At 42.3% G+C, this 72089-nt stretch overlaps 1 protein-coding gene across 1 annotated transcript; it reads right to left on the minus strand.

The window, feature by feature from the left end:
• Nucleotides 1–19725: 19725 nt before the first annotated feature.
• LOC144773769 (uncharacterized) lies at nt 19726–55487 on the minus strand. The gene is made up of 4 exons (XM_078658890.1): nt 55253–55487; nt 22213–22305; nt 20853–20984; nt 19726–20126 (listed from the first exon to the last, which is right to left on the minus strand). The coding sequence occupies exons 1-4, from the start codon at nt 55485–55487 to the stop codon at nt 19726–19728; spliced, it is 861 nt and encodes a 286-aa protein (XP_078515016.1).
• Between the last annotated feature and the right edge of the window lie 16602 nt (nt 55488–72089).

Genomic DNA, 72089 nt, shown 5'->3' on the forward strand with positions numbered 1-72089 from the left:
TTTGTTCACAAACCATTATGGTCTCTGGAACCGAATAAAGTTACTTTGACTGACTGTTTAGCGTCTACCTTAAGAGCTTCTTCTATGTTTAAAAAAGGAAGGTTTCGGCTTGGCAAAAAGTTTATTTTTCCAGGTCAAATAGGCAGTTTTAAAACTGCTCTGGAGGTTGTAAGGGCAGGCCTGAGACATGTTTCGAAGTGCCAGTTAGGGAGACGGCACAATGAGTGCAGCAGGCCCACAGGTAGCACTGCATTTGTTTGTTATTCCCAGGCAGGTTTTATTCATGTGACATCTGCAAACATCCTTTACACTGGGACTTTTGTTGAAAAGTATCTTTCAAATGTCTTCAAACGTAACAATGCAAGAATATAGCTACTTTGGTCTATCTGACTGAGTGCATTCTCCTTAATGTTGAGTGGGCCACGCTTGTACTCTACAAATTAGTACCATGGGACGTGTTTCCATCCCAAAGAGCAAATGTACCTATTTGCATGAAACTCCATACACTAAAGGCAACCTAAACATGCTAAGGGTCTGCCAAATTTCATATGGGTCTGTTGTACATCTAGGAGGAAAGCAATAACTTGCTTAACTGCAATCCAAACCATAACTCTCACATCAAATATAATGCTTATACAATCATTATGAATGACTGACTGACTGACTGAATTATTTATTAAGCGCACTTATGCCGAGGCGTCTTGGCGCAATATTTATATTGCTACCAAAAACAAAATATATATTAAAAAACACAAAATAAATGCTGCTACATTCATAGAAGCTTCTTTTTCAGTGGTAAGGGTAATGTGATATGTAAACTCATCTGTAACATGATTTACACGTTTGTAATTGCACCTATTTCATTAATTTGAAGTCATGAGCATTGCATTTTGTGTGAGAGTCATGGTTTGCATGCCAGGTTTTTGATATGCAAACCATATAGTCCAATCCCCACCGTTCACAGGAGGAGGAGTGTTGCAGGGTCTGGCCATAGGCCATGCTCTGCAGCCAACCCCTGCTTCTCTTGTCAAAATGCCATGCCAAGCATGGATTGGCTGCTCACAGTTGGTTTGAGCCGGGCCTGCAGTCAGCCCCTACTGTGCACAGCCGAAATATTGTGATGATTAGCCATAAACAGAAGGTGAGGTCCAAAAAATCCCATGATAGAAAGAATTACCTCATTTAACATGTCAAGAGTGACGTAATAAACGAGGTCAAAAGCAGTGCATGATGGGGAGGACATTTTGGTTAGTGTCCCGTTACTGTAACGTAACAGGAGAATTTCAGAGGTTTTTAGGTTTTCTTTTAGAACCATAAGTGTTTTTCAACTATCCTTCTTTACATGCATGTTAGAGGTTTTTTAAACATTCATTATGGCCTACTAAGCAAACTAAGCATTACTTCATTTTAACCGTTGTTTTTTAATAAAAATAAGTATATACACGCACGAATGCACGCACAGACAGCGCACGCTTTGTCTTGAAGAGCCTTTTTCGGAAGGCAAGTGAGACACTCTGCAATCAGTTGTAGAAGCATGTCATCTATTGGGATAGCCAACATCATTTTTCGTAATTATTCTTGACACGTTGCCCATTATACCACGAAGTTCCTCAGAGGACAGAAATAATCATCCAGAAGGAGAGCAGCTAATTATTTTTATTGTCTGAGGAATCCTGCGATATAATGGATGAAACATCAATTATTCCAGTTGGGACTGTAGGAAAATTGGAATGCAAATCTTGACAGAACAGTATGTCTTATAAATCACTTTTGAACTAAAACACACAAACAAGCAGTGACAATCAGCTCGGAATGTTCCTGTTAATATTGCACGCTCCTCTGATCATATGCTCAAACAATAAATGGCAATTTCTAAATGTAACTGCCATGCTTTCCATCAGTTATTTTCATATAATATACAAGAGAACTGTTTGGAATACAGACTTCAGGAAAAGTGTTGTGTGTTTTTGTTCATCGTAATGTTTTTCAGAATGATAGCTGCATTAGGATTTTTTTGTGCTCGAATACATGCCTTTTTCATGTCCAGTACAAATGTCTAGAGTGACACTGTAATACCAACTTGAAACTTCAATAAAGTACATTAGTTTCCTAACTTCTTTCCATGAGTGGCCACTTTGTTTGGCTACCTGAACAAATTACACTCAGTGGCATAAATACTGGGTCCCCCTGAAGAATGTGATGAGGGCCTCCTGAGTTCCTTATCTCACCGATTTGCATTGACATTAGCTTGATTGAGGGCATTTTGTAGGGTTGGGGGGGGCACCCGCGCCTGCGCATTTGGCTGGAAGAACTCGGCGCGTCATCAGGATAGGGAGCCCCGGGACACCGCATATAAGGTGAGTGCTTTTAATTTACTTTAACTGTATTTTAAATTAAATGAGGCAAGGCAAGTAGAAGAGGGCGGGTGGGAGACGGGTGGCGGTCAACTTCGCTCCGTCCACGGAGTGTGCGTAGTCTTGCCTACTATGCCTTTTTTGCAAAATGCGAAGTAGGCAACACTAAGTACACTCCATGGACGGAGTGTAGCGCTGCGTCCAGGGTTACTTTGGAGATGCTGGGTGTCGACCCTTCCGGTGACCTTTGGAGGAGAGGTGTTGGCGGACGTCTATTCCGGACATCGGTGCAGGAGTCATTGGGCCCTTGAAGTCACACGTGTTACAGATCTACCTCCGTGAGTTTGAAGTCAGGGGCGCTGGCATCAACAGGTGTCGGGCTGCAGTGTGAAGCTGAGTGGTGCTACTTGCTGTGCCCTCAGGTCCTGGTGCATGCATCAGCTCGGTGACGATGGAGTGGGGCGGTGATCGTTGCAGTGCTGACAGGTCTCAGTGCAAGCAGCGATGTTGTCTTTGCTGAAGTGCTGTTGTCTGCAGACCCAAGGCTATGTTGTGAGACGGGACAATGCATTGTGTGGGGTCCATAGTTCAGGGTGCATGCAGTGGCATCAGTTGACGACCTGGAGTCAATGGCGCTGGCGTCAGTGAGTCAAAGATGAGGTATGAGATGGGGCAGTTCATTGAGTAACTTACGAGTGGTGCCCCAGAGCCAGGTGCAGGCAGCGGCATCGATGTCAGCTTGGAGTAGCAGTGTTAGTGAGATTAGGGCTGCGGTGTGCAGTAGGACGGTGCTCTAGGTTCTGCACAAGCAGTATCTACAGGTCACGGTGCAGTCAGAGGCGTAGGCAATGATGTTGCATCATTGTTAGGGATACCAAATAGGCAGTGTGAAGCGAGGTGGTGCGGAGTGCAGTGCCCACAGGTCACAGTGCAAGCAGCAGCTCGGTGGTGGTGTTGGACAGCAGCATTGGTGAGACCAAGATTGTGGTGCAAAGTGTGGCAGTGCATTCTGTGGTGCCTTCAGGTCACAGACCTGGCAGCTGTGTTGCTTTTGGCTTCAGGTTAACTTTTCTCCTCTGTGGCAGCTGAAACATCAAATTCCAGAAGCTGCTACACATAAGACGTTGAAGTCTTTATTCTCCCTCAGACTTTCAACAGAAGGCAAGCTCTACATCAAGTCCTTGGAGACACTTAAGATGCAGAAAGTGCAGTCCAAACCTTTCCCTGCCCTAGACAAAAGCAGCAACTGCAGGCCAACCCAGTAAAGCACACAGCAAAGTGGCAGTCTATTCTCACAGCTACTCCAGCTTCTTCATGGCAAATTCCTTAGTCCATCAGTAATCTAAATTGCTGGGGTCAAGGCCTTAATATTTATATCACATTTTTCTTTGAAGTTGGTAAAAACAAAGTTCCTCTTCCACACATAAACTAGTTCAGCCTGGCTCAGGCCAGGGTCCCTCCAGGGGGTGGGTATAGCATTGTGGAAGACAGACACAGCCTATTCAGGTGCATGCAATAACTCCTTCCACTACTCTAAATGCAGTCAGGGCTATTCAGCCTAGCTGTGAGTCACCCAGGAAAGGCAGAATACACCTCGACCCCCTCCCTTGTGTCTGTCTAGTGTGACTGCACAAAACACAGAGGCACACAGGATGGTTAGACAAGAAAACAGCCACTTTCAAAAAGTGGCAATTTAAAGCACACAACATAAAAATCATCTTCACTAAAATATGTATTTTTATAATTCTGAGTTCAGGCATATCAAACTGCATTTCTCTATCTTATCCCAATTGAGAGTTATGCGTGTAAAATGTTACAAGGCAGCTCCCACATTAAGCTTGAGAAACAGACAGCCTTTCAAAGGTGAAAAACGAAGTACACAATATTTCACTATCAGGACATATCACACACACCAGTATATGTCCTTTCTTTCACATACACTGTACCCTGCCCATGTGGGTACCTTGAGCCTACCTTAGTGGTATGTAGAGAAGGGAAGATTAGGGCCTGGCAAGTGGGTGCACTTATACGGTAGACATTGTTGTGTTTCGATTTAGATACCCGTACATAGGTTTCCCGAATAGCCCTTATATAGGCACAACTCATATTGCCCTTGTTTAGGCGTATTATCCCAGACCTTATTTAGGCATTGGCCATGCAATCCAAATACAGGCATGGTCACCTACATCCGTTCATCCCACGTCACAACGAGTTCTTAGAAACCAGACCCTTAAGCCATTGGGACATTCCCTGCTTGGGTTATTGATTTCTCCAAGAACTCATTTATTATGCAGGAACCACTATACCCTAAGGGTTCATTCATGACGTCTTCCTCTACCCGACTTTACGTCAATGCTAGCATTCCTAAGTACCTTCCAGGTATAAATATACCTTCACTGACCATGGCAAACCATGGTTGCGGCTGCATACTTGTACGTCTCGCCACAGCAAGTTCAGAAGAAATTCGAGCCCCTGCCTGATTCACTGACCAGACGCTGTCCTCCCTGCTCGCAGAGATCCCAGCTTCCAGTGTTCTGACTCCCTTTGCGGGGTGTTGGAGTTTGAGATTTGTAAAGAGATTCCCACCTCTTGCATTCTAAGGTATGGAGCTGACTAAAACCTAGAGGGACTCTTGGCATACAAACTTAACATCGTAAACTTAGTATATACCATAAGATGGAAAACAGGACCTACTTCTTACCTTGTACTACACTTTGGGGCCGATTAGGATGGCGGACGGACTTGCGTCCGTCCGCCACCCCTGAGTAGGAGGGACCGTCCGCATGGGCAGCGGCGGTCCCTCCATGGCAATTAGGATGTGACCGCCACCCTGGCGGTCACATCCTGTATGTTTTACATTGCGGCGGGTGCTGCTTCAAGCAGCACCCGCCGCTATGTAAAAAACGAAAGCAGTGCATTTGCATGCACAAAGCGGCAGGCACCGCGCGGTGCCTGCCGCTTCGTGCACGCAAAGGCAGGGGGGTACCATGTGCACCCCCCACGCAACCTTCACCCAGGGGGCCCGCAACGGGCCCCCAAAGTGAATGTCCGTATGCTTTTCCACGGCGGCAAAGCCGCCGCGGAAAAGCATTACTTTCCCTACATCCTAATATGGCTGGCGGTGTCTGATAGACACCGCCAGCCATGTTAGTGCTTTTCCGCCGTGGTCGCCTTCCGACCGCGGCGGAAAAGCGGCGGACAGATTGTGAGACCCACCAGCCATCCTAATTTGGCGGTGGGTCTTTCAGGCCTCCTCGGCGGATTTCCCGCATACTCCGGGCCGGCGGTGGCTTCCGCCGGCCCGGAGTATGTGGAAAATCCGCCATCATAATGACCCCCTTAGTTAGGTACACTGGGGTAGAACTAGTTAGAGAACGCATCGTATGAGAATTCACATTTTAGCCTGTGTTATTTATGTATATGTATATGAATACAGGTCATAGCTAAAAGACAATGCTATTACAGTATTATTTCTGCATTTTACATCTTGCATTCTGTCTAACAATTGTGACAGCTCAGATCTCTTGCACGAGAAATAAGACTGTTCAATAAATCCTTTTATTGAAACACCTATTTTTTCTGTGCAACTTCAGAAATTAGGCATGCACGATTGACAGAGTGAAACTGTTATCTATTGCTTCCACGATTCTGAGACATGTTCTGATTCTAAAGGGAAACAAAGTTGTCATGTTAATGCGGTTGTCAGAAACGAATCCCTTCTTGTTTATTCAAGAACTTTCTAGTGACCTCGAGTTAGGTGACACACAAGGTAATTAAGTTTAATGTACTCGATAGGAGCATACTGATCTCCGTCCTATGCTAAAACTATAGTGTATATTATTCCAATGCGCAGAAACTATAAGGGAAACAGGAACCACATTACATGGCGCCAACGGTTTTGTAAGGCACACATTTAACTCTAAATTCTGTAGTAACTTAGTTGTGCTTTTCTCAGAGACCCCTACTCATAATACTCCATAAGACGTCTGGAGTGGGTAGGGTTTAATATCCGCCATAGCTGAGTAGGACGAAAATCCTATGTATTAGCTGTTTGGTTTGTTCAACTTTGAAGGATACAGTGTTCCAAAATATTGTGTACCTTATTTTGTTTCCTTGAAACTTGCTCTGCAATTTTTCAACAAAGCAATCTCTGGTAGCAAGGACAATAACACCAAGACCGGTGGAGCTGCGGCTGACCCAGTCAGAAGAGCTTTTAATCATCCAGGTTTTAATGAAACCGATGAGGATGTTATAAACATCCCTCCAAATTTAAGGAAAGTCATCACTTAAAACTTATTAAAGACCGCCTAACACCTAGAGGTGGAAGATCAGTTTTTGTGGTAGAGGCACATGAATCTTTTCAGACAGAGGTATTCTATTCATGGATAGTATTCCCAGAATCAAATCCAGGAACAAAAATGTTTCACTTCTACATTGTGTTTGCATCATTTGTTCCAGCCCTGGCTTGTCACAAAAGGAGTTGAAATCATTTAGCAGCTGTTGAAGCCCTTGGGGAGATTTTGTTATCAGTAGAGTGTTGTCTCTGAAGAGAAGGGCAGGCTCCAGTCTCCCCTCGAGTTTTGGGGTGTCGCATCCATCTCTGTGAAGATAACCCACTACTTCGTTAATGAATAGCAAAAATAGAGTGGGTGCCAAAATGCGGTAATCTCCATACCCAAAAGGATAGCATTAGACAGAAGGTTATAATAGACACCCCACAATTCTGGATCTTCCATGTATAGATCATTTGGATCCTGTCTGGGTCTGGGGCTCTGGCTGGAATACATGTAGTAATTGTTGAATAGTTTTCTTTGGGTGAAAGTATGAGGGCACCTAACTTACTGGATGGGGCCTTTTCCAAAGGGCTACAGTTATCCTCTTCCTCACCATATTCCCATGAGTACAATTCACCTAAGTGGTTCACCCACTCATTAGGTTGGGCAGTAAATTTGAGGGTAGTCTTTGGGTCATCCAGTCATAGTGCTGCTTTCTTACAGAAATACTTATTGCCTTTATCTTGCCTTTTGGCACAATCCAGTGTCAGTCTGTACCTAGCTCTACAACTCGCAAGATCCTGACATGAGTTGATTTTTGCTGCAGATAGGAGCTTCCCCTTCACCTTCTTACTTTCCTGGTTATACAAAGCTGCTGCTTTTGTTGTATTTCTCCCTAACCATGTGGGTTATACCAGGGTATCCCTAATCAGAAAATATAATGCATAATGCGTTCACATGATTTCCTCTAATCTAGCTTATTGGGAAAGGAATGACTGAAAGTTCAACTCCTTTGTTAGTCTAATCTTAACAATTTCGAGAGCCACAGGGTTTTTATCCACCCACTCCCATCTTATAGTCCTTAGATTATTGTCGTGTGACAGTACACCCAAATCCCTAAGACCCCTTAGAGTCACCTAAATTTAGACTCAGAACCACATGGTCACTATCCATTCTTTCAACTACTTCCATATCATGAACAAATGGCCAGAGTCTGCAGTCATCCGAACTATAATCAACATGACTTGAGTGACCGGGTCTATTAGAGGTCGATTTACCTTTTCTATATGAGTTGGTCTTGCCATTGGTAGTACACATGTCACATTGCAATGTTAAAGCTAGTCCCTGGGCTACTTTTTCTGACCATCTAACAGCAGGTAGCTCTATCCGGGGGATTTTCCAATTTCTGTCCCATTCTAAAGTCAAATCAAAATTAGTGGCTGCAAAGGGTTCACATGTACAGTTGAAATCACCAACTACCAATAGTGCATTACTGCCCTTGTTCTCAATAGGAGAGGAGTCAAGAGCAGTTATAGTGCTAATATCCCCCTTGCCAGATCCCACTCACACATTATAAACTCTAGTTTTCAACCCAGACTGGATGGCGAGATCAACTGCTAAAATATCTGGGGAATCTACAGGGACAACTTTGATTTTACATTGAAGTGAAATTTTCATCCAAATCACTAAGCCCATGGATGGTCTCCCTTTCCCTTTCTTAATTGCAATTTGGCAGAAGAGAGTAAACCAACTCCTGTGTGGGAGTGGCAAACTTCAAGTTTCCTGGCAAAGGCACATGTTGTGAGAATCTATACATTTTCCCCACTCTTCCTCAAGCAGCATCCTTGAAAGCCTTCCTACATTCCAAACTAGAATTCTACCTGGGTCTATATATGTATACATTTTCAGACCATGGAACGCAACTAGTCACTTTGCAGGGCAGATCTATCTGAAGGTGAAAGGCCTGAAATGTCTAATATCATGTGTGCCAAAACCATGCTCCATGCATGAGCTGTTGTAAGAACTACTGCACAGCTTCATCACAGTCCACCTTGCTACAACCCAAGTGTGCCATCATCGGAACTAGGCTGCCCAAAGTGTGGCAGTGCTAGAAAAGAATCAGAATGCACTGTATTATGTTAAATTTGGAGCAACCCTGTCCTTTCATGCAGTGCAGCAATGTGACTTGCTGCACTGCATGAAATATTGATAAATGTGCACCTTGTCCAGCAAAGGTTCTCTAAAAGGCAATCAACCAGTAACTCACCAAACACTTGGAATACCAAAACCTCATGGACCCCTTTCAATCTAGATTCAAAGCTACCCACAGCTCTGACATAGCCACCAATCTCATCAAGGTCCTGCAAGGCCATGGCAAAATAGCAGTCCTTATGCTTCTGGGCCTGTCAGGTGCCTTCGACACCATCTCCAATTGCACACTGATTAACAGGCTCCTTCACATTGGGATCGAGGGAGATACCCTCAAATGGATCATCTAATACCTCTCCGGGAGAACCCAGATAATCCATCTCCCACCATTCACCTAGGAATCCAAGGAGATCGTCTGCGGCATCCCACAAGGATCATCCTCAGCCCCACCCTCTTCATCACCTACATGATACCCCTGGCCAACACCGTCAGATCACATAGACTCAACATTATCTCCTATGCTAATGACACCGAGCTCATCCTCTCACTGTCACAAGCCCCCTAACCGCAAGAACCTACTTCCACAGATGCACGATGAACATCGCAGACTGGATGAAGGACAACTTTCTCAAGCTCAACTCGGACGAGAGAAAGGACCTCATGTTTAGGAACAACACCTCGCAATGGTACAACACTCTGCCCACCGATCGAATAGCGGAGGTCGCTTCTTCTCTCACTTAGTGGACAAAGCCTGGAATGACCTTACCCTGTACCCCAGCAATGCTGCATTGCTCCTGGAATTCAGAAAAGGACTCAAGACATGGTTGTTCAAATGAAAAGAGGACTGAAAAGCAGCTAGCAACGCCAGCACCTATAGACCTTCACAGTTGATTTGCCACGCTTTATAAATCCTGACTGATTGATTGAAAGGGACCTGAAATATTCCAAACATTGGTGCTGTCATCAGCACTTGAAACAGAAAGGATGTAGCTTCTTGTAGACAAAAGAAAAAACTGTTCTGTCTGACACATAGAATAAACTCTGGGGTATATTTACAAGGCCTGTATGCCACCAGAAAGTCACTTTTTCAATTTTCCAGCAGAGCACAGTGCAGACTCATATCTAAGAATCACAGAAAGCCACCCAGTGTGGCTTTCCATCGCCTCATAGATATAGTGTAAGGCAACGCATCGCAAGCCACTACATTGCCTCACACTGTATAGGGGATCATGCCATGGGCATTGTGCAAGTGTTTCCACTCAACACCCATGGTTGTTGACACATCCCCAGATGTATTCCCAGATTTACAACACAGTGTGAATCTGGGAATGCTTCAAAACCATGCTCCTTCCCAGGGGTATAGTATTGAGGATAAAAAAACGTAATTTCTCCTCTTTGTTCCTCTTTCAAGGTGTGCACCTCCATCAATTATTTTTGTGCAATAAGAGGTCCCTTTCTGCACAAAAACAAGCAATCCTACAACGCCAACTTCCTGGTACCTACATTGGCGCAAGGCAGCTATTTCTGCCAGTGCAGTGGAAAAGGACAAAAAATGCACCATATCTCATTGATATGGCGTATTCCTGCCCTTTTCGGGCAGGGCTGCTCAGCAAAGTGACATGCAGTGCTGCCCTGTGTCAAAGTGTTGTAAAGGATGCCCTTTGTATCCACTAAAAACATCCTATTTTACTTAACTCACACACAAAGTTCATCCTCTGTCTCATGCTGCAGAACAGGTTTGGGGAAGTCCTCCTTTCAATTGTCCATTGCAGGCTGCTCTTTGGTATCCATTCTTTATTTAGTGTGGCCCCTCTCATGGGGTAGGCCTGGACTATAGGGCAATCAGGCAGTGTCCAATGAGTTTAACACGTCAGTGTGCCGACCTGATTTTTGGCTGTTTTTGGGCCTGTTTTATGGTTTGATGGGCTGGTTTTTACTATTGATTTCTCTATTATTAAAACAAATATTTCCTGCAGCAAGCGCAAATTCTTTAGGTTTTGTATACCTAGCTGAACATTTAAACAGCATGTCTTTGCAAGTTAAAAACTGCTTCAATTTGGAAACGTAGGCCACTTTATCTTGGTAACCGGGCCTATTTTCTGTCCTGATTTGACCTGCCCTCACAACAGGGTAGTCTTCAGTCAGGAGCACCCACAACAGAGGCACAAGGGGGTGTGAGATTTCTGTCTCAGCCTAACTGAATGTTTAATCAAAGGAGAGAAAATGCTGAGCATCAACTAAAGGGCAACTTCCCCTTACATAAAGGAGTTTGCAATTCCATTCTCACCCCTACCACCAACAAAGGGCTGTGATTTCAGTACCTTTGTTAGCAGACGCTTGCTATCAAAGTCTTCATACATTTTTTTAAAGAATGCCCAGTCACTATCCTCATTATCTAAGTGCCTGGACGTCAACTCCGCAACCATAGAAAAGCAGGGTTTCTGGGAAAACTTGTCCTCACCCTCTATCTTGTGTCATGCCAAACAAAAAATGTATCCCTCTTTGCTTTTGTATTTAATACTATGAGCCGGACTGGAGGAGACATCTGCTCCAGCATTTCAGTATTTGCATTTGTCACAGTCACCCATATATTTTCTTACACTGTTCGTCTCTCCATTTCTTCTCTTTTACATGCCTTTCAAATGGCCTTCTCCTTCCCTTCCATCCTCGGCTTGCTTCCTCTCTTTGGGCACCCTTTATTTGCCTTAATATCCTTAAAGGCCCTCACCCTTGTTATAGGCCCTTGTCAGTGGCTCAGGACTATAACATGTGTGAAGAGTTTTTAACAACTGTTATAGCCCTTGGCAATAGGTTACAAGGATATATTAAGAAATTCTGTAGCTTAGAATGCTAAGAAAAATTCGGTGAGATTTTATCTTTCCTGCATTGACCTACACAAAAAATGTAAATGTTGACATGCAAGTCTCTTTTCTGCTGATCACTGCTCATTTTTTAAAAGTAACCCAGAAGAAACAGCCAGTTCCATGTTTTTATTGCTTAAACTTCAGCTGTACATATACTCTGTGACCCACTTTTCACCCTGACTGCACTCTGGAACAAGCCATTATGACATCACATCGTCATAATATCTAATACTTTAATACAGTTGAGCTGCTAGACATGGCATGACAGGGCTGATCAATGTTAGCGGCTCAGTTAAATATATCAGAATTACCACAACGAGCTGCTCGGTATCATTGTTGGTGCAGTTAACTCATTACAACCTCTATTGATGTCATTAATGTTATGAAAATGTCCACATTGCATGAAGACAACATGCATTGCAAAGCCAACATCAGCAATTCGAGCTAAACATAGAGGGCGATATTTACGAGTCTAGTGGAGCAGGCCAGCGCAGCCCTGCATCACATGGAAATGGCAGGAATGAACTTTATGTATCCAACATGGCATATGTTTGTCCTTTCCTCGTGCACTGGTGCCGTTTTGGCAGCCTTGTGCCAATGAAGGCACCCTCCACCATAGTGCACCAAGATACACGGGTGCCTGTGTTGTAGGCAGGATTGTTTTTGTGCAGCGGGAAGGGGAACCTTACTGCACAAAAACAATCTTGATAGGCTTTATGCTCTTTCTGAGTGTGCTGCAGGCATAGAAAGAGGAAACAACAAGGAGAAAGGATCAGTTTTCTCCTTATTATACCTCTTCTGGTGAGGCATATCTTTTTGGCTTTTTGTAGCTTCAAAAATATGACTTAAGGTTTGCAGCCCCAAAACCAAAAACCTTATCTACAAACAATCGCAATTCGTATTTAGTGTCAAAATTTAACATCATTTGAAGGGAGGCGTTAAAAGGAGAAATGTTTTTATTTCTCCTTTCTTTTCTGAATTTGCAGGTGTGGTGCACAGTGCAGCACACTTACAAAATGTGCCTAAGCATAGTATTATGTACTAACCCTGGGCGAAGAACTACGCTCCGTTCGCGGAGCTTGCGGAGTTTCGGCAGCTCCGCGTTCCGCGGAGAACGCGTAGCTGTCGATTACTCCGCGATCCGGTGCGTAGCGTAGTTCTCGCGCAATGAATAACATTATCGCGTGCGCGGCAATGGCTTACCTTCGTTCTGCGTTCGTTTTTTCCTGGTCGCTTGTGCCACCATGTTTGGAAACACTCTCGCACAGTCACGTGCGACTGTGCGAACGCGATAACGTCATTTTGATGCACGATAGCGTCATAAGGATGCGCGAGGATGCTTTTTGGTAAGATCGAGTTCCCGAACACGCAGAAACTGCATTCTTGCACAGAATAACTCGCGAGCATGGTAAAACCATAATAAATTACCATTTTGGTTAGGAAAAAAAAGCAAAAAACCTTAAAGTTGTACCTTTGGCTTTATTTTTAGGGGGGAAGGACCCCTCTTTTTGTTTCTACTCTTGTTTTGAAGAGTAAGGAGGAAGGGCTCTTGAGTTTACAACTTCCTGTTCCTGTCCACCAGGCTCCTCCCAGTGCTTTGTCCATGTGGTGCTCACTTTCCTTTGGATTTTGAGCTGGAAGGATCACTTTCTGTCTGTGTTGGCTGCATTACTGATTTACCTTGGATTTAATGAGGACTTTTTGAATTGGAATTCTCTTTTTCAAGTAAGTTTGTGTAATGTATGAGTGATGTAGACTTGTGCTTGTTTGATTTGTTTTTTTTTTTAACTACAGTATTCAATCCTGGAAGTAAATTATTGATGGAGGCCTGTACTTTCATGAGGTCCCAAATTGTAATTTTTTTTTAACATTGCATTTTGTGGAATTTAAAATGTTTCTAATTTTTAAGCCAATATCTGACCCTAGTACCCCATGTAGTTAGTCTGTAGGCATGCATGAGTTCATTGTATTAACTTTCTGTGGTTGGCCTGGCCATGTGTTGGCGGCCATTTTATGTTTCCAGCCACTTTGCTCTTGCCATAGGCCTCCAACCTTGTGGCCTACTCTGGCAGTAGGCCATAGGTACTACTCATAGGGTCATGAAAGTTAATCAACTGTTTTTGTGGTGTACCCTTAATGTGAAAATCATGGATGGCTTGGATTGATATAGAAAATCTTATTTTTATGTGTGGGGTATTTCTGGTTTTGGGTGTGTTTAAACTTTAAATACTCTGTCAATTTCTGCCATTAGGTAACCTTAGGAATACAGCTTGGGTAGTTTTGGTAACTTCGCACAGTGTGAGCACGTGAACTTACATTTTTTGTCTTGTTCGCGCACTCAATGTACTTGCTCGGGAACGCGAACACGACTTTTTATTCCATTCGCGCTGCCGAACATGCCGATTTAGCATTCTCGCGGACAATATGTCCCGAGTTGCATAAAAGTTTCTCAAAAATGTTGCAGGTGTTTCTTGTGCACCCAAAAAGTCCTCATTTATGTTATGTTGTCATTTGGTTGTAGTTTTCTCTTTTTGGAGCATGGACCACTTCCATTTTCTGTCCTCTATGTAATTTTTTTTTTTTTTTTGGGTGGGGTGACCAATTTGGGCGGTGGTGTGGTGTGTCCATTTTGTGAAGCAAAGCATTGTCCCTTTGCCATAGGCATTATTGTCTGTCTTCTCTTTCTTGTCATGTTGTTGTTGGTGGCCAGGCCATGTGGTGGCGGCCATTTTGTGTATGCTTCCTTTGTGATTTATTTTGCCATGTTGTTGTTGGTGGCCAGGCCATGTGGTGGAGGCCATTTTGTAAAGTTGTCCATGTTGTTGTTGGTGGCCAGGCCCTATGGTGGTGATCTTTTTGTGTATGCTTCCTTTGTGATTTATTTTGCCATGTTGTTGTTGGTGGCCAGGCCATGTGGTGGAGGCCATTTTGTGTATACATCCTTTGTGATTTTGCCATGTTGTTGTTGGTGGCCAGGCCCTATGTCGGCGGCCATTTTGTGTGTCCTTCCTTTGTGCTTTTGCCATAGGCATAGGCCTCCAACCTTGTGGCCTACTCTGGCAGTAGGCCATAGGTACTACTCATAGTAGGGTCATGAAAGTTAATCAACTGTTTTTGTGGTGTACCCTTAATGTGAAAATCATGGATGGCTTGGATTGATATAGAAAATCTTATTTTTATGTGTGGGGTATTTCTGGTTTTGGGTGTGTTTACTTTAAACTTTAAATACTCTGTCAATTTCTGCCATTAGGTAACCCTAGGAATACAGCTTGGGTAGTTTTGGTAACTTCGCACAGTGTGAGCACGTGAACTTACATTTTTTGTCTTGTTCGCGCACTCAATGTACTTGCTCGGGAACACGAACACGACTTTTTATTCCATTCGCGCTGCCGAACATGCCGATTTAGCATTCTCGCGGACAATATGTCCCGAGTTGCATAAAAGTTTCTCAAAAATGTTGCAGGTCTTTCTTGTGCACCCAAAAAAACAGAATTTGTCATTTGGTTGTTGTTTTTGGAGCCTGGGCAGGGGTTTGTTTGTATGTGTTTTTGCGGTGTTAGGTTTACAACCTCTGTCTTAGCCATGGGCTATTTATTCCTTGCACATTAACCTGTCATGTGCAGCAGGCATCCTCGTTTTTCTGTCCATATTGGTATCTATAGGCCTGCTTGACTTTATTGGTTCTTTCTGGACTTCATGTGGCCTTTGAGCTGTGGTGCTGCTGGACTGGTATTATTAGTCTTCTGTTTTGTCTTTTATACATTGGCCTGTGTGTCTTTCAATTGTTCATGTTGCCTTACTGCTTGTTTGACTGATGTTGTTCTGCCTTCTTTACTTGTAGGTGCACAAAAAAGACTGAGGAGGTGCTGGTTGTTTTTTCATCCATCGCTCGTTCTACTGCCAGACGGACGTCCTTCAGTTGTACGCCACGTGTGGTGTGTGACTCATCTGACCAGACATCTCTGCAATTTGTGCTGCTGTGAGCTGACTGACATCAGAAGAAGATGGGCCCTAAGAAAGCTACCAGGTCCTCCACCACAAAGAAAGTTGCTGCGAAGAAGGAACAGCAGAAGGAAGTGTCACTTAAGTCTGGTATGGACCCCAAAACCTTTTTTGGCACCCCAAAAGGTACGCCTGCAGCAGCGGGGTCTGGGGTGCAAGCTGGGACCAGCACATCTGCATTAGTGGGGGCAAGCCAGCATCCCAGGGCCAAGCACATGATGAGGGTCGAAGAGGTAGCCAGCCTTCTGCTTGCGAGCAGTGATACTGAGCCAGAACTAAACTTATCGCTGTCTCAAAGTAGTACACAATCCACGCAAGATGGAAGTGCTCAACAACCACCGCCAGCAGTAGATGTTCAACAACCACAACCACCGCCCGCAATAGGAGTTGTTCACCCACAACCACAACCACTTCCCGCAACAGTTGTTGAACAACCACAACCACCGCCCGCAACAGTTGTTGTTGAAAAACCCCAGCCCGCAATAGTACTTCCTCAAGAACAACAACCACCATCTCCGCACCAAATAGTAGTAGTTGTTCCTGCCGAAGTCGGGGCAGTTCAGGAAGTAGAGCCTCCTTCCGAGCAAGAAGAAGAGGAAGCCACTTCTGTAGGTGATCTATTTCCTTTGAATTCACCAAGGGAAAGGAGGGTTAGTGCATCGAGTTCTTCGCACAGCATCCCTTCCGATGACCTTGATACGGATTGGCAGCCACAACTATCTGCGCATTCAAAGGAGAGACATCCCAAGAAGACCATGCTAGGAAAAAGGAAGTTTCCAGGCAGGCTTGAACTTATGGAGGTCGATGTAGGTGAGCAGGATACTGCTGGTGATAAAGACGGGTCTGACACTGTCATCATCACAAGCGTTATTCCTGGTGCAGAGGATGTAGAGACCAACATTTTCACCCTATCCAGAAATGCTGCAATGACTGATGAGCAGGTACCACGCATAACTCCTACACACTCAACACCCAAAGTAACACCAGCTCCAATTTTTTCAACAGCGAAGGCCCGGCAGCATCCGACATCCAGCAGAAGCGCCACTTCAACAGAAGGAGGTAGTGGCAGTACTAGGACTGAGCTGTCCCATAGTGAAATTCCACAATCCTCCAGTCCATCCGGCATTGGCAGTGGGTCCTCCTCTTCCTATGGCAGGAGACAAAAGTTTACCTCCCCAGTGTGGGACTTCTTTACGGTTCACCCAGTTCAGGAGAACATTGCTGTATGCACCATTTGTCATGTCAATGTTAGTCGTGGTAAGCTTGGTACAAACTATGGGACTGGAGGCCAAACGACCCATTTGAAAAAAACACACTTGATCAGGTGGGAGAACCACCTTGCAAGCTTAAAAAATGTTAGCACTCGTGTTGGTGGGGATACAGTGGTACAAGGTCCACTCATGGTTGACCAGGAGGTAGAAGAAGAGGGAGATGATGACCTTCTATCTAGGAGTGGTAGACAATGGACCCCTGTCGCCAGCACTGGAGTGGTAAAGTCCACATCCTCCGCATCTGCAACTTCTCAGTGGCACCAGAGTCAGCTGGAAACACCAAGGAGTGCAAAGTCTGCGATGCAAGGTGGTCCGTCTAGCACAACTCAAAGACATGCAAAGCAGCTTACCATTCCTAGCATGTTAAGGCAGGAGGGAAAGTACGAGCGGAACCACCCAGTAGCACGTTTATACAATGCCAAACTTGCGAAAATGTTAGCACTGGACCTTCTCCCATTTTCATTTGTTGAGGCTGTTGGATTTCTGGAATTAGTGGCAACCCTCTGCCCAAAATGGAACGTTCCCAGTCGCTACTATTTTGCCCGAGTGGCTGTTCCAGCACTACACCACGATGTGCTGGAATTGATTGGGAAAGCCTTACAACAGAGTGTTGTCCATTGTATCCACCTGACAACAGACATGTGGAGCAGTTGCGATGCTACAGATTTCATGTGCATCACCGCACACTGGATCTCTTTTGCAGGTGTTAAAGACAAGTTAACTTCAGGCCTCCGTGACGTTGCTGGAATTTTTAATGATACGCGCAGACATGCAACTATAGCCATGTTTGGTATGGACAAAAGTCATACTGCTGAAAACATTTTGTCTGACTTTAACGACAAGGTCTTTGAATGGCTGAAACCAAGAGGCCTTAAGATTGGTTTTGTTTCCACCGACAATGGCAGTAATGTAGTGAAGGCAATGAGAGAAGGACATTATTTCAGGGTACCCTGTTTGGCACACTGCATAAACTTAGTCGTGCAAGACTTTCTGAAAAATGAAGCCAAAGTCAGCAACATAATGGCCATCTGCAGAAGAATATGCACGCACTTTAACCATTCTTTCAAAGGACGGAAGCTGCTACGGGTCATTCAGCAAGAGCATAGGTTGCCAGTCAAAGCACTGATCCAGGAGGTCCCAACACGTTGGAACTCAACTTATTTCATGCTTGAGCGTCTCTTTGAGCAGTACATCCCACTGAATGCTTATGTCATGTCAAGAAGATTAGGGGATCCTACTGTTAATCTTAAAGCCCTGACCATTGAGATGTGGCAGTGGGACCTCATTAAATGCATCACAGAGATGCTACAACCCTTTGAGGTCTTCACACGTGCAGTTAGCAGGGAGGACTGTACTATGGGCCAAGCCATCCCATTGTTGTACATGCTTGAGCAACAGGTGAAGGAGGTCTGTCAAACATACGAAGGTGACGAACAAAAAGTTGATGCATATACCTTAGCCAAGGGCTTAGTCAACCGCTTGTGTGAAAATGTAAGGCTCAACAATATTGTGTCAGGTGAACATTACATAACTGCAACAATCTTGGATCCACGGTACAAATTATTTGTCAGCAGTAACGAAGTAATTCCATTTTCAGATGAGGATGTTGACAAGTACAAAACTTCCATAGCTGCGGAAGCTAATGAGTTAGAAACTGAACGGCTGTTACTTAAAGGCCTGCCACTGCCAGCCCAGGCCAGTCCAAGTACTCCTGACGCAAGTTCTTCACAGCATGAGAGCAGTGCGTCTGCTTTCCAGCAGGCACCAACAATACCAAAAGCAGCACCTACACGATCTGATTCAGCAGACCCAACCAAAAGCATAACTGCTTTTTTCTACAGAAAGGGATGGGTAAGTCCGTTGCTGTTGCAAAGGGAAAAGAGGACCAGCAAAGCCGAGCACCAATGAACATTGAGCGGATGGTTCAGGCCTATCTCGATGACACAACAGAGGTGTTCATGGAGCAAAGCCCATTGGTCTATTGGTATGAAAGAAGGAGACAGTGGCCAGTGCTGAGCAGGCTGGCGATAAAGTATCTGGCTTGTCCTGTAGCCAGTGTCTCCTCTGAGCGGGTTTTCAGTGCTGCTGGTGCCATTGTCACATCGAAAAGGACTAGTCTCTCCCCCAAAAGCGTGGAGCGGCTGACAATGATAAAAATGAATCAACGCTTCATACCACCAGACTATCAAGTACGTGAATCACCGCCGATGAAGAAAGCGAGTGCGAAGAAGACGTCCTCACTACTGGGTTACATGACCTACTTCTGTCTGAACGCACAGAGTTTGAGGACGAGCTCCTCTTCCCTGACAACTAGGACAGGTATATTAAAGGAATGATGCAATGCATTGCATAGGATTGTTTAGCCGACTCTGAGCAAATGTGCATGGAATTAAATTATACTAGTAACTTCAGACTCACGTGATGGGCAATTTTCCCATGTTATTTAATAATATAAATTATTTATGCACTTGTGACCCTACTACTACAGGTGCAGTCAGTACTTAATTTATCGTTCGTAGTTCATGTTCATGTTGCACAACGTACATTTTTTTGTGAAACAGTCCCCCCTCCACCCCCCCAACAAACACAAATGAACTTCAAATGTTTTCTTGTGAAAATATCTTTCTTTTATTTTTATATTTTCATAATGATAATAGAAAAATAAAATATATAACAAATGTAACCCCCTGACCCAGAGCTGTCCCTACCCTCCCCTAACCCCAATCAAATTTCAACCCAAATGTACACCCCAACTCCCACATCCCACCCACCAACAAAAGGATTAAAAAAGGGGCAAAAAACAGGGTCCATTTCAAAGCCGGCGGGCTTTCAGGTGTTTGTCCACCATTATCTTCACACGCTCCTCTAGACCGTCCTCCAGCTTCTTCCGCTCCTCCTCCAACTTCGCTACCCGGCGGAGAATCTTTGCTTTGAAATCACGGCACCTACACTTGCATGCATGTTGTTGTTGTTGTGGGGGGGCCGCCGAAGATGTAACAATGCGGCGGCGGGCGGCTGCCTGACCACGGCGACGTAGTCCTGCAGGCTTGGGGCCCGGGGCATTGGAAGAGGCAGCAGCTGCTGCCGCCGCCTCCTCCTCCTCCTCCTCGGCCTGATCCACCAGCCGGCGGTAGGCCTCTACAATTGCCTGCAGTTTCCGCTGCCGGGCCCGGACTGCCAACTCCTTCCTTGTTGGTTTTTGGGAAGGAGTAACTATAAAGAAAGAAACAGAATTGTTGTAATCCAAACTCCCCGCAAATCAAGAACACAACATTGATTCAACACATAGTGGGCGGCACAGTAGCACTAGCAAGCAAGCTGAGTACCAGAAATTGTGTTGCGTCTATCTTGAACATTCTACAGCCTCTATTAATTTTTTGGACTTTTTGGCACGGCATTATGCCTGCCCTATTAGCATGGGTGTACTTCAACGGTCACACACATTAGAACGAACACCTGTCTTTTTCATATCTCCTTTTGTATTATATACTCTGATTCCGGGAAGGCGGGAACACTCTCAAAGTAACATTAATTAACAGGGGGCAGCTAGTAGCACATGTCTAGTAAAGACTATAATACTTTATACCGCGCAACAAACCTTATTTGGTTTGTGTTTCACCAGCAACGACCCATGCACCCAGTCGTCCCCTCCTTCCCTTGCCTTTGGGTTTGCCCAAAACACCGCTGCTGCTGAGACTATCCACTAACCACCGGTATTGGGTGTGTCTCCCAACCACGCTGGCAGCTGTGTTTTCCCCTTTACATGATTTAACAACAACCCATGCATCCGACTGCTATCAGCCACTTGCATTACTGTAGTGGTAATGCTTAGCATGCTAATGACAAGTAAAGGTAACATCATATATTTTCCAGTAGAGTACAGTGAGAAAGTTTTCCCCTCCCACCAAGTAATGCAGATCACTATTGAATGTAACTTACCATCGCCCGCCGCTGTTGGCTCCCCCCCCACTGCTGCTGGTGTAGGTGCCTCTGTTCCTCCTGTCCCCGCCGGGATCGCTGAAGCTGCGCCGCTGTCCCCGTCGGCACTGGTCGATGGTAAGGGTTCTGCACCTATAAAAATAAGTACACCTTTTTAGATGGATGCACAGCCCCCTTTCTACTTGTTCACCAAGAATGGAGTTCTTCAAAACAGTTAAGTACAACGTACGTAATCAGTATGAGTCCACATTGCATAGTACAGCAGAGTCACTACACATATTAGCATTCATTGTTATGGTATGGTACCCAAGCTCATCTCATCTGTCCTGCTACTCTAGTCCTTGGAAATTGGAAGTGAACTATGTAACCTTTGTACATCAATGTATCCAGTTTTGCGCATGTTAACTCGCAGCTTGTTGCGCAGTACGAGAAGACGCTCTGGGGCAACACATCATTGTTCAATGCATACACCTGAAGAGGTGGGAAAGTAAAAGGGCCCGTATTTAAGTTTTCTATGTGGATTGTGGAATAGAGTTTGCTTACAGGTTACAACTTCTTTTTAGCATGGCTGCATAAAACTGGCATAAATGTATTTCATACTGTCTAACGTGCACCACTTTTGTCATTATTTTTCGGCAGGTGAGAAGATTGCCTTCTACGAAGCGGACATTTCCATAGCTTACAAAAAAAGAGGAATATCTGACTAGTATACGTTGGTGAGAGGTCTCCGATAGTTGCCACATTTCCCTATTGTGCACTAGTAGCTGTACAAATGTTGATTACTTTATTATGCCTTTTTTAACTCTGGATTTTTTCTGGTGGGCCCTTCAACGTATTTGACGGAACAACTTAAAAACATTGATGTTACTTACTTACTTCTAACAAAATAAAGCTTTTGAATGACCACTTTGACTCTGAAGTTTATTTTCAGTGTCTGTTGTCTTAGAGACTCACACGAGTGAGTGAGCAAAAGGGGGTTTCTTAGGTAACGGTTTGTGTCCTAAAAGCATTCGGCATCTTGGTATTGGGGTTCAGGAGTGTGAATTGAATAATTGACCAATGACTCAGGCCATATAGGCTGACGTTCAGTGAATTGTGCGTTCCTCAGAGTTCTGTGACTGAGGTGTAAGTAAGGTCCAACCTGCCTATCAGTACCAACATCCAATTTTCGTGTGCATAGTTACATAGTTGTGTAATATGTATATAACTCCATAGGAGATAGAATACCCACAAGACTAGTAGTGGTATACTAACGTTTACAAAAATACTAGACAAACATCATTCTGGATGCATACTTGGTTGCTGTCAATTGCCAAAGCAGACACATTACAGAGGAAAAAACAAGCACTGTTGGACTTACTGGGGACAGCAGCAGGATCCTCAGTAGAGGAGCTCTGTGTAAGTGGTGGTTCACCCGCCGACTCGGTCCCTGTATTCTGCTTGCCCCTGGGTTCTGTGGTTCATGTAAAAAATAATAAACAAAGAGAAAAACATTGAGTGCTGTGAAACATAGACATCATTGCAAAAAACACTGCTACAGTGGAACAGAGCCGGAGGCAACAAATCCATGCCAGGGGCCGCAACGCAAATATGTATCCATCCTTAGAGTATTATTAAATTAAGGATATCTATTGGTGCGGTGGCCCCTCAAGTTTGGTGCCCCTGTGCAGTTGCACAGCTTGCACATGCCCCCTAGAGCCGGCCCTGGCTGAGGTAAGAAGAACAAAGTAACGTTAGCATTCTTTGCAAGAAAAGGATTCGATTCATGCAGAAGAGAAGGCCGTGAAAAAAATGCTACAATATGCAAACTACGTACAATTATCCATCCACCGCTATTTCACTGACGGACAAAGGAAGGACAAGACTCTATTAATAGCATTAACTAACTTCAGTTCTCAACAATAAAGAAAATCTCACATCAATAAACAGCAACAGCTAGCGCCAAGTTGAAACAACACGCAAGAGCCAGTGAAGAAGAAGAACACTGTCATACAATGACAGTAGATATACCGGAATACATCGCAAATGTAACTAGGAGCAACAGTCATCGCGTTACTTATTCAGCCAATATTTACAAAGATACAATATAACAATATTTATACAACTATATATATATATATATATATATATATATATATATATATATATATATATATATATATATAGTTATATATATATATATATATATATATATATATGTATATAACTATATATATATATATATATATATATATATATATATATATATATACATCCACACTTTATTTTTGGGGTAGCCACTCACCAAGACCCACAACCTCCACACCAAGCAGGTCCAACAGGTCCTGCTCCCGGTCCAAAATGTCGGCCCAGCGGTGGGACAGCTGATGGTGGGTACGCCGGATACCGGAGCAGCGGAAGACTGCACGGCGCACCTTCGCCCACCGCCGGAGACGCTCTTCAATGCGCTGGTAGCCGGAGCCGGGCCTGCCGCCTGCTGCCAAAGTCAAGGGGAGGTGACGTTGGATAAAAAAGACCAGGGCGGCCACCTCCTCCTCCCCAAAAAGTTGGCGGGGCGTCACTCATGCCGGGCGCATTCTGCCGCAAGGCAGCCGGGTTTTTTTAGGCACAGCCGCCTTGCCCTTTGAGCCGCCGATGCTGCTGGCACCCTTCACCATGGTTCTGGGTGGAGGGGAGAAGGAAAGTTGAAGACAAAAAGGTTAGGGGAAGAAAGAAGAAAGATAAAAGAAGGAAGTAATATAAAACAAGAGAAAAGTTGCAAAAAAAGTGGTAAAAGTAAACATAAAATGAGAAATATAAACCTAGGCGCAGACAGAAATAGGTAAGAAGTAAAGAGAGTTAGAAAAACTGAGGGAAAAGACCAGGATGGAAGAGATAGGAGTGAGATGCTAAAGTAGGCCCAAAACCATAGCCAGAGTGTGAAATCGAAGATGGCTCTGCCCGTCGCGACCGCCGCGGTAAGTTCGCGCGATATTTGACGCGATCACGCACTTTGGCAGTGCGAACGAGAAGATGAGTTCCCGAACATGTCTAACACAACGCGAACACGTTACTTGTGACCCGGAACCGGAAATAAGGGAACGCAAGCGGGCGGGACAAACCTCATTGAGTAACTTAGCGCGCTAGCTATCTCGAGCATGCAGGCAGCGCCCCGAACACGCGCACCGCGCTCCCGAAGACGAAAAACGGCGCGCGAACGGGTCTAGCAAGCTACTACGCATGTCCGCGGAGCTACGTGTAGCTCGCAGAGTGCAAGTGCGTCTTCGCGTAGCGTCGCGGAGTGCGGCTACGCGAACTACGCCCAGGGTTATTATGTACTGGAAGAGTACCCTTCCAGTAAAAATCCTATGGTAGACTCAAGCACACATCCTAGCACTATGGACCTAAGGTGTATGCCTGGCGCACAGCAGCTAAAGTCTAAGCCAGCACTAGGGAAAGGGGAGGAGAGAGCCATAGTTCTGTAGATATTATGCTCTCCCGCTCCCTCTGCTGCGTTGCGTTGTTCAATGACTGATTTGAAAATCTGGGCCTAAGTATCCAGTGTTACTATAGGCAACAGAAGAAAAGTTTTTTAAACCCTGGTCTGCTCATGTTTTCTGCTTAAATAGTGAAAAACATCACCAAAACAGAGCGGTGACCGCTTTAACCCCTTTGCTGCGGCGGCAATTCCACCGCAGTGCTAGGGGGGAGCGGGCGGCGCTCCCATGCTCGTGACGGAACCGCTCCGTCATGAGCCTCGGGCGTGCTGTGCTTGTGACAGAGCGGTTCCATCACAGCCCCGCCCGCTCAATGGCACGCGCCGCGCAGGCGCAAAATCAGTGCCGCGCAGGCGCGCCGAGCGGGCCGTGACGGAACCGCTCCGTTACCAGCACAGCGCGACGGAGGCTGGTGACGGAGCGGTTCCGTCACCAGCATGGGAGGGGTTAATTTTACATAATGTGGGTCATGATTCATGATTCGGATAACTGCTTGTCCGTCATCGCTACCACGTTGTCAAGGCACAAGAGACTTATAAGGACCCCTTCATTATGTTCAGAATGAGAATGTAATAGGGAACATCTAACATAAGTCCCTTTTTTGATGACTTTTATAGAAAATTGAATGTTTTTGAGTTTCACAATCATCCGGTGTGATACTTTTGAGAGATTGGATTGAAATTGAAGGGAGTTGTGTCAAAGTTTCACCTGAAGGTGTAAGTAGTTGCTTATAGTCATTGCAAAATGCATACAAACTGCAACAATACATACATCATATGAGAACAATCGTAAATGAGTGAATTTAGTTAGTTGTTTATTGTCAAAATTCACATAATGAGCTCAATTTCTCTTTTAGATAAATTAATTTGCCGTTCATTCGTATAAATTGCTGTACTTAGCTGCTGCTGTGTATGTGTGGCGTCAACAGCAAGATTTAGATCGCACATCTGTTATCCCAAACCGGTTTTAGTCTATTACTTTAATTAATCTTTTCTCATTACCAGATCTGCACTAATTTGTGTACAATTAAAAGCGAAAGAAAAGAAAGGGTGATTTATAAAGTATTTTTACAAAAATATATTAAAAAGCAAGACTTTCAGTTTCTTTTGCTTGTTGCAAAATGTGGTCTGTGGAAATGTTACTTACTGTACTTCGAAGAACGGATTCGAAGTTTAAACCTGGGTGATGCAAATTTGATGCACAGCAAAAAGTGCTTTAATGCAAGCAAACTGTCTTCTATTTCACCAATCTAGTGAACGTACTTCCTTGAACATATGGCTTCATAATAAAGTTAGCATTCCTTCCCTACTATAAAAAGGAATTTCTTTGCAATGGGACACAATTCTGTCCCTCTCTTGGAAAATAAACTCCTATCCTTTGCCTTCCATTATCAAAAGCTTAATGGCAAACAGCAATGGAAACATACGGCTGTAATATTCCATATGTTGTATGCTTTGATTGAATGTGCTGTGAATTTTGCATATGTAAATACTGTATGATGATTTGTCTAGTTTCAATTACAAGACTTTTATGGCAAGAGATGCATTTGAAATGACACACATAATTGGAAATGATGAATTAAAGGGGAGTTGCTGCCTTTACTGCAGACCAATTTCAAAGCTATAAAAATATACTGGTTTGCAGCACCCAAACTGTGTAACACAATCACACATACGTTGCACAGCAAATTGGGTTCTTTATTGATTAGGTTCCACACTCTTTAAGAAAAGCGTAAAAAATGAAAAGTTGTATGATCCCAACTCTATTTTAATCATTACTTTAGCAAATAAAAAAGGTGCATATTACCAACGATTAGCGATATTTATCGCTAACTAGGCTTAGCAACAAATTTTTCATCACTAAGCATCACCGGAAATTATGGCTGAGATAATGTGCTATTAGCAACGTTTATCTCCAAAGCGATAAATTTTCCGGCGATAGCGTGAATATCAGCAATATTCACGCATTAGCGACAAAATGCTCTTAGCAATGTTATCCACCTCCCATTGGATAACGTGGCTAAGAAATGGTCAGAGCAGGCGTTAGTTTTTGGCGATAGCGGGAATATTTCCATCGCTACGCCTGCCTTGCTAATAGGCGATAGCGACTTTGGCGACTGCTTTCAGTCGCTAACAGGTTGGGTACACCCACTATGCACGTCATTAGCGATAAATATCGTTGACATGCAAAGCTGGACCCAAACCGCTCGCTATCGCCTAAAGCTGTCGCTAACTGCTGTTTGCGACAGCTTGCCAATTGAGCGATAGAATTATCGCCGCCTAGCGGCCAAAAACGGCCGCTAAAGCGGCGATAATTGCCTATCGCCCTGCTTGGTAATATGCCCCAAAGTTCTTTGAAAATACAAAGATCATTTACGCCAGGGTCTTGATTTACTAAAAAAAAAATTAAAAATCACCAGTGCAGCACAGCACTGAGTGAAAATCTGCATTGCTGCATTGCACACATGGTGAAAATTCGCAAGCTCCCTATTTAGACAAATGCACGGTCATTTGCTTATCTGCGGTGATTGTGCATATCTGGCAAACACTAGCCAGCAGTGTTTAGTATGACATTGGTGCTTGAGGTACAACCTTCATTGCAAATTCCTAAACGATCACAAATGCGAGTCTGATAGACCTGGCTATAGCTGGTAAGTGAAGACCGTTGTTTCAGGTAGAAGAGGCAAGCACACTTAACACTGAAACACCGATCCACCAATACAATAGTATACATCCTCGCTAGAATGGCAGGCTTGTTAGGAAAGGAAAGAAACAAGCAACAGACCAGAAAATGTTCCTGAACCAAAGAAGCACCAATTCAAGGGTGGTCTCTATTAGAGTAACCATTGGAAAACACTACACAATCTAGGCACTATCAAAAATAACAGAAATTACAATGAAAAGTATCTTCAATGACATATTACAGCTAGGACAAATGGATTATTGTATGTATATTTAAGAAAATGGGAGATGATGTCGAAAGGCAACATGAATAATCCATTTAATAATAGTCAAGGAACTAAAATAATGTGGTCTTAATTTCACTGGAGTTCATGGACTAGGTAGAAATTCGAATGTTGCTAAATCTTATTACCAATCTCCTAATCTACAGTTGGCCTCATGTGTTTATCAGCTGAGTCTGTCATTATCTCTTTGACTTGCTGTAGATGTAATCTTACTAGCTGTCTATGCTTTTGAACCTTTTAACATCGTAGTCCCCAGTTCTCCTATTACTCGGCTTGCACCGCAATCTATGAACAGACACTGGGCTAAATTGGATTTGTATGAACTTAGTATATGACTCCTCAACACAATTCCTACCCTCAACTTCAATCCTGAAGTTGATCAAATTGCTGTACTACAATGGCTTAAGGATGCCAGCAATCAAACTTTGCTTTTAACACCGATAATGCAACGCAGAACGCTTCCCCCTGGTTTAATGAAGTTCTCCAACGTGAAAAAAAGCAACTTTGTAAAGCTTTAGAAAGGGGCTGGAGGAGGCACTACTTACTTGAGTGTTTAGCACAAATGGGGCCGCTCCCAGTTAAGAAACCGGGGAGCTAAAGTGTTAGTTTGTGAGTGCAGGCATCTCACTAAATGTGAAAGACTGGTCTCACACACCACCTAGTGTCATTCTTCATCATTGACCAGTCCTTGCCCTCTAAAACTTGGTTTGATAGAGGGCGGGCATACACCTGACAACAGGGCTGCACTTCTAAACTAAGTGGGGGCCCTTTTAGAAAAAAAGTGAGATTAAAAAGACATTTTATTCACTTGAGGCTAAGGCAGAGTATGTTGAAGCCTTGAAAAAATATCAAGTCTCCTACAAAATTGCTCTGGCATCCTACTATACAGAGAAGATCAACACTGCCAAAAGACGCTGTTTAGAGTGATAAATGAACTCTAAGCAGCTAGCACCTTTACTCTGCCGCCCTCTCTGTATCAACAACAGTGTGATGAGTTAGCCACCTTTTTCCTAAACACAGTAGAGCTAATCCATTGGCTATTAGAAGCAGATGCTGCCATTCTTGGAGTCACTGAACTCCTGAGGCAAGAACATGACTCAGGTGGAGCAGCCGCCCTTATCCTTTTGGATTTAAGTACAACCTTAGATGTGGTTCTACACTCTATCCTGTTGGACAGACTAGAGGGGCTAGTTATTGTGGGCCTGGCCTTGAGGTAGATGTCGTCTTTATTGAAAGACCATGTTTTATCAGCTAATAGCATTTCCAAGACCCTCTCACTGACCTCTGGAGCTCTGCAGGGCTCCATTTAGAGCCCTCTGCTCTTTAACATTTATCTTTGCCCTTTGATGGATGTGATTAAGGAGTCTGGTCTCAGCTTGTTTTCTTATCCTGATGATTCCCAGATTATTTTCTCATTATCGAACGCTCAGAATTTAGATCCTTCTCCACTCAGGCAAGGTTTGACTAAAGTCACCCGTTGGATGAACAGTAATGCTTTAAAGCTTAATGGAAATAAAACTGAAGTCTCGATTCTGAGCAACAATCCTGAAACTTTGGGGTGTTAACCACTGGCCTGTCTCTTTGGGACCCCTGCCCACGCCAGTGAACAAAGTTAAGAATCTCGGCTTTATTATTGATAAGGACCTTTCACTTAAGCTGCAGATCTCCAAACACACAGCCTCCTGTTTTTCCATTCTCAAATGGCTTAAGAAAATCCTTCGGCTGATTCCTCTGAACACCCAAAGAACGGTTTTGCAGGCCCTGGTAACGTCCAGATTGAACCACAGGAATGTTCTGTATCTGGGCGCTGATAAATCTGCAATCCACAACTTGCAGATCATTCAGATCGTGGCTGCCCGTCTTCTATTTTGGCTGCCCAGATATGCTTCTGCCTCTACTTTGCTTCACAAATTACATTGGCTTAAGGTCCATAACTGCATCAATCCAAAGCCTTATGTTATATGTTTCAAGCTAGACATGGCCTTGCCCCTTCATATATTTGAGGTCAGGTATTACCTTACGTGCCCACCGTGCCATTGAGAACTGCCATCATTGCCTTATGTATCACGCTCAGGTTTTGCCTGGCCCACCTGAAACGCCCTTCTTTTTCATACTTAGGCCCAAAACTCTGGCACTCCCTTCCTATAGCTCTAAGGAATTGTCACTCTCTGCTTGCATTTCGTAAGAGCCTAAAGTCTCTAACCTTTAACTGCCCGGACTGAGCTTCGTGGCTTCTGCTTTGGATTTGTGCTCCCCTGTTTGCTGTCTGATCTAGCAGTGGGAGACCCTTTCTGGTAGCTGTGTGCTTTACAAGTTTCATTCATTAATAATAATAACCAGAAATACTCCTAGAGGAAATCCTTGAAAGTAGTAGATTGGCAAATCGTGATTGAATGTTGAGTTGAGTAGCATGTATGTACGGTAAACTTAATAACCCAGGGTGGTAGTAAATCCACAAACATATCAGTAGAAATGGTATGCTATTGTTCAGGTGCTAAAGTAGAGGCTGAGAATAGCCAAGACCCTTATTAAGAATGAGCTTACTTTGAGCTCTAACAGGCCAATCCTGGACATAATCAAGACATCAGCCTAACCAACAGGCTATTAAAAGGAAAGAAGGCCCACCCAAGAGTGCATTTTGGTCCTTTATTGTAAGTCACCATAGATTTATGAAAACATTGTAAAACATTTTCCTGTGATTTTGTGGTAGGCATTAAGGCAGCATTTGTAGAAAATGCAATTCCTTTGTTCGCTTAAGGGAGTCTTTTTAGTCATTTCTTCAGGTCATTGGGATTCATTTGGATTGAGCATCTGTAACTGTTTGAAAATGATTGTACATCTCCTGTCATTGAAGGGTAATGAAGGAGTACCAGTATTGCCATTTAGTCTTCCTCATGATACCTTCTGGCAAGGTTACAAGCCAAAATATTCTTTGAACCAGAATAGAAAGTGCTGTGAAATTCATACATTGCAAAGAAGTAGGCCTTGATCTGTAGTGTAGTTCCTATTATCCCAATAGGCTCTGCGCATTGGAATAATACCTTCAATAGTATAGGCCTAGACCAGACGTTAACTAGGTCTACTACTGTCGATATTAGACTTAAAGTTTTGGGTTTGCCAGCTAGCTCAGAGTTCACTAGAAACTTTCTCGAATAGGCAAGGAGGAGTTGAACCTCCCTGGATAGACAAGAAGGGATTTAGTTTCTGACAACCATAGAACATGACAACTTTGCTCTCCCCTAATCAAGAGTGTATCTCGAGAGTCGTGTGAACAAAAGGCAATTTATTTTACTCAGTCAGTACGTGCATTCTTAGTCTCATCAGATTGTAGAGAAAAGGAAGAGACGGGCGTGTTCAATAAAAGATGTTATTTATTGATCAGTCTCTTTTCTCAAACAAGAGAAATGGATCGATATTATTGCAATACTTATGGTTAAGTAAAGTGCATACATTAAAAGCAGAAGTATAAAATAATACTGTAAAAACATTGATATGGTTTCTAAGCCATATGAAGGTTTAAAATGAATAAAATGAATACATACACATATACATTTGACTAATCGTACTCAACTGGTGTTTCTAACTACGCCTACCCCGTGTACCTGACCTAAGCCTAATACGTGGGCGGGAATAGAAAGTTACAGTTTAAGTTAAGTTTGTTTTTGCCAAGTGACTGACTAAAGAATTCTCTGCAAGGGGTTATTCAGTTCTGTACCTGGAACTTAGGATGGATGAGGGATGGTATCTCACTTCTCTGGTCTCGATATTCCAGGCTGCCTGCGAGGGCTACCCGGAAGCGCCGGAGCTGGATTTCTCGGCAGGAGAAATAGGCAGCTGCTCGTTCTCAGCGCGTCAAGAAGGCGGGGCTGCGCCAGCGGGGTCTGCTCTGCTCTGGGCTTCGGCAAGTCTGGCTGCTCCATCCTCGTCACCACCGCGTGTGTTTGCATAGGGCAATATCGGTAATATTTATACCTTTAAGGTGCCGAGATTGACGTAAGGATGGACATAGATACGTCAATAAAGATGTCATACGACCAGGTCGTTAGCACATTCTTTTGCTGAAGTTCTCGGTGAAATCAAAACAATGGCCGCAGGGTTTTTCCCAGGTCTGTCATAGGTTTGATTTGTTTTGAGAACTCCGTATGCCTTATCAGGGGCTGGGGGAATATCGCTTGTCTAATTAGATGGCAAGCGTCATGACCTAATCAGATAACACGTTCCTGTGCCGTAGTGTGGCTTTATCAGATAACGGTTCCTGCATCATGGGGGTTTTCTGCCTCATGGGATGGCTGCTAGTTAACTTGTTAGTTTGTTAACCAGAATAGGGTCAGGAATAGGGGGATCGATACAGAACCTATAGGAATACATCACACCCACTCCACGCTAACTATGGACATATTTACTAATCTATGCATAGTAAAACATACTATAGAGTATTGTGTATACCTTACCACCCCAAAATACATAAATGCATTTTGAAATTTTCAAATATACGGAAAAAAACAGTCACATGTATTGTATGCACTCAAGCTGTAGAATAATGCTAAAGTAATCACGCATATCTATACATTATCACTAATTTGTATATGAGAATTTACACATGAAATGGCTCTTAATACAGAAAAAAAGTTCGAGACCATTTCATCACAGAATAAAATAATTATGAACGTACCAGCGGGCAGCTAATGTCTATAAACTATCTAAAATTAGAAATGTTAGTTCCATAAGAATAGTTCTTACTTTAAGCAGAAGATAGTGTCCCGAAAAATATGCAAAAATAATTTGGGGCTGCTGAAAAAATTGCTGTCCGTGAACTGGAGGGAAAATTGTTCATGGTATTTTGCTTTTCTAGTTGAAGGCCAAATTCAGGGAACGCCATGTACGAGCTTGCTCAAAAGTCTCTATTTCTGCTCTGGTGAGAACATCATATCATTTAGACTCTCGAAAAAGTTCTCAACAGCTTCCTGGGAGAGTTCCACTAACTCGGAAATAGGTGTAACCATGCATTCGTGCGCATGATTGTCTCCATTGACATTCGGATTTGGATTGCTGACAGAAGGTCGTACCTGATCGATGCTGCTTTCATCTTGAACTTCACCACCCCTTAATCGTAGTGGTGAAGCTTCCACGAATGCCGTCATCAGGATTGGTAGCCTTTGAGGGCAGCACAAAGCATGAGCCTTTGTTGGACTCAACAATGTTTCTGCATCCATTGGCGCATCCGATTGTAGCGTCAGACAGGTGTCTAACACGCATTCTTCTCCGCATAGCAGGCACCTTAATACAGGTAAAACACATCGTTACCACATTGGTCGAAATGATAGAAACCAAGTCATTTTCAGGTCTCTAAGCCGGGATAGTCCCAGGATTTTTGATATCCGGTCCCGGTATCCAATGGCTAGGATTGTTTCTTCCCTTGTCGCAGGTGTTCTGTCTGTGACATGGTTTGCCATAACGAAATATAAGGACTAGGAATAGGATTCCTGCAATCAGTCCTAAAATGAGGGGAAGTCCGCCAAAAATCGAATGGACGAAATCTGGAAAAATACCCAGTATGGCTTTGAATGGTGTTAATGCCATCGAAAATACTGTCTTAAATACTTTTGAGACTCCACTGGTATCAGAAATATTTAAGATTTCATTCAGGATTTCTGCGAAATGTATGGGGGAATTAGTTGATAACAATGAATGTATCTCTGCAGTCGTCCTTGCGACTTGGAGATCATACGTTTCTCTTGATGACGTGAGCCTTGTCGGCGTCTGAAGAAGCAGTGTTTTCATTCTGCTTAAAGTATCTATTCGAATAGAAGTAATTTTCAAGTTGGGCCATGCCCTTGCCTCCCTGTCTGGAAAGGAGCTGGGGAACAATGAGTGTCCACAGCACTTGACCTTCGCAGTCGTAGTTACGAGATAAGGAGTCCCGGGCATAAGACTACAACATATGCGATCTACAATTAGAATGTAACTCCCATTATAGAGTCTTTGAAAGAATGGTTCTATCTCTGTTGCAGGTGCGCCTTGCTGGTGACATGAAAGGTTATTTGAGTTCCCTTCACAGGCTCCATGCAAACTAATTCCGTTACACAGAAGTGTACCGCTTAGTGACATCGCACAATTATTGCCACTAAGAAACACTTTCTGTCCTTTATTACTGACACATGCATGTGAATAGGGCAAGTTCCATGTTGTTTTAATGTACCCTTTTCCCAATTTTTCGTACATGCCAGCCTGTATATATTTTTGGCAGTATTGAAACCTGAAGGTTGATATTGGAATATTAATTATCCCATGTATTATCCATTCACTGACAGGTCGTTCTGACATTGTCACTGGTAATCTTTCGAGTTTCTCAATGCTCAGGATTGTATAATCAGCACCCTTCTGGGCCATACTGATTTGTCTATCAGTAAGGTTAAAGATATGGAATAGTGACGTTGTGTTGATTAAACGCCAAGGCACATAGCCTGAACGCAGGTTTTGTAACGTCCAGCCAAGCTGTACAATAGAACGCAATTGGGACTGACCGTGTTGTAACAACAGTAAGTCTTGCGATAATATGTCGATTGCTGAAGACACAATGCTGTCCAGAGAAAAAATTCTGGAGGACAGAGTCATTAACCCATTGTCCACTACAGAAAGTGATTTTTCCAAATTAATACGGTCAACTTCCCGTATTCTCTCTGCTGTCTCAATTTGAGTAACCTTCCAGGCCTCATTGTATGCTGCATATACAGAGGCTGCTATGAAACGCTTTTGACGCTGTTTGCGTGGTCCCATAGTGAAATCACGCAAGTCAGCACCATCAGTAAGTAAAGTTAGGTGTTGCTTAATTTCTGCCAGTGTGGAAGTTTGTAGCCATTGAAGGCATAATTTGCCCACACTGTAGGTGGTGATTATCCCTGGGTGTTGTCTTTGGGGATATCTAGGGTCTGGCCTGGTCAATTTGAACCCCTGTGTTTTGTTCAGGAATCTGTCTTGACAGTTATTAGTATCTGTGGGCCAGATCAACCACTCTTTCCAATCAGGATGTGTTCTGTTTTGGTTTAATACATAGTTTACGTCTATCTCCTCATCTGTAGAGCTATTGCTGTACATTGTTGGCTTTGGAATAGACGGTTTATTTAAGTCTTTGATTTTGGCTAAGCCAAGACAGGTAGTTTGTTGAACAGTGTCATTTAAAAATATAATTTGTTCTGGGATCATGCAGGCTCTAAACAAAGATTCTATACCCTGTACTTGCCATTCTTTTGTGCCCCAAACACTTTTCAATTCAACATTTTTGTCCCAATAATCAAAACCAAAAGTATTCATTTGTTCAAAGAATGAGTCTGAATATATCAATTTCGTGTTTGTTATCATGGTCTTTGTCCCTGTCTTATTTGACAATTTAAAATAAAATGTTTCAGCATTACTTATGTTAAAACCTGAAAAATATGAATATTTGTCGTAAACGGTTCGTGAGCTTCCTTTTGGAGGGGTTGCACAATGTTCCCATTGATTATAATTTAAAAAATTTCTAGGTTGTGCAGATCTATGTAGAAAATGGTTACCATAGTGGTTGTAGCAATACATACTATCATAATTTGTAGAACCCTGCAAATAATCATGTTTGGTAAATTTAGCAGACATTACTAAGTCAGACATCATGTTATTTATACTTTCGAAGTCCCAATCATCAGCAAATGAGCTTGGTTTTACAAAGTCACTCAATGAGATCTTAATTTGGTGTGGATATTTCAGGATTTCAACCGGACCATAGATTTCGTAGTCAGTGCTGTCCCATGCTACCCCACCCGGTATAGGATTGGCTGTGAAGTTGACTGAAGAAAGTTCTCTTTTCTCGACGTGTGAAGATGTGTGTGGTTTGAGGATCAAGTTGATTTTCTGACTTGCTGTGTCCATTTTAGCATATTTTCCCTCAATGAAGCGTCCCAAAGTTAGTACCATGATGAGCCAAAGTATGAGGATAAATGCACCAAAACCCACCCAAAATTCGATCCATGGAGAAATCAGATATGTTTCTTTCAGTTGTTTCAAAAGTTCTTTAGCTTTATCTTTAAAGGTTTTTGATGATGGCTGTGTCTTTGATTCACTGAAGCCTTCAGAGGAATCATCGAAGTTTATGAAGTAGCCGGATGCAGTTCTGTCAATTGTTCCAATTGCTTCAGGATTAATGTTCCTTGCATTATCATTTGGCACTTCATTATAGATTGGTGTGTCTCTGCTAAATGTTTTTATTTGGGTTTTCAGAGGTCTAAGTTCCATTGCATTGTTGCATAGTCCTTGTTGTTCTTCTGTAGGCGTTTCGAATGTGATTAGCCTCTTTGTTAGGACCTCTGTACTGGTAGCAAACCTTGGTGTTCTGCTACTTATTGGGAGTCCACTTGGCCTACTATTTGTTATCGGCCACATGATTGTGGTTTTACCAGGTCGATGGATACAACTCGGTTCTCCTTTTTACCAGCAAGCGGCGGTAGTACAACTGATCTTGTCCCGTTGACAGACAAGACAGGAACTGCTTTTCTGTAAGAAGGCCCAAATTCCTTCTTTACCGCGATCTTTTCTCTGACTAGATCCCCGACTTTTGGAATCCAGACAGGTCTTGCTGGGACAGGTGGTGGTTCTTCAGTGGTTGTTGGCTGTTGTTTCAACTTTATGTTGCTCAGGTCTTTTCTTGTGTCATTCAAGTCCTGCAAAATAGCCAAACGGTCTTTGATATCAAAGCTTTTTTCCTTCACCACTGAAGTTTGACTGTCAAGGTCAGAGATTAACATCCTAGTTCCAAATAATAATTCGTACGGACTGAATCCCTTCAGAGAATTTCTTGGCAGGTTATTTAGACTACGTTGGACACTTATTAGATGTTTGACCCACCCAGCTCCCGAAGCTAATATCCTTTCCGTTATAGATTGCTTTATGCCTTGGTTTTTTCTTTACACCATCCCGTATCCCTCAGGAAGGAAGTGAGAAGATTCCCGCTGTGCTATGCTCATTTGGCCATGTTTCCCCTCAGGCTGGAGGGCTAGAGTGAAAACAATGGTCAAACGTAGCATGCTCTTAGCGTATATGCCATTTAGACTCGCAAATCTTTGTATAACAGTCCAGACGTCAGCCGAGTGCTGGTGATCTACATTATAAGCGGAAACTAGCCTGTATATGTTAATCGCAAGCCTTGCTTTTTACTGTTGATTTTTTCTGGAGTGAAACGACACGGTATTACACCGTTTCTCTCACCACTGCGATTCCTGTTGCAGTTTGGGCAGTTTTTTACAAACATGGTGTGATGCAGGCTCATGCCTGGCCACCAGTACCTTGATTGTAATTCTTCCACAGAATCTTTTAGTTTGAGGTGTCTGAGACCCTCGCCCATATGTGCGTCTGCGATTAACAAGTTTCTCCTGTCCATGTTTGGAATCACTCTATCCCCCACTCCAGGGATTCGAGCAAAAGGGACAGAGTTTGCATCGATTATGTATGTATAATTGAGTGGATAGTTGATCGGTAGTGCTGAGCAGTCGCCTTTTAATGGCGTTTTCACCGCCAGCACTGTTTCACCGTCAATATACTTCACAGTACGCTTTTTTCGAACTACGGAAGCCGATTTAGTTGCTACCGCTGTGGCTGTCTCAGCCAATGAATTCCCTGCAACGTGAACGCCATCACGCTGATGACTCAGTGAGTGTGTCACGTGAGTCTTTGGTAGTTCTTTTTGTAAAAGAGCTATTTGTTCCCAAAGCAGTTTTTGCTTTATTGTTGCACCTGTGTCATCTTCGTAACCGTTTTGAATCCATGTCTGCAAATCGTTGTTATATGATTTGACGCAGTAATATGAATCGGACACTATAAGTGTTGGGAATTCGCGATCCGCATTATCTAGCGCCATTTTCAATGCTATTATTTCAGTCTGTTGTTCTGAATTAGTTTCTACTGAGTGTGTTTTTGTTAATAGAGGTCTTAGTTTACCTTCGCGCCACACTTCTTTTGTAATCTCACATGTGGGGTTGTATGCTTGTTCGCCCCAAACGGAGGGTTGAGCATGTCCGTCTGTATAGATTACACAAGCGTATTGTCGTAAGGGCAGAATATCGATTGGCAGAGGGAATGTTCTTTCATATTCTAGATTTTTTAATTCCTCTAGTTCTGGATCAAAGTAGTAGTATACTTTGTCCGTTGTAATGGAATTCACCCATTGTATCCGTTCTGGATTCAATGTTGTTGTTGGTAAATTACATGGTGTTGTTAATACCTCAAAGGCTGATTCTGCTGTTCTGACTGTGATACGTCTACCGTCAGCTTGATCTTTTTCTCTAGCTATTGCGGTTTGAACTGCATGAACAATTTTTTCTTTAATGCTGAATTTCTGTTCAGCTTCTGTGTAAAAGTGTGATTTGAATGCAATTGGTACCTTTTCTCCCTCATTAGAGGTCAGGTATGTGAATCCGCATCTTCCTGGGATGACTCGAATCACAAGATTGCGTGTGTTATCACGTGTTTCTAATTTTGTTTTAATTAACATGTCTGTTTGTAAGGATCTCAGAATTTCTGTGTGTATTTGAGTCCAATTGGTTCTTTTAAAATCTGGTTCTATTAGATCATAAAGGGGTTTGACCCTTTCTACGTAATTTGCAATGTATGTTCTTCCGAAATTTAGGAAGCCTAGAATTGACTGTAGGTTTTTTAGTGTTCTAGGTGCTTGGAGTACGGCACATTTCTCTAGAAAATTGTCAGCCAGGCTACACTTGATAATTCATATCCTAGGAACAGGACTGTCAGATGGGCAATTCTGGATTTTTTAAAGTTGAATTTGTAACCCTCTGCTGCGAACCCAAGTATTATGGTGTTCACTCTCTTCAAGTGAGTCTCCAAGTCATCATCTGTTAAGTATATGTCGTCGACATACGATAATGCTTCGTCGTCATATGTTTGTAGTAATTCTGTTACTCTCGCTGAGAATACTCCCGGGCTGTTCTTGTACCCCTGGGCTAACCGACAGAATTGTATTTGAGTGCCATTTATTGAGAACGCAGACAAATATCTGCTCTCTGGTGCTATGTTTTGACAAAAGAATCCATTAGAGATGTCTAATGTTGTTTTGTATTTTTTGCGCACTATGTTATTCATTAGTGCAGCACTATGCGAATTTTGCACTGCAAAAGTTTTGCAACATGAGTTAAGGTGTCGGTAATCCAAAACTAGACGATATGAATTGTCTGGTTTGGAGACCGGAAACAAAGGGTTGTTCATTTGTGAGGTGCAAGTTTCAATCACCCCCTGGTATTCTAGCTGATCTAGGATTTCTTTTACCTGTTTTTTAGCTTCTTGCTTAATTGGGTACTGTCTCTGTGCAGTAGGTTGTGATTTTAACTGGATTTTGTGAGGAGGAGAGTCCTCATCCCATCCTACGTGATTTTTATATAAAGCAGGAGCTAGAGCTACTGCCCACTTTCTAGCAAGTGTATATTTTTTATGAATTGGGATATGATTTGAGAAGGCAGGCATAATTATTTCTTCGCCATGAGGGCACTCCCTGACAAACTCTGGTGGCCAGCCTTTTTCAGCTAGAAGGATGTCATAGCCCTTGGAGAGATTATCCCAAAATAGTCCCCTTATTTTTCTAGTCTTATCCCCTTCTATACGTAATGTTATTTCATATATTTTGTGAGGTTTGCTAACTCTGGTGTCTGCAGTTTCCACTTGAAGATATTCATTCGTGTCCACTGTCTCCAGATGATTCATAAGGACTTTGCGAGCTATGCTCACTTCTGCTGCGCTGTCTAGCATTGTCTGAGCCCATTCTCAGTTTTTCAGTTGTGTCCTCAGTATTCTCGGCATTGTTAACTACCTTGATACTGGCTACCTTCTTTTTTGGAAATTGTAGTTTCTTTTTTAGATGAGCAGGTTCCTTGTCTTTGGACTTGGCGTGCTCTTCTCTTTGTTCTGATCGTCCTCTTCTTTCCGATTTCTGCGAGGAAGTCTGAAAAGATTGAGAGGGACGTGTATCAATGTCTTGATATCTATCAGGCTTCTTTATATTATCCCTATTTCTAAGGTTATATCTTTTCCCAGAGGGGTCACTCTGGGGTGACCTGTGTCTTTGGTTCGGAGATTTTTCTCTTCGCCTAAGAGACCTTCCTCTGGACTGGAATTTCTTTTCTTTAGGATTGGATTGTTTGTTTCCATCCCAGCTCTTTTTCTGTGATGTTGAATTATTATTAAAAAATATTTTTTCTGGACTTTCAATCAGTTGCGGTTTTACTGGTATTCCACCTAAACTATCTCTACCTAGTTCCTCATAGGATTTTTCTATGATTCTGGCAATCTCAGCTGGTTGGTCTGCTATATCTGTCTCCTTTAACCTCTGGCGGATCGCCACGTTTGCTGCTTCTCCCTTTATGTTGGCTAATAATATAGCCGAGACCTGCTTGAAGTCTTTTAGTAATTTCATACCAAGAGTTAAAGCGGGTTCTGGACCGTATTCGTCTTGAATTTGTTTTAGCACATCTGGTATTACCGAAATGGATGGAACACCGTGCGTTTTTGTGTAGATGGAAGCAAAGACTGTACCCCAAGTGTCACAGTCCTCAATGTGTGGTGCGATTCCCATTGGAAGACAGATAGTCAGAATCCTGTGTTTTTCTAACGGGGTGGTGTCTGGAAACACAGCCTCTATTTGGGTGATTTTTTGTGCTAACCAGAATGGTATTTGTTCCCGTTTAGCTGGTACTTTACCTAGGCAGGATTGTATGTTCTGTGGTGTAATTTTATTTGTGTTCCCCTGGTGAGGGGTCAGCTGTGGAATTTTAATTGCTGGCTGAATTGTTGAAGTCCGCATCACATACTGGACTAATTGTCTATGTATTTTTATTAATTGTTTTAGTTGTACTAAAAGATCTGCTGCAGACATCCCATTGATGTCTGGATGTGGTGTGTATCCGGCTAGGACCGGCCAAGTTGCTCCTGGTCTACCTAAAGGACCGAGCCTGGTGATGTGATTATTATGTTTTAGGGCGCCATTAAATAAGAGCAAATGCTCTTAAAATTTAAGTGGTACTTCCACCTCCTCGAAAGGAGTGTACATTTCAGGAGGTTCCTCTATTTTGTAATAGTGGAAGTACTTTGTTACAGCATTTGCTGCTGGAAAATTTATCCATGAATAGTATACCTCTGTCTGCCGATATTCGTGTGCCTCAATTACGAATATGACTGTGCCACCTCTAGGTGTCAGTCCATTTTCTATAAGTTTTAAAGTTATAGATTTCCTTTTAATGACCGGGATGAGTATTATATCCTGGTCAGCTTCTTGTAGTGCAGTATCAGCTTCTGCTATTTCAGCTGCTAATCTAACTGCCTCTCTTTCATCCTCACTGTCTACCATTTTACCGACAGGATGGTTACTTTGTTAGTTTGCAGATCAGGTTTCTTATGGAAACAAAGATTAGATGCACAATATTTTGGAACGGTGTATCCTTCAACGTTGACTAAACCAAGTACCATACATAGGAGTTTCCTCCTGCGAGGTTTGGCGGATATTACCTTTTACCCACTCCAGACGTCTTTGGAGTATTATGGGAGAAAGGGGTCTGAGTGAGAAAGCACGACTGAGTTACTCTAAATGTCTTACGTTAGTTTTATCGCCCTTCCAAACACGTTGGGCGCCATGTAGTGTAGTTCCTATTATCCCAATAGGCTCTGCGCATTGGAATAATACCTTCAATAGTATAGGCCTAGACCAGACGTTAACTAGGTCTACTACTGTCGATATTAGACTTAAAGTTTTGGGTTTGCCAGCTAGCTCAGAGTTCACTAGAAACTTTCTCGAATAGGCAAGGAGGAGTTGAACCTCCCTGGATAGACAAGAAGGGATTTAGTTTCTGACAACCATAGAACATGACAACTTTGCTCTCCCCTAATCAAGAGTGTATCTCGAGAGTCGTGTGAACAAAAGGCAATTTATTTTACTCAGTCAGTACGTGCATTCTTAGTCTCATCAGATTGTAGAGAAAAGGAAGAGACGGGCGTGTTCAATAAAAGATGTTATTTATTGATCAGTCTCTTTTCTCATACAAGAGAAATGGATCGATATTATTGCAATACTTATGGTTAAGTAAAGTGCATACATTAAAAGCAGAAGTATAAAATAATACTGTAAAAACATTGATATGGTTTCTAAGTCATATGAAGGTTTAAAATGAATACATACACATATACATTTGACTAATCGTACTCAACTGGTGTTTCTAACTACGCCTACCCCGTGTACCTGACCTAAGCCTAATACGTGGGCGGGAATAGAAAGTTACAGTTTAAGTTAAGTTTGTTTTTGCCAAGTGACTGACTAAAGAATTCTCTGCAAGGGGTTATTCAGTTCTGTACCTGGAATTTAGGACGGATGAGGGATGGTATCTCTCGTCTCTGGTCTCGATATTCCAGGCTGCCTGCGAGGGCTACCCGGAAGCGCCGGAGCTGGATTTCTCGGCAGGAGAAATAGGCAGCTGCTCGTTCTCAGCGCGTCAAGAAGGCGGGGCTGCGCCAGCGGGGTCTGCTCTGCTCTGGGCTTCGGCAAGTCTGGCTGCTCCATCCTCGTCACCACCGCGTGTGTTTGCATAGGGCAATATCGGTAATATTTATACCTTTAAGGTGCCGAGATTGACGTAAGGATGGACATAGATACGTCAATAAAGATGTCATACGACCAGGTCGTTAGCACATTCTTTTGCTGAAGTTCTCGGTGAAATCAAAACAATGGCCGCAGGGTTTTTCCCAGGTCTGTCATAGGTTTGATTTGTTTTGAGAACTCCGTATGCCTTATCAGGGGCTGGGAGAATATCGCTTGTCTAATTAGATGGCAAGCGTTATGACCTAATCAGATAATACGTTCCTGTGCCGTAGTGTGGCTTTATCAGATAACGGTTCCTGCATCATGGGGGTTTTCTGCCTCATGGGATGGCTGCTAGTTAACTTGTTAGTTTGTTAACCAGAATAGGGTCAGGAATAGGGGGATCGATACAGAACCTATAGGAATACATCACAGATCCGGCTTGCAACAGTTTCTACTTTGAAATCCTTTTTAGAAATTATAGGTTTTAATAGTTTGTTCTTATTAGAAAAGGTATTCTGGCTCAAGATAAAGAGATGACGCCACTCTACAGAGCATGTATAATTGCAAAAGCTCCTTATCCAGCAAAACATGGTTGCATTCACAAGATATTAATGTAGACTGTTCTATATTATCATCTCCTTGAACCTGTAGAGCAAAGGCTCCTATTGTTCTGTGTGCAAAGTCATTTTCTACAATAAATCTCTTAGTGTCTCAAAATAGAAACCTGGGGAAAAGCTTTCTTTAAACTCCAAAGTCCTCATCTGCTAATTCAGTCCAATAGAAACTTAATCATAGATTTTGGCCCTCAAAAATAATTGATGTAAAACATGCCTTATGAGGAAAGTTCTCAAAGACTTGCCAATAAAAATAGACTAACCTAAGAAACCTTTGGGTTTCTTTGAAATGAATGAGCCAAGGCCAATATAATATGGACACAGTCATTTTAAGGTCCATAATGTAAAGAAAGGCCTCTCTATGTATGGTCACCCCTATGTTCTGCTGAATGTTGTTATTATTTATTTAGACTCTGCACCCTTCAGCACTGCTGTCCAGTGCCCAGTGTGTATGCTAGGGTCCTAAACCACATAGAAATGAGCTAATCCCTGATTGGTTTAGTTTATTTATCTCTCTTATAAGGCTGTAATATCTAGTGTAGAAACTACACCCATAGTGTGGAAAGTTATATGTCCCCTGTAGAATGCAGTGCGTAATGTGCCATCCATTAGTATGACATGGAAGACATTGGCTTCAGGTCTACCATTGCAACCAGATTGCAGCAGTTTTTGGTGTAGTTCGACATCTCATAATACGCCTCCCCTTTAAATAATAATAAGCCACCTTTTTGTAGGCATTGTAGCCAACAAGGTGGGTGGAGTGTGTGATATTTTATAGTGCAACATGTATGACTTCAATATTACCATTAACTTACAGTCATAAGCCCCAAAACTATTTTCATTCTGGAAAGGCCTGTGCAGATTAAAATATACATTCTTTATCTCAGGATTGGAGCCAGCTACAATAATAATTAAGCCACATTTTTAAATATTTATTAAAAGCCCAATTTAATGGTAACGTTGCACTTTTAATAACTATTTAGGAAAAGTACCTTTAAAAAAATATTTTTTCCTTACCAGAAGGTCTTGGATGCAACATTATATTAGTTCTCTGGCAGCTTTCAATCATCTGCTTGACCCTAATGAGGCTTGAAAATACACCTGGCAGTAGGGAGGTGTTTTATTCCCATGGCAAGAAAACAAGTTGGGATTGGCCCAGGAAGGAAATTAATTTACTTTAGTGGGGCCTGACTTGACAATAGTAACTGTTAGGTGACACCTGCAAAAGGCTCATCCTCGATCCCACTAGTCAGCCTGGCACCAAATATATGATCCAGGGAAAGTAGGGCTAACCCCACAGCCGGCTTTTGTAACCACAGAGGTGTGGACTGCTCATTACTCTGGCCACCACCCTACCTTGGAACACAGGCTCCGCACAAGGGGAAAAGGATTTCCCCATCTTTTTTAGGACTAAGGTACACTGCTTGATTGTTTACAGTAGGTCAAACAGCAACATCTTCAAAAATGGGTAGAGGTGTGTGAGAAATTGGGTTATTGATTGGGGTGAAACCCTACTCAAGCAGTAACCATAATTCTTGTCAAGGTGAAATACATGCAAATTCCTAAATTAACGTGTACTTAGCCATCTGGTAGCTTGGCATACAAGCAGTCAGGCTGAACTTAGATGCAATGTGTAAAGTATTTAAGCAGCACACAGAGAGTAATAAATTGAAAATACAACATAAAAAAATCCTACACCAATTAAGAAAAATAGAGCAAAATATAATTAAACATTTGACACCAAAACAACAACAAAAAGACAATAACAACACATTTTCCAGAGGAAGTCTTTACCCCATTGATTAGGCAAGGACCAGGAGTCAACCTCACCCACTAGTTGGTGCCAGGCATAAATGTGGCACCAACAGCACCATCCTCAGAAATCTCTCTGGGCGTGTGGAAGAAGGGAACAAGGACTGCACCTGTTGTTTGAGACCTGAGAACAGACCAGAAGGGCTGGACTTGCTCCACTAGTACCCAGGACAAGAAACGGACTGCAAGGGTCTGTTGGCTGACCTCATTTGTTGCAACAGGGGACACAACAAATTGGCCAGCAGGGTACCTCAGGAGAAAGGCCAGCCAAGCTCTCCTGAAGTACCCTGCTGGCCAATTTCAACTGCACCTGGGCTGGACCCTGCTGATGGCCTCCGTCTGACACCCTGGGATTCAGAGACTCTACATGAGTCTGTGATTTCTTGGGGGCCTTATAAGCGTACACATTTGTTTTGTGGGCACCACAAAAAGTTTGGAAACTTTGGAAAATGTTTCTAGCTTCACAGCTTCAGCAGGACCTGCCAGAAAAAGCAACCACCTGGCAGTTGCATGGCATCAGGCTAGATTTCAGCTTAATCCAGCTCAGAAGTCCCCATAGCTCAAAAACCCTAACTAACTCCCTTTCTGTGTTTGGACTCACAACATTTTCAGCAAGAACCCACCAATTGTCCACAGTGTCAGCAGGACCAACTTGGTTCAGGTATCCCGCCTAAGGTTCCATGGTGGTGGCTACAGTTTCAGCTGCAACTTTTTTCATCTTAATAAGGGACAAAGTTCCATTTGAAAAAAAGTTGGACATTTGTCTTTAAAGAAGAGACAAAGGGGCATATGTACAAGCCCCTATTGCGACCACAAGTTCACTTTTACCGACATTGTGGTGGCGATAGGGGCTGCACCTTATGTTCAAGGCAGCGTTAAGCCACTTAACATGGCTTAACGCTACACTGTACATAAAGCCCCCATTCATGCTATGGCTACCATGAAAGAGGAGGACAGTGGGTATTGCGATGGGCGTTTGACTGCAACACCCATTCAATTTGATGCTGCCTCCTATGTACAAGGGTGGCTACATAGGAAGCAGCGCCAAAATTGAGATCAGGCAAATCCTGGTCTTAACTTGGTGAAACGAGGAGAATGCATTATTTGCCCTCGTTCTTGCTGGATCACTGAAATTATATCGACTACCAAAATATCGAGTACCTAAAATATCGAGGCAAAAATATCGAGGGACATAATATCGAGTTCCTATCTTTACAAAGGTAAGTACAAAAATATCGAGTTTAAAATATCGAGTATTAAAAATATCGACTGTCAAAATATCGTTTTTTTATGTCTTTAAAATAATTTAAAAAGTATTATAATAATACATATATTTAATATAAACATTATTAAAATTATTAAAGAAATGTATCATTATTAAATATTTAATGTAACTTAAAAAAAAATATAAAAAATATAATACATATATATATATTTATATATAATTACATATTTATATGCCTTTAAATTAAATTACAACTAATATATTAATAAATATATTTAATATAAACATTATTAACATTATTAAATACATGTAACATTATTAAATAATTAATGTAACTTAAAAAAATATATATAAAAAAATTAATACATATATATATAAATACATATTAATTAATATAACATATATAATAAATTTACTGTAGCATAACAAAAGGTTTAAATTTAATGTAACCACTCCAGTGGGTGCTAAATTAGGGAGATCGTTGGATAGCGTAGGGGTAAAAATTAATATTCCCACTCCAGTGGGTGCAAGAGTAGGGAAAGCGTTGGATAGCGTAGGGGTAAAAATTACTATTCCCACTCCACTGGGTGCAACAGTAGGGAAAGCGTTGGACAGCGTAGGGGTACAAATTACTATTCCCACTCCAGTGGGTGCAAGAGTAGGGAAAACGGTGGACAGCGTAGGGGTAAAAATTACTATTCCCACTCCAGTGGGTGCAACAGTAGGGAAAGCGTTGGATAGCGTAGGGGTAAAAATTACTATTCCCACTCCAGTGGGTGCAACAGTAGGGAAAGCGCTGGATAGCGTAGGGGTAAAAATTACTATTCCCACTCCAGTGGGTGCAACAGTAGGGAAAGCGCTGGATAGCGTAGGGGTTAAAATTACTATTCCCACTCCAAAGAGTGCAACAGTAGGGAAAGCACTGGATAGCGTAGGGGTAAAAAATTACTATTCCCACCCCAGTGGGTGCAACAGTAGGGAAAGCGCTGGATAGCGTAGGGGTTAAAATTACTATTCCCACTCCAAAGAGTGCAACAGTAGGGAAAGCACTGGATAGCGCAGGGGTAAAAATTACTATTCCCACTCCAGTGGGTGCAACAGTAGGGAAAGCGCTGGATAGCGTAGGGGTAAAAATTACTATTCCCACTCCAGTGGGTGCAACAGTAGGGAAAGCGCTGGATAGCGTAGGGGTTAAAATTACTATTCCCACTCCAGTGGGTGCAACAGTAGGGAAAGTAAATACTTCATACATATATATAATTAATAGAAATATAAATAGCAATTAAAATTAATTACCAATACCAATTAATTTGTATTACCAATTATATTTTATTTAATTAACAATGAATAATTAATTAACAGTTATAATTAATTTACATATTTAATTAATTATAATTAAATTACTTCCCACCCTATTCCCCTAAAAACCCACAACCCACAACAGAAAATTATTTACAAAAAATTAATTTTTTATCAATTATTCAATTATAATTATTTACCAATTATATTTTATTTAATTAGCAATTATTATTTATTTAACAATTATAATTAATTTACATAATTAATTAATTATAATTAAATTACCTCCCACCCTATTCCCCTATAAACCCACAACCCGCTATATAAAACAATGTACTAAAAACTTTTTTTATCAATTATTCAATTAAAATTAATGACCAATTATTTTACAATTATTTACAAATTAATACTTAATTAACAATAAATATTATTGTACATATTTAATTAATTATAATTAAATTACTTCCCACCCTATTCCCCTATAAACCCACAACCCGCTATAGAAAATAATGCACTAAAAATTATTTATTTATCAATTATTCTATTATAATTAATTACCAATTCGATTTTAATTAATTAACATTTATTAATTAATTAACAATTCCAATTACATTACATGATTAATTAATTATAATTAAATTACTTCCCACCCTATTCCCCTATAAACCCACAACCCGCTACAGATTTATATTACACAATTATTTAAAAATATTAAAAACGTACCTTATTTTCTATCTAGTCGATATTATGTCTAGTCTATATTTTTGATTCGATATTTTGGCTATTATTATCGATATTAGTCGATATTTTTGTAGTCTATATTATGTCTGGTCGATATTTTGGCTACTCTATATTTTTTACTCGATATTTTGTCCAAACGATATTTTGGAATCGATATTATGTCTGTTTACCGTTCTTGCTTTCTCCATGGGTGCTGCACAAGGCAGCACACATGGAACTAGCAAAATGCCATGGTTAGTTTATGTAGAGGAAGGTGTCCCTTCCTGTATATAAACAAACCTTTAAAAAAATTCAATGTTGTCACTTTCATGTGTGCTGCATGAAGCAGCACATATGAAGATGACAGAATGGCATTTTAGGATTGTTTATGTGCACTAAGGGACATCTTCCTTCACATAAACAATCCCCCCCTGCACGCAGACACCCTTGCACTACGGTGCAAGGATGCTTGCGTTGGGGGTAAATTGCTAAACTTAGAGCCATCGCAGGGTGAAGCGCAAAGCTGCGCCACAATCTTGTAAATATGGTGCAGCCCTGCATTTCCGAAGTTGTGGAGTGCAGCATTAAACCAAGGAGGCTAATGCTGCGCTCTGCCACTTCCTTGTACATATCCCCCAAAGTCCCTTTTTGAAGTGGGACTTAAATTTCTTTTAAAGTCCACCGAGACCATCCACTTGGTGTATCCGACCCATCCACACCCCCATCATGGTCTGTCTCAAATTGTGCCTGAGTCAGTCTACCACAACCATTGGTACGTTGCACATTTTGGTGCTTTATCTCCTTAAATTAAAAAAAAAATCAGATCACCAGTTTCCCTCTTGTCATTTTGTCCAATTTGTATCATCAAAATGTTCTATTTTCTACTTTGTTGTACAGCTGACTTTTTAAGTGTTTTATTTCTGTAATTTTTTATTGTGTAAAAAAAATATATATTTACATGGAGCACGGAATATACATGAGTGGAGGAAAAAGGGAGGAGAAAAAGGCAAAAGAAAGAGAAAGAGAAAGGCGCCGTGAGGGGGAGGTAGGAAGGGGGGGGTGTTGGCCACCGTCGTTCCGTGGCTTTGTTCGAATGTCAGTTTCAAGTCCGGCTTGTCATCATCTTCTGCCGCCCCCTCCGCGAAGCTCGGTTGGTGTCCTTGACCCACGCCCCGGACGAAAGAGAGTATAGCGGAGGGTAGAAGTCGAGAATGAAAGAGTGGAGGACCCTTGCGTATTAGTTTCCTTTTGTTGGCGCGTGGTTCCGCAGGGTGCGCCCCTCAGCGGTAGTCCAGAGTTTGCGCCTATGGGGGTTTGTGCGATGATAGGTATAGGTCCAGGGGTTCCCACATGTTCGACTGCCTATGAGTTTTCGGCGAGTGTTTCGCTGTGATGTTATCTGCCCCCCTTAGGAACGTGACCCAGTTTAGCCATGCCTGGGGCGCAGCCTTTGAGGTGTCCTTCCAGTTTGACTTTTAAAGTGTTTTATTACTTCTAAATGCTTTACACATTTTCTTTAACTTAAGCCTGTGTGGTCTGTGTCATAGCTATGAGGGGTTAAATTACTGAAACCTTTGCCGAGACAAAATCCGTTAACGAATTTATTACATGTGGTGAACCTCTATCCACCCCAATTAAGAATTCACGTTCTTGCTCATAATTACTGCTTGAGTTGCAGATGTCAGAAAAGTGTAGTTAAGAAACCTTTAGAACTCCGGGGCATTACATTGCCCAAAGATCATTGCTCAACATTCAAAATGCCCAAATGGAGCATGAAAAACGGTCTTCCACTTGTCTTTTTCTTTAATCCATAGAGGATGGTAAAGACCTCTAAGATGTAGGGCCAGATTTAATATCCTTTCATACAACTTAGTACAGCAAAGCAACATGCTGCACTACATGAAAGGGAGAAAGCAGAAACGTGCAGCACCAGCTATGATATGGGGCACGTATGCTCTCTCATAGCACTAGCATTCTACAGGCAGCCTAGCCCAATGCAGGCACCCTTGCACAATGGTGCAAGGGTGCCTGCATTACAAGGAGAATTGGTTTCAGAAAGGATCCTCCAATATGTGTGCTGCAGAATACAGCACACATATAAAGAGCAAATAACGAGGAGAAAAAAAGATTTTTCTACTCATTATGCTGTCCTCTGGGAGGCATAGTGATTTGAAGCAGTGGCAGAATGACACAACTTGGTAAATCTGGGATTGCCCAAAATCCTTGGGTGGATGCATAGGAACGCCCATGCTCCACTGATAGAATGCTTCCCAGAATTAATGCAGCACAAGCCACTGTGTTGCCTTACATTTCTTTATAAAGTCACACAAGGTGGTTCAAATTGCCCCTTGCATGGCTTTATATATATCTAATAGCATTTTGCGTCATGGCCGTGCCACATAAGTGACACAACCACAACACAAAATGTTAATATATATGACCCCCCTAATTTGGTCAATATTGTTGTTACACAAAGCACTCCAAAATATCCTTTATAAGGGGCAAGGGCATGTGCTTTTTTTACAGACATCTTGTTCTATCTACAATAGTATTTTAGTGTCCCCTTTTCATATTCTGAAGGAGAACAGATTAAAACGTGAGTAAATATTGCACTTGAAACAGTTGGTGTGATGCTACAAATTCCCTTAGAGGTGGAAGGGACAAGATCTTTACTTGTTTTTAATTTAGGAATGTTTGTGGCTTTTCTTGCCCTTTATGCCCATTTGCATATGGTCCAGATTTATTACCATTTTGAGTTGTGGTTCTGCCACTTTTTTTGGCACCGCCACAGTGCAAAATGCTAATCGAAAGCCACACAAGTGCTAATTTGCTTTGTCTTGCATGGCTTTGTAAAAAAAAGTAATTCAATGCAGCACCTTGCCCTGCTTTGCATTACACTGTGTCGAGTAGACTTTACATGGGTGGAACATGGACATTCCTATGCATTCACCTATGTATTTGACGGTAGCCCACATTGATTAAAGGCAATAAACCTGGGTTCGCACCAAAATGGTGCACCTATCCAGAGGGGTGTAAATAGGAGAAATATCTTCATTTGTCCATGTTACTTCCTCTTTCCTTGTGTGCTGTATTTTGAAGCACGCCTGGAAAGAGCAATATGCCCTCAAGGACTGTATTAGTGCAGCAAGATACCCCTTCCTGCACAAAAACAATCCGGCCTGTAATGCACTCAAACTTGTTCAAGAGTGGAAGGATGCCTATGTTGGTGTTAGGCAGTCACAAGCGCACCACCTCTAGGAGAGAGCTGAACTGAGTCATATCTTTGTAAATGTTGCACAATTCAGCTCTTTCCTCTTCATGCAATCAATCACAGCATCTTGCCTACTTTGATGTGCTGTGTGGATTGCTAGTAGATTTGGGCCTAACTGTCAGCAGTTTGGGAGTATTCGACACAAGGCCCTTTGACATTGCACTTGTATCCACTTAATAGTTCCAAATATATTTGCCCAAGAGAATTGTTCGTTGCTGCCATGTGCACCACTTTGCATTATCAAAAGCCTCTTTGCATCAGCTGAGCCTGAATGCAAAATCATAGTAAATCTGGAGCCAGAGTTCACATTCACATCTTTCATCGGTTAATGTTCTACAGCAGAATACAACAAACAGCTTTGTATTAGTTATATTTGAAAGTGTCTGTTGCAAAAACAGATTTGTATCAATCATATTTTAATTTTTAAGTGGCAACCACTTTCCTTGGGATTTTATTTGTCAGCAGTAAAAGGCACAGTACTTAATATTAGAACATCTTGCACATTAAATCTCTTTTTCTCTGTTGGCAAAGATATTTGAATCTTATTATCTTGCAAAAACAAATAAAAAATGCCATCTTCAAAGGTAATCAACTTGAAATACTGCTGACAGAAATCTGCTTATTAGATCCAGCCAATACCATTAACCAAACCACAGAACTATTTAAGTGAGATGGGTGCTACTCTCTTTTTAACTCTGATGACATGAGCACTATAACTGGTTGATGTATTCTTGAATATAAAAAAGATGCATCAAAATGAAATGTATACTTAACAAATAGAAAAAATAAAACTTACCATCTTTAATCATTGGCAGTGGATATTTACCTGGCCACCAAGTAAATAGTGACTTTTCTCTGCTATTTACAAGGCCGCTGGCTAAATAGCAGACATAATGCACGATTTTAGCAGCAGCAGTGTAAATTAGCAGGAATGTTTCATTATTTACCCGGCCGCCGACTAGATAGCAGAGATTACGAACTATTTGGTCAGCGGCTGAGCAAATGATAGAGATACTTAACTATTTAGCTGGCCTCCAACTAAATTCGCAGGGAACATGTACTATTTGGGCTCCTGTCTAGATAGCAGAGATCGTGAACTATTTGGCCAGTGACTGTGCAAACAACTTCACTATTTATCCAGTTCCTGACTAAAAAAGTAGAGATCATAGAATGTTTCACCAGTGGAAACAGCTAAGAAACTACACAATTTTCCTGGCCTCCAAATACATAGCTAAGAGTTTGTGCAATTGAGCCACAGCTGCGGAAATAGCCAACAAACCTCACTATATACAGGGACTGCTCCATAATGGCAGCTGTTATGTACTATTTTGCCAGCAGTCATGCAAATAGCAAAGAAGCTTCTCTATATATCCAGCTACCAACTAAATAGCAGAGATCAAGTACAATTAGGTCAACAGCCATGCAAACAGCAAAGACGGTGATTAGAAAGCAGAGATCATGTACTATTTGGCTAGTAGCCATGCAAATAGCTAGAAATTAAATTTTTTTCCCCCAAGCTGTTGACTAAATGACAGAGCATGTGCTATTTGGTCATGGGGTGTGCAAATTGCAAACAAGACTCACTATTTACCAGAATACCGACAAAGTAGCACAGATCAAGTACCATTTGGTTAAGAAACCTTAACCTTTATTCTATTGTCAGTTAAATAGCAGACATTCTGAACTAGTAAGCTTGATGCCAGATAACCACAGAAGTTTCACTCTAGATTAAGTGCACTTTATGACTATGGTAGTAGTAAGTGGGGGGATGAAGGATGCTGTGGAAGTCACACAAGTGGGCTCTTGACATACTGGGGCATAATGCACATAACTTTGTTCCTGATTGGGTATCGGATGCAACATTAAGCTTTTAATATAATAATAAATTTAGAAAACCTTTATTCTACAAGATGTCATAAAAGCAATACACAATACATCACAATACAATACACCATAAATAACACATAACAATATAGATAATTAAAAAGTTATTAAATTCAATTATTCCTGTCGTTACTGTACATCTTTAACAACATTCATTTGTAATCAATTAAAAATTACTACACAATTAAAACCAATTTTAAAAACATCCGGTAATTTACAAGCTAACATCATGTGGTTAAAAAAGTGCGAGAGCTTATAATCCAGGCCCATTTTAGGAATTTAGCTACGGCTACCGCTATACAGGGTGTACAATCTGACTCTAATATCCTTAACGCTTCTATGTGCCTTCTGGTACCCAGGTTTAAACAGATTGGTTTTAACCATTTACGGCACGGGGCATCATAAAGCGGACATACAAAAAATAAATTTGCTATGGTCTTGACCAAACTATTACAATTATCACATTTATCATCTTTTGTTAGAGTCGATTTACAAGTAAAAACTTTTACAGGGAGTGTCCCTACCCTGAATTGAAAATATAATTTACGATCTAAGAGATGCTCTATGATGTCCCATTATTCTTAACAAAGGGGGCGCGATTTACAGTCTAGGAAACGGCCAGTTAGGTTGGAGTTATTTTGACCTCCTTGAATTTTTACCCAGACCATTTCCCAGTATTTATCTTTCAATTGGGCTTTTGATGGAAGAGGTAATAGGTCAGTATCTTCCCATAGCTGGCTAAGTTCCATCTCTTTTAAGAGTGACCTTAGTTCTTTAAGCCATTGGATTTTATGGTAACGATCAGCCTTGATCACGTCCCTCAATGCAGTGGCATAATGAATCAATTCTCTGGGGTGGTACAAATACGTCTCCAATACAATAATGGACGTAACCTCACTATGTCCACCACGTTTTTCCTACCCAAATCAAAAAATAGCGGAGTTGTAGGGGTGCTTTGTGGTACGCCGGCCAAACTACGTAGAAATTTCCTCTCTGCTAATGCCAGTTGGCTCAGGTTTGAAAATCCCCAAAGCTCAGATCCGTACAAAGTGGCATTTAGTACGTTTGTGTTATAAATCTCCAAAGCAGGTGAGATTAGCTTAGTAAAAGAAGATTTATATTTGGAGGATAGGGCCCCTGTGAGTTGGTGAAATTTTAAAATGGCCATATCTGTATGACCTTTCCAACCCATGTTGCCCTGAAGTACAATGCCTAGATAGGTAAAAGCCTCTACTTCCTCAAGGGGGATGTCGTTCAAAATGATTTTACCTTGATAGGATTTACGCTGGTTCAGGGACATATACTTAGTTTTTGAGATGTTTATCGCAAGACCACGCAGTTGGCAAAATTCCCTGAATGCATTAACGGCCTTTTGCAGCCCACTCGGAGTCCGCGAAACACTCAGCGTATCGTCCGCGAACATGAGGACAGGCACCCTGACCCCCACCAGCTCCAGAGCGTCTGTTGGGGATCTGGGTAGATGGTCTACTATACCATTAATGTATAGTGAAAACAGTGTGGGTGCCAGGACGCATCCCTGCCGAACACCTCCCTCGACAGGGAATGCGTTAGTAACCTCGCCCTGGGCTCCCCATCTTATTGTAGCGAAGTTGTTCTCGTGTAGGCGAACGATAAAGGTCAATAACTCGGGGGGCACCCCAACTCAGTCAAAACCTTCCACAGTTTAGAGCGTGGAACTAAATCAAAGGCTGATTTCAGGTCTACAAAAACTGCATAAAGTGACCCTTTTGTTAAAACGACATTCCTCCAGTAAAGTGAGATAAAATAAAAGACTTGATCAATGGAACTGGTACAGGGGCGAAAACCGACTTGAAATGGGGATAAAATATTATGTTCCTCTATCCAAGTTTGTATTTTATTTTGAACTAATCGACCAATACGTTTTTTGGCAGAGTCTATAAGACTAATAGATCTATAGTTACCTGGGAGGGATTTGTCACCCTTTTTAAAAACCAGAATTATTTCAGCTCCTTTCCACGATGAGGGGATTGGAGTACCCCTTGCCACAGTATTAGCTAGATGAGAAAAATACTGGCACCAGGATGATCTATCGCTTAAAAAGACATTAGCAGGGATGCCGTCCATACCTGGGGCTCTGTCGTTGCTCACACAATCTAATGCTGCGTTCACATCTTTCGCAGTAAAAGGCTCGCTTTGGTAAAAGACGTTCGGTGGTAGCGGGTGGTCCAACTCTGCCGAGCTGCAGGCATACTGAGGTTTGAAATAATCCAACCACTGGGATTTTGCGACGTTGTTTTGTGGGGGTTCCGTTACTCCTGCCCTATCCCATTTCATAATATTCCAAAATAGCCTGGAATCTTTTGCTGCACAGGCTGACTTCAAAGCCCGCCACCTATCCTCGCCCTCTGTTTTTTGGCATCTTTCTGGGCACGTCTGTATAGATCCCTTGCCTCTCTCACTTTTGAGGGATTCTTTACCCATAGTTCAGCGCTCAGAGTTTGGCAGGCCAGTTTACAAGCGTATTATACCATCTAGCGATGTGCACTTTTTTACCTCCCCTTTCCGATTTTATAGCCTTGGTGAAGAGGGATTTAAGTCCGGAGAATAAATTAGTGTGAGCCTCTAGCATTATTTTGGGAAAATTCATGCTGCAGGATTGTGGATTCGAATGGGCCAATTCATTGATGACCTCAGTTTTGAGCATCTCCATTTTCTCAGGGTTCTCAATAAATTTGGCCTGCTTAATGTGGCGCATATTATTTGTGGCAACAATATCTAATGTATCCATCCCTCCCCTTGGTGTACCCTCTCTAACCCCTAAGTGTGCTTGAAATGTTGAACATAGGGGATTGTGGTCACTTTCCAGCCTAGGTGTGACAACCATATCTACCAAGTGATGCCATGATCTTATATCCACCAACAAATAGTCTATTTGGCTGCTGTGTCTTCCATTTTCAAAGGTGTTTGCTCTCTGTTTATCGGAGGGGGTTCTTCCATTGGCTGCTCTAAGCCCTCTTTCTAGGCACATAGCTTCTAATTGTATAGCCGCAGATGACCAACTCTTTACAGTGGGTACTTCTAGCTGCGGAATTCCCCATCTGCTATCCTCATCTGCAGTGAGAATCTGGTCCTCTTGCCCAAGTGGTTCAAAGGTTATGTTAAAATCACCGCCCACAATGGGGATTAGCTGCTCTGGTAGTGCCTCAAACTGGGAATCAAGAGCAGATCTTACCTCCGATATATGTCCCCTTGCTGTCCCCCTAGCATAGACATTGAAAATAGCCACCCTCATACCATTTGACCATTCAAGCTTAACTGACATAATGTCATGTATTGGGGACTTAATTTGTTGCACCTTGCATCGTAGGGACTGGCAAACCCATATTATCAGGCCACCAATTGGTCGACCTTTTGATTTTTTAATAGCAGGGACATAAAAGGTAAGAAACCCCTGGCGAAAAACCAGGGCTATTGACCAGGTCTCCTGAAAGACATTGATATCATGCTGGTCTATAAACCTGCACCATTCAGGAGATGATATCTTATTTCCAATACCCGCTATGTTCCATGTGACCAGGGACAATCTTTTCTCGCTTTGGGGCCCGGAAAATACATTTGATAAATACTCAATTCCTAGACTGGCACCCTTTGGCTCTGATGGATTCTCTATATACTTTGGGGGGGTTAGACTCTAGCGGATCACTATCTGTTGAACAAGGATCACACTCCCTGGAGGGGCTTGAGCCAGTCACATGCAAGGAATTGCTGATGCAGGTAAAAAGAACATTCACTTGGAGTGATTCCAATGGATTTATCAAGGCTTGCAAATCTTTACTAGTAATAACTACATTATCCTGATCCAAGGGATCGTACACTCTACTGTGCAATGATTTCACTCCCTGGGAATAATTTTGGACCCCATGCAGTCAGTCACATTCCTCCATGTCAGTCAAAACCCCAAACCGATTTCTCAGACTGATTGCCCCCATCATCAAGGGAGTAGCTCTTCCAAATGATCTGGATGGATAGATAGGCCTTTGCCTGAGTCGGCTACAATTTGTTTCACACCAGCTCCTGTCATAAAAGAATTCTAACGTTAGGGGGATTATTGATGAATTCCTTAATTGTGGGGGAAATAAATTAGCCAGGACATCAATCAACACCTGGGGGCTCGAAACATTTAAAACTATGCAATCTCCCCAAAATTGTTTAACATGATCGCCTAACCATGACACCCTTCTAGCCATGATGATATCCCCAGCAAGTTGCTGTTTACCCCTAGGAGATATCCTCATATTATTGGTCAGCCAATGCGTGGTTTTATCAATCAAAGAGCCTGCTGTTTCCACTTGCCCAGGTCCCAAAGGGACTCTTCCTCTGCAGGTCTTTGACTGCCTCTGCTCTAAGAAGTCCATGGCCATCCCCGTACATCTTTGGGATGTTTCAATCTCTCTGTTAGAAATGGGGGTCTCAAGTTGGCAGAGGTATGCACCTTGCCCAAGTAGGTACCCTTCTTTCTTATCAGGGTAAGGGGGATTACACTTCTAAAACAACCCCTGCTCTCCCCCTTGGTAGCTTGGCTGGAGCAGTCAGACTTATCTCAGAGGCAATGTGTGACGAATGTGCACATAACACACAGTAATACAGTGAAAACACTGCAAATGGACACCACACCAGTTTAAAAGAATTAGCCAATACTTATCTGTGTAAAACAAGAACAAAATGATTAAAATATAACATACAGTTATCAAGATATGAATATTGAAAAAATAGAGTTAACATACAGTTCCTTGAAGATGATATCTCCGTTTCGGGCTATCATGGTGTCGTGAATAAACAAATCCAACAGTTCGAGCCAACTGTAGCTTTACAAGCCAGCTACGGTGTCAAGACCCACAAACAGTACCTTGAAAATTCAGGTCATTGTGAACCTTGAGATGAGTTCCAAAGATGCGGCATCTGTAGGTGGCGGCTTCAGATATTGGTGCAGGAGTCGTCAGACCCTTGAAGTCCCGCGCATTGCAAATCGAACTCCCTGAAGTTTAAGTCAGATGCCCTGGTGTCCGGCTGCAATTTGAAGTGGGATGATGCGGTGTGAGGTCTCCACAGCTCCCAGTACAGGCAGCGGCTTCGTTCAAAAGGCAGGAGTTGATGGTGCCAGCATTGGTGGACCAGGACTGCGGTTTGGGATGGGACAATGCTTTGCGTACCTCACGAGCGGTATCCACAGGCCACCGTGCAGGAAGTGGCTTCAAGGTTGGTGTGGATTGGCGTTGTCTGTGATACCAAGGTCATGAAGTAAAGCTCAGTGATGTGAAGTGCAGTGCCCACAGGACACGGTCCAAGCAGCAGCTCAGTGATGACGTTGGGAAGCAACATCAGTGAGATCGGGGTTTGCGATGCAAAGTGGGGCAAAGCTCTCTGCTGTGCCTTTAGGTCATGGAGCCAGCAGCAGCGTCGGTGACAGTGTGGAAGTATTTTTTCTTCTGTTGCAGCACAAAACACACTGTTTCCAGTGCTGGTAGTAGATGAAATGGAAGTCTTTGCTGTTCCCGAGATTTCTTGAACAGGGGGCAAGCCCTTTGAGAAACTCAAGAAAATAAGTTGCTGAAAGTCCAATCCAGTCCTTTCACTGCCCAAGAGAGAAGCAGCCACTGCAGGCCAACAGAGTAAAGCATGCAGCAAAATGGTAGTCCTCACAGCTTCTTATTGGCAGGTTCTTTAGTCGAAAAGAGCTCTAAAGTTCTGAGGTCAGGGCCCCCATATTTATACTAGTTTTCCCTTTGAGGTTTTACGCCGAAAGTCTTTGTGTTCAGAGAAAACCAGTTCTCTCCTCCCTGGTCCAGCTTCACTACAGGAGGTAGATAGAGCATTGTGCGGAGCAGACACAGCCAATTCAGCTGCTGTTGATGACTTCTCTCACAACTTTAAATGCAGAGCAGGTGTATTTATCCTAGCTATGAGTCACTCAGGAAAGTCAGGACACACCTCAATCCCCCTTGTGACTGTCAAGTTTGAATGCACATCCCCAGCTCCTGTTACTCCAAAACCAGACAGTAAATACACTGAGGACCCACAAAGGATGGTTATGTACAAAAATGTCCATGTTCTAAAAGTTGCTTTTTCAAAAACGCAATTTAAAAAACATCTTTACTAAAAGATGGGGTATTACATTTTGAGTTCAGCAAGCCTAAACTCCGTTTCCCTATCTTGTCAGTGGAAAGCTACACTTTTGAGCTGTTACAAGGCAACTACCATGGTAACCTATAGGACTGACAGCCTTTCAGTACTGACAAACGAAATGCACTGTATTTCATTATCAGGACATGTAAAGCACACTACTACATGCCTTACCTTTCACTTACACTGCATCCTGGCCAATGGGCTACCTTGGGCCTACCTTAGGGGTCAGTTACATGTAGGGCAAGAGAAGGTTAGGGCCTGCCATGTGGGTGCACTTGGCAGGTCGACATGGCAGTAAAACATGTGTGCAGACACAGCAGTGGCAGGTCTGAGACACATTTGAAAGACTAAATGGGTGTGTGACACAACCAGTGCTGCAGGCCCACTAGTAGCATTTGATTTACAGGGCCTGGACACACACAGTGCACTGTAGTAGGGACAGTCTAGTGAATCAAAAAGACTAATAAGTTGAGAACACATTATAACACAATTTACAGTAGGAGCACTTGCACTTTAGCACGGGACTTCAGTGAAAAAGTGTGCAGAGACACTAAACCAACACAATCTAAGTCCTGCCTACCATCAAAAACCAAAAAGATAAACATAACATGTCAAAAGATGCCAGATCTAACACGCTCTATAACAGTCTTTTGTTTCTGTTTTATCCCCACTCATATTCAGACTGTGCCCTATGTTTTCCTCAATGATTGTTCACTGTTATGCTTCTGTGGTTTTGGACTCCTGCTGGGTCCTCGCCATCTCATGCTGGTTACAGCAGTTTCCAAATATGATGTATTTTTCACAAGCTGCAGGCCACCTCTGATCCCCTTTAGTTTTGTGATTGTTCCAGATTGTACCTGCTCCCCTACTTCATATTTAGACTCCGAGTCCGTGTGGCAAGGGTGTGTGCATTACACAGGTTATGACTATCACTTCAGGCCAAATTGATGGCCAAAAATGTTGTCTCTCTTTTGTACCCAGCTGCTGGCTAAATAACAGGATTCGACACTGTTTTCCCAGTAGCCATGCAAATACCAAATGACACTTTACTATCTGACCACTGGCTAATTAGCAGAGCGTATGTACTATACGGCCAGCAATGAAACAAAGAGCAAATACATTTCTCTCATTACCAGGCTTCTGGCGAAACAACAGACATGATTTTAAATTGGTCCACAAAATTAACTACATTATTTTCATGGCTGAGGGTTAAATAGCAGATATTATGTACTTTTTCACCTGTAGGCTGTTGAATATAAAATTATGTGCTGTTTGGCCAGTGGCATTGAAAATATAAAATAAACATTTGTATTCACCTCGTTGTGTGCTAAATCTCAGACAGTTTTGACAACTTTGCCTGTAGCCATGCAGATAGTAGAGGAAGTTCACTATTTATCCCGCTGTTATCTGTACAACTCAAATGGTATGCTATTATGCCATATGCAGATTTCAAAAGGAACTTACCACCAGATAGTACTGAAATACACACTGATCTATTATTAGATCATTTTAACACCCAATATTTGGCAGTGGAATAGTATTTTACAACATACTTATTCACAATGGGGTTCCAGAATGATCTGCCTAATTAACATTCATTAGGCAGGTGCAAATTAGTGAAACTCTGTGAAATTTGCTGTAATCCCAGGATAATGGCCTACAATGGACAGCTCACCACCTTCGCAATAAATGCATTGCAAAATAGAAATCTTTTTTTTAAAAGCAGCCCGCTGTTCTCAAAGGAACCAGTGCTGTTTTAAAACAACAATGTTTTCTGTTTAGGGAAACGTATTCTCCCTGAGATTCCCAACATTATTCCCAAAGGCAGAGGAATGATAAAGGGGCACTTTGCAGTTTCCAAATTAGTCACCACCTCATCTCAGGGGTTGCTATCTCATCAATGGTTATTTTGAAGGTAAATATTATTTTGGCGGCAAGTTGCCTGCATGGCTAGAACATGTTAGACCAGTATGTAAAAATTACATAGGGTGCTCCGTTCAACTACCCACAATGGTTAAAATTGAAAACAAACCCATGTATCAGCCAGCAAATGGATGCCAAATCTGTTCGGCAGCAGCCGATTAAGAATTATACATCATAAGAGCTCTCATATCTTTACGAATTGGAAATGGGAGGAGGAACACGTCTTATGAACCCTCCTATTTTCAGTTCGGACACAATCACAAATGTCCTTTTGAGTATTAAGTATTTGCAATTTGTAACAGGGGTTTTGTGCATAATGATAAGCAGTTTGCAGTCACAAACCGTGTGATTTTTTGACAGGAGTGGGTACATTTTGAGCTAAGTTTGTTCATTAAATGAATAAAGAAAAGTGCTGCTTCTCTTTGAAAGGGACTGCATTAACAGACCTCTGAGGTCTAAATAGCAGGTTTGATGCTAAATTGCTGATCTTGGCCTGGGGTGAACTTTAATCAGTACTGCATTTTCTGACACTTCCTGCGGGAATTATCTTATATTGACCTGCTTTTCTGGAATTACTAAAACCATCATTAGGAAGGGCTGAGAGAACTTTCTCTGTTCGTGTCAGAGTATTTATAACATTTCTCTCAAATACCACGAAAGAGATCTTACCTGGTTATTGGTCCATTTGACATCGGTCCATTTGAAACTGGTGCTCCCATGGTACACACAGTGGGGAGTCTCTCTCCCTACACTAGACAGGAGTTTGCAATCGTTCTACTTCTTGATTGGGCCACAGTATCTGGGCCTCACTTGCTAAATACTTTAGATGGTGTTCAAGCTCCTCCTATTTGCAAGATGGATGACAACAAGGAGAGCAATATGAAAGACAGCGAACCCAAAGCGAATCTAAAAGGCACTAAGCACTCACCTCTTATTCCGGAATCCCTGATAAAGGGTAGCCGAGAGTCTTTTTCAACCTTGGAGGCTGTACTTCTTAAATTGAACACAGTACATGATATCGCACAAACCACTAAAACTAACACAGACTTGCTTCAAATTGAGGTCGCTGGAACCCGCAAACATCCCAAGGATTTAACTATCAGACTATCTAATGGGAAAATAGAATAAGTACTGTTGAAGAATATACAAATACTCAAGCGTAACAAATACAATCTCTTGAACGTTCCTTAGCCTCACTGAGGAGAGATCTCACAGACCAGGAGGATAGTAATAGAAGAAGCAACTTCCGCATATTTCTCATCTACTAAAGTCCTAGAGATTGAAAGAGATCATAGGGTTCCAACCTTTATTTAGACATAGAAGCATATCCCCTCCAAGACCTGTTATCTACAAACCAATACACCATGAACACATGGAACAAATCCTGGCCCAAATGAGGAAAATCAGATCAATTAAACTGCAAGATTGTAAAATCTCACTCTCTCAGGACAATGTGAAAGGCACGGTCATACAGTATTCCTTGCTCTTAGACAAAAGCTTACAGAAATGCGGATCCCCTTATAATTCTAGGGCCCGTCAAAGTTTTGAATCACATTTAAAGGACATGCACAGTTCTTCAAGAAACCTTTGGATTTAACAACTTTTTTGGATAACAAATCAGTCACATATGGACTCTACTGCCATATCCTAGTGTCTATCCATGTACATTGATTGTTGAATTTTTATGTTAGTCCTTTATAGCTCCCCACTAAACTTTAACCTATCCCAATACAAGCATACTGTTGGACTTGGTCCTTTTTGGAGGGTCATCCCTGAACTTTTTGTCTTCCTCCTATATTTTTTCTGACCAGTTGTTGGCTATTTTATGACTGTGGGCACTTTACCACTGCTGACCAGTGCTAAAGTGCATATCATCTCCCTACTGTAAGTTGATGTAATGATTAGTGGTTCCGTGATTGGATGTTTGGTTGACTGTCAGACCCTAGTACAGTGCACTGAGTGTTCCCATGACGTGTGATCTAAATGCTGCTATTGGGCTTGCAGCACTGGTTGTGCCACCCACAGAAGCAGCCTCGCAATATGTGTCGAAGGTCTCCCATTGCAGAACCTGCGGGCAGTCTGGTACTGTCATGCTGACTGGGCAAGTGCACCCACTTGCCAGTCCCTAAACCTTCCCTTGTCTTCATATTAGTCACCCCTATGGTAGGCCCATGGGCAGGGTGCATTGTAAGTATAAGGTAGGACAAGCCCTGATGTGTGTGGCATGTCCTAATAGTGAATTACAGCCATTTTTCATTTTTCACTATTGCAAGGCTACCTGTTCTCCATAGAGCAGAATGGGCTGTCAGAATTATTACACTTTGTAATCCTAGCAGACTCAGAGAACATGGAAGAAATTCGAGTTTAGTATGCCTGGACTCAGAATAATAAAATACATCTTTTAGGAAAGTTTATTTTAATATTCTGTGTTTGCAAATTCCACTTTTGGAAAGTAGGTATTTGCTTGCCTAACCATTTGAGCGTGCCTCTGTGAGGTTGTGTATTCCTTGTCTGGGTTTGTGTGTGACAGGGCTGTGGAATTCCAAGAGACAGGCTGGGGCAGCCTGGTGGTGCCCCTGCATCTAGATGGGAGGGAGGAGTTGCACCTGGGACCTGAATAGGACTGTGCCAGCCCCCACAGTGCTGGCTCCACCCCTTGTGGTGCATCTGATGTCTCTGCCCTGCACACTGAAAGAAGAGAAGTAAGACTGTCAACAAAGTGCTCCAGGACTGTACTTGCCTTCCACAATGCTGGCTCTACCTCCTGTGGGGCGTCTGATGTGCCTGCCCTGAGCTGTGAAAGGAAAGGAGAAGTGTGGTAAACAGAGTGCCTCAGAACTGGTTTTGACTGGGCACAGGCCCCTCTCCCCTCAGAGAACAAAGGATTTTGGGGTATGAGTATTAGGACCCTGAGCCCATGAAATTAGATCACTCCCGGAACTGACAAGACAAAACCTCTGCTGAGGAGAAGGAACCTGAAGAAACTGAGGAGAGACTATTCCCAAGCTGAAATGCTGCTTGGGGGTTTGGCCTGCAGTAGTTGCTTGACTGCCAAAGAGAGGAGAAAGGACTTTGTGGACTTTACCTTTAATTTTCAACTTGTGCAAAGATCTCCAAGGGCTTGGAAGAGAGCTTGACCCCTGACCGAAGTCCCAGGACCAGTGAACTTCACCAGCCTTTGTGAATTGCTGCTGTTCCAGTGGCTATAGAGGCAGGGAGCTGTGACCTACTCTCACGACCGGTTTGGTGTCCTGTAGGCACCGCATTGAGCAACGTCCGCCTTGAACAACGCAAGCTCTGCGCTCACTGACTCCGTCTCGGCGCTGTCACGGGCCGTAGCCTGCACCGCGACTGGAAGGACACCGCACCATAGAAACGCCTCGCTACACCGAATCGAACTGGTCTGACCGACGCGGTCACTGCTGCTGATTTTGAGTCCTGTGATCGCACCGGAGTTGGGCACCGCCTCACACGCTTCGCGATGCACCGCTAGACTCGCACCGCTGTCCGGACTGATCGACGCCAGCTCCTGAACTCTCGCTCGTTCACCACACCGTAAAGCTGGAAGCACCGCAACGAGCAATGTCCGCCTTGAACAACGCAAGCTCTGAGCTCACCAACTCCGTCAGCAAGCCGTAGCCTGCACTGCGACTGGAAGGACACCGTGGCCAGCAACGCTTTCTTTTTCTACATCACGATGAACCCTGGAACCAGCTCGCACATCTGTGCCGGCTGCCTCAAGGAAAAGGTACTGTGACTGAGTCTGTCAACATTTCAGTGGGCCCGGATGACCGCCGTCTGCTGGATTTGTTAGACCCTGTGTTCTTTTTAGCAGCGCTATAGCCGGACAAGGCTACAGACTCGCACAGAACCTTGAACTTAGCTTTTTAAACCTGAACTCTTGAAATTTGATAGTACTGTGGATTCTTTTTGTCGTTTATTGGTCTTGTGGTAACTCTATATAAAGTATAACTTATTTTTGATATAAAACCTGTGTGGTGTCTATTTGTAGTGTTGTCACTCGGTTACTGTATGTGGTCACAACTGCTTAACTTATATCGCCTCTGAAATAAGCCTTGACTGCTCGCGCAACGCCACCTAGAGGGTGAGCAGGGTTTATTTTGGGAGAGTAATTCAATTGCCCTGACTAGAGGAGAGTGACTGCTTGTCATAAGTACCTATCTGTGCCAACCAGAGACCCCCAATTCTAACACATACTATGTAGAAGGAGTGTTTTTTCCTCTCAAGCATTACCTATAGACTCCTATGAAAATGACCAACATGCATACACACTATAATACACCTCATAAACTCGGGCTTTCATATGTATGAGGTTTATAATTTGCATTTTGTAGGTGTTGCTAGTATAAGAGATGACTTCATTGAATTTCTGTCTTTTCCCTGCTGCTCCATGACTTTCCCCATGCATATTGTCTGCTATATACCTCTCCTTATGGACATAGGCCTTAATGGACTCTATGGCTTGTCTAGAGTCTGCAGGGCATCACAAAATGTTTATTATATTTTCCAGAGTTCTCTTCCTACTCCTGCTGCCCATCTGTCCGCAGTGCATGTGGAATTATTCTAATGGGAAAGTTCCATACCCTGTTTGAAATGTACTCAGAAATGGCCTCCACCCCTTGCTCTTAAAACCCACAGTACCTATCAGTGACACAACATCTTCTCAAATGTCTTCTCGAAATGTTGTCTCTCTCAACACTAAGGGACTGAATCACCCAGTAACAAGAAAACACATTCTTGACTATTGCAACATGTTGTTGGGTTATATATCACTCTTACAAGAAACCAAGATAGGTTTTAAGGAAACCCTACTGATGAGGAAAGGTTGGGTGGCTGATGTTAGTTGCTCTGAGGCACAAGGGAAAATAATGGTGGGCTCACCCTTCCATCCAGGAAATCTGGTTCAGTAATTTCGTCGGAACATGATGCTAATGTTCGATGGCTTCTATCTAGGCTGAATAATGGCGAAAAAGACTTATGTGTGATGAATATTTACAGACCAAATATTGATGATCCAACGTTCTGGCTTTCTCTTAATAAAATACTCACTGATGTCCCCAGGACTCCAGACTAATTGTGGCAGGTGACTTCAACCTAGCAGTGAATCCAATTTTCAATTTTAGAGGAAATTGGACACCTAAAATATGCATTCAATACTATCATCAGTAAAATAGCTTATCTTTTTCTTTTCAAGCCCAAAAATCTAAACAACTTCTCTTCCATAATAGAGCAGGGAAAATGCTTGCCAATAAACTAAAAAACATAAGCAATCATTTCAAGAGTATCTCAGCCTAAGATGGTTCACAAAAAGTAATAACCAATGAAATACTTGATGTTTTTAGAGAATTCTACCAGAACTTATATACCCTTCAGACCACACTGAACAAAAACAGATGTTTAGAATGTTTTAAATGCCTCCCCATGGCCTCGATCTCTGATATTGATAGAGACCATCTAAATACACCATTTACTGTAGATGAGATAACCCAATCAATAAAATCAATTGGTTCTGGGAAGGCTCCAAGACCTGATGGATTCGCCATTAATTTTTATATAATCTTTACACAAACAATCATCAAACACCTCACAAAGACCTTAGAATACTTTCTGCTTAATGACGAAGTCTACCAAATGGCTGCCGAGGCCACAATTGTAGTCATCCCCAAAGAGGGCAAGGACCACTCTGATCCGAGGAACTACGGCCCCAATATAATTCTTGAATATGGAAGCAAAAATGTCTGCTAAAATTCTTGCTAAAAGACTGGAACCATCTATCCCTACACTAATTCATAACTCTCAAATGGGCATGTCAGGGGAAGATTTGCTAGAGAAAATATACGTACATTCTGTCATATAATGTAGAAATCCCACCTTTCCTCAACACTAACTGCCGCAATCGCTCTTGATGCAAAAAGACTTTCAACAATATATCCTGGCCTTTCCGCCATGCAGTGTTATAATCTCACAACCTTGGTATTTCTTTCATCAATATGGTTATGGTTGTATATGCTAATCTCAAAGCTATCATCAGAGTTAATGAGGCCACTTCTTGCTTCTTCAATCTCCATCAAGGTAAGAGACAGGGTTGCTCTTTTTCCCCCTTACTATTCCTTCTCAGCATTGATCCTCTATTTAATCTCCTAAATTCATCAACTGATATACAAGGGCTACAATTTGGTTCCAACACATATAAAACTGATGCATACGCTGATGGTGTCCTTATCTTCAGTGACGATATTGAACGTGTGATCCCCAGCATTATCAGCATTAAACAGTGGTTTTCTCAGGTCTCTGGATATACTCTAAATAAAGATAAGACTGAGGTATTTCATTTAAATCCTCTATGCTTCTTCTCTCACCTAGGTATATCCAGTCTTAAATTGCAGTCAAAAGACTTAAACATCTAGGGATCTGGTTTTGTAAGGACTTGTCTGAAACACTGAAATACAATGAATCCCAGACCATTTCCAAAATTAAAGATCTACTTTCTTCATGGTGCCCTAAATTAATCTCATGGTAAGGTAGACTACAATCATTCAAGATGATGAGAACACCCATTGTGAATTTTGTATTCTCTATGCTCCCATTAAAGCTGTTCAATACTTAAGATATTAATAGAATAGCTTCTAAATATCTTTAGAGGGATAAAAGAGCGAGGATCTCATACAAAGTTCTCAGGAAGGGCTTTGAGTTGGGAGGGTGCAATCTTCCTAACTATAGCCTATTGCAGTCTGAATTTCTAGCAGCACAGGGTTCTTTGTGGTTTGCCCCTATTTCCCTGAATTTACTGAGAAGGGTTGAAATAGAAAATACTCTTTGTGTCCCTTTTGATTTTTCTGCCATCATCACAATATCTGTGTTAAAATTACCGCACTCTCAATCACTAATCACAAAAACTATGAACGTTCTAAACCTCCTGGATAAACTATGCTTGTCTTGTTACATAACTCTATGTTAACCTTGCTTTGGCATAATCCTAAAATAAGAGCTGAAGTGGCAAGTTATGTCCCTGATATGTTGGCTTCCAAGGGCATCACACAAATTAGAGACTTATTCGATGACAAGGTTAGTCCTCTCACTTTTTAAAAGTTAGCATGAAGACATGAACTCTCCGAACTTAGACTTTTATAGCTTCCTGAAAATAAAAGTTAAACTCTCTAAACTCAGATGTCCTGTATACCCATCCCTTATTATAAGTCTGATATCTTTGCTTTGCATATGCCACATTGCTTCTACAGTACACAAATTACTTTCCACTCCTCTTCGCTCTCAAAACTCATCACTTTATTCAAAATGGGTCTGACACTTTTGCATAGAAATGTTTGAATACACAAAATGGGAGAGTAAGAGGATATAGGCTGGGGCCACCATTCAAGGCCAGATTCATGCAGTGAAACAAAAGGGCCCAACCTTACTTATAAGGGGCTTATTGTTCCTTCACTTGGGAGAGCCTCACCCACCAGGGTTACCCCTTGGTGGTATGCTTCTTCATTGGGTCCTCCCCCCTTCCGCTACAGAACGGGGCATGCTGCAACCTGACGAACTACGCGGGAGCACTAATTTTATGACTATGAGAGGCAGATGGTCCTTCAGGGGAGCAGTGAATTAAACGAAGGTCTTCATTAAAAATACCTGGCTAGTGGGTAATGCTACTTTATTCTGACCCCTAGTCGGTTTGATTAAAAGCAGGGGGAAAGATTAGGATTTTTGGAATTAATGTTCCCAAAGCATAATGGTCGACATGTTTCTAGCCTACCCCTTTCGGCTATTCTTCAGGACCTAGCGTGATTAATTGTCAAATACCTAGTTCCACTCCTACACTTTTTCCACTAATCACAACTTTCAAAACAGTGCATCAATCGCACGTGCTTACACAGGTGCATAAGTAATTAATACCACCTGGTACTTGTACTGTCAAATTATATATTATAACTGAAGCCAGTCCTTATATACTATACTGTCAAAGCCATACTTATCTACTATATTTATTTCCTTGCATCCAATATATACTTTGACAATAAAAGTACAAGGTGATATTAATTACTTATGCACCTGTGTAAGGACGTTTATACAATGGTAGGAGTGGAACTAGGTATTTGACTATTAATCATTCTAGGTCCTGAAGAATAGCTGAGAGGTGTAGGCTAAAAACATGTTGACCAATAGGCTTTAGGAACATTAATTCCAAAAATCCTAATCTTTCCCCCTGTTTTTAATCATACCAACTAGGGGTCAGGATACAGTAGCATTACATACTAGCCAGGTATTTGTATCAAACACCTTCCTTTACTTCACTTCTCCCCTGCAGGTTCATCTGCCTCTCATAGTAAAAAAAATCAGTGCTCCTGCATTGTTCGGCAGGTCGCAACACCCCCATTCCGTAGCGGAACAGGAAAGACCCTATGATGAAGCATGCCACCAAGGTAACCGTGTTAGGTGAGGGTTTTATGGAAAAATTAAGTTTTTTTCCAAGTGATGGAACAATAACTCCCATCATAAGTAAGGTTGGGTCTTTTTGTTTTTCTAGAAATGTTTGAAAACATTTCAGAGAAGGATTGGCAAAATATTTGCAAACTTTAATTATGCAAGAAAATATCCCCTTCTCTCCTCCAAACAAAGTTTTTGTCTATGAACCTCATTCTTTGGACCCCGGATAGATTACATACAATGAAACTACAAGAGAATGATATGTGTTAGAACTGCAATGCGGGTACCGGTGCTTACCAACACATGTTTTTCCAATGGCCTCTCCTATTGGGACCAAATCCAGACCCATTTATCAGCCATTTTCAACACCCAGATTGTGTTGGACTTTGCCAGTGATTCATGGCTCTTAGTCTTCACTATATCCAATTGCCAGTAAAGTTCATATCCTCCATAAGTCAGTACGAGGTTGAAATCCACTCAAGTATGGTCTTGAAGTAAAAAGACACCGGAGCTCAATGTTCTATCCTGGTAAAATTTATTGATAGTTCTCCCATCAAAGAGGTTTTCGGTAGCCAAAGTTTCAGCAGCCAACATGTGTTTCGTCAGGCATTACTGTCATGCCTCAATGACTTCGTCAGGGCTAAGCTGCTGTTCCAAGTGCCATAAATTAATATTCAAATATGGTCACTGAACAATCATGAAATCAAATTTGAACAAGAGTCTCTAAATATTGTCTTGATGTCCAATATACAATATTCCAATAATTCTTCATGGATAATCCTATCTGCCATTGTTGTGTCCAGAGGTCAATTTCAGTAATTCTCGTTCAGTAATCATTACGTCCCCAACGTGGGCAATATGTCCTCCAAATCCCAACGTGGGCAGTGATAATATGACTATACCTCTCGACCGTCTTGAGGGTTTAAATATATATTGTGATAGAGAATTAGATTTGTAGTTTACTTTATGCTTGTCGTCTTTGTATTTTCTAAACAGTAAATGTAAATATATGTAAATTGATACTTGTATAGCGCACTACTCACCCGCAAGGGTCTCAAGGCGCTTGTAAGAATAACGCTGTGGAACCCATCCTGGCTTTCCCTGTGAGGTGTCCACTCCTGGGCACCCCCAAGGTGGAGGCCAGGCATCCTTAGCGTTGTGGGGGCCATTGTGCAGATTAAGCAAGCTATTGCCCAGAGTGGGACTCCATGATTGGAATAGGCACCGAGGCGAGAATTATCAGGTCCGTGGAATTTTTTAGCCCAAGACCCGCCGAGGTGGGGAATTGAATCCTGGTCCCGGGCTAGACCTCTGCATCAGGGTCTGCCACTCTAACCATTGAGCCACACTTCTCCACTTCTCAACAGTGGAACACGTACTCGTGTTTTGGAATGTACTGGAATATATAGTCATATTATCACTGCCATCGTTGGGATTCGGAACTGAAAACCTCTTTAATGGGAGAACTATCAATACATTTTACCAGGATAGAACATTGAGCCCCGGTATCTTTTTACTTCAAGACCATAATTGAGTGAATTTCAACCTCGTACAGACTTATGGAGGATATGAACTTTACTGGCAATTGGATATAGTGAATTATAACTGAACTGTTACAACTTTATTATAATTTTGACTTTATGAGTGTTCAGTGAGAAATGTCAACAATTGTTATACCCAGAGTTTTACTTTGGGATTGTGTGAAAGTTTGGTAACCTTTCCCTCTTGCTTGGCAGCACCTCATTGTACTTACGTTATTACGTTATTACTTTCATATCTGGTTACCGCTAACAATTTTTTACCTCTCATTCTATACTTAATGGGCTTGGGTCTCTTTCCTGGGAGGAGCACATGGAGCACAATCCAACTAACTCAAGCACCTCCAGTTTCCCACTGCTGTCTGGCAATCTCAAGACAAATTCAACAATCTTGATATAGGCAAACACTTGCCTTCTTCTTGAACATAATTAGGACCTTAGACAAAAACCCACGTTGGACTATACTTTCCCTCTATCCTCACCCCTAAATCTCCTTTGTTCTGTCCCCTCCATCTCCTAATGTTACTAATTGTACATTGCATTTCTTTTTTCACCACATAAGTACCTATTTTATTTTTAGACATGGCATAGGATGGCATTTTGTTGCTCCATGGTCCAGGACACAGTGACTTTTGGAGGCCCTTTATGGAGCTGTTCAATGCTCCACACATGCTTCTACTTCTTTAAAATTACTTGAAGAGGTGGCTAATGTTAAAGATGATTTTTGTTAGACTGGTTGACGCTGTTTGGTCTTTTATAGCTGTGCACTAATTTGTATGGACAAACCACAGGAATATAGCCGGGCCAAATATAGGGTTCCCAAAAGGATCCTTCAATCAGAACACATCTTATTCTGCAGCAAGCCAGTGCATTTTGCTATTTTTGCTCTGGTTCAGTTCTATAAAAAAAATAAGACTACAAATCCATAAAACAATGATTTGTCGAAGCAAAGCCAACACTTCATATATATTTCTTTACTAGTGACATAGTGCCATCTGGTATTTAGGGTGATCTGGTACAAATAGGAACAATTGTATATTTATTTGTATAAAGTCACCAACACAGTAAAATTGAGAGCCTTCTATACAATCTCATGATGGAATGAAGAAAAACTATGGACCCTGATGTACAGTTCGGGGAAAGGAGTTAACTTCATCAGGATGGCAGAGAAGAGTACCACAGTCATCCTGAGGGATCTATGCCTGCCAAACCTAAAGTTGTCTGCTGACCCTGTGCGCAACTGTTTGCATTGACAGAAACTGCTATCATGGCAGTTCCTGTCTATGCAGGAAATGTTT

Source organism: Lissotriton helveticus, chromosome 8 (assembly GCF_964261635.1).
Source record: "Lissotriton helveticus chromosome 8, aLisHel1.1, whole genome shotgun sequence".
NCBI lineage: Eukaryota > Metazoa > Chordata > Amphibia > Caudata > Salamandridae > Lissotriton > Lissotriton helveticus.

Coding starts and splice junctions, on each gene's coding strand:
- LOC144773769 (XM_078658890.1), bottom strand. CDS start 55,487: ATGGATACATTAGATATTGTTGCCACAAATAATATGCGCCACATTAAG. Junction 20,985..22,212: donor GGATCCTGCTGCTGTCCCCA/GTAAGTCCAACA, acceptor TTATTTTTATAG/GTGCAGAACCCTTACCATCG. Junction 20,127..20,852: donor GCCAACAGCGGCGGGCGATG/GTAAGTTACATT, acceptor CTTTCTTTATAG/TTACTCCTTCCCAAAAACCA.